Consider the following 72,089-nt stretch of genomic DNA (forward strand, 5'->3'; position numbering starts at 1 on the left):
TATATACACACACATCTGGAAACATTCCAGCAAAATCATCACAATTCATCATATATTGTCTTTTTCCCCCCTATGATTTCAAGATGAAAGTTTTCAATACTAATGCTGCAAAGTGGGTATTATGTTGATTTATGCTAATCGGTTCCATAGATGCTGTCATATTATATTGTTAAGTGATGACACTGGTGAAATAGTGCTGCTTCTAATGTGAACAGCCCACTAGTGCCAGAGTGAAAAGAATAGGGGATCCACCCATCCTCTTGGCTGCTTGATCTTTTCTTTCTGAGTGAGTTCTAAATTTGAGGCCTTATCCTCCATTCCTTCAATTCAGTAATTCTTTATTGGCATAACAAGCTATACAAGGGATGCTGAAATGTAAAAAGAGACAGCTCTCATGTGTCTGTCAGAAGCAAGGACAATTTTCCCAGGGTGAGATTCATTGTTTTGGATTATGTGCCTATGTAAGAGAGCACAAGAAATCCTCTTATGCCCCTATGTGGGCTAGCTAGTCCTTGAGTCCTTGCACACGAGTAAGAGACAATACTTCCCCGCTGTCTCTCTCCCAGTAAAAGGTGGATGGATAATGGGCAGAGAAGGCCAGGTATGGATTGGGTCTCGGCTCTACTCACAAGCCACAGGGTTTGGGCAAGTGTAGGAGCATGAAGGACAAGGACAGAACTCAGTACATTACTACTCCTCTGCAGCAAAGGTTATCAGAGGAGGCAATGTGACTCTTGGTGTCTCTCAGCTATGTCTACACTTCAATAAAAGACCCACGGCATGGCTGCAGATCACCAGATCAGCTAACTCTGGCTCGTGGGGCTATAAAATTGCAATGTAGATGCTCAGTCTGGAGTCCAGGCTCTAAGATCCCACGATGCGGGAGGGTCTCAGAGTCCAGGCTCCGGCCTGCATACAAACATCTATACTGTTATTTTTTTTTTGCCCTGCAGCCTGAGCCCTAGAGCCCGAGTCAGCTGACCCAGGCTCTGAGACTTGGTGCCATGGGTTTTTTAGCGTAGTGAAGCCATACTCTCATTTACAGTGTCTCATGTCTACACTATGAGCTAGGGATGTGAGTCTCCTGCTTGTGTAAATGCACTTGGTGATAGCTCTCACCAAGCTAGTACCAGTATAACTAACACTGCTACCACAGTAGCACTGGCAGCAACAGCAGAGGCATGACTGAGCTGGGCCAACCACAAGCCCTCCTGAAACTGGTAGGTAGGTACTTGGCATGGCTCAGTTATGCCTCCACCCATGGTACCATGGTTACACTGCTAAATACACTGATGCTAGAATGAGTCTGTATACCCGATCAGGGGAATCACACCTCTAGCTCATAGTGTAGATGTAACATCACCTTAGAGGTACTCTAGGGGTGGGGCAGTTTATGTACCATCTCTTGCTCAGGGCAGTGCCTAAAGTCACAGTTTATCCCTGTGTGGTTGGGGTTTCATAGCCTGTGTCCTAATCCATTTCAAATGAGAATTTTAGGGCCTAAAGTGAACAAAACATAGTTTTAAAAAAACCCAACCAAATAACCAAGGATACTGCAAAATTTGCTCTGTTCGTTTGTTTTGTCAATTTTGTCCATAGTTTTAATTATCAGTGGTACTTCACAGTAAACTGTACTAGTAAATGAAATGTAGTTGATGTATAAATAATGGAAATGTAGTAATATGAGACCGCCCTACAGCGTCAGTTACTACATCTCAGCTACATCTCAGGGGGGTAAAGAAAGACCCCCAATTTTTTATGCAGATTATAAAGTATGTTGGGTAGTGAAATGTAAATTAGTGAAGTTGTGAGGTATTTAAATTTTTGTGAATGCTATTTCCTATATCAGGGGTACAGTCTTATGGGGTAAATGCAGCGCTAGGATTTATGCAGGTGACTTCCGTTGACTTCTGTGGGAGTGCCGTGTATATCTTTAATATTTCATGAACTATTACTAGGAGTTTACATTTACCCATAGGGAATAAATGATAATGCCAACTGATGTTCAACATCACAGTAATAAAACATTGTACTGTTTTAAAAATGATCAGGACGGTCATGGTATATTCTGGCTAAAATAACATGACCTTCGCCTATTTACCTGTTGTGAAACGTCACCTCAAAGGCTGGACTCTATCTGTGTCATTTCTCATTTCAATCTATATTTATTGTCTAAACCCAGCCTGAACTCAGTTCTCTGCTGTTGATCACTATATTAATTTAACTGAAGAGCTTCTAAAACAAAAGGAACGTTGATAGAATGGAAGCAGAGGAAATAGAGAACACAGTGATACAAGCCCTTCTTGGAGAGGAAAGTTGCCCTGAAGAAGTAGTAATAGATCAAACACTCTTCATCTCCAGGCATGTCTGTGGTAACAGAAGTTAGCGTTAGTCCATTCCTCTTATTGACACATCTTTTGTTTAAAAAGTAAACTCACTTTGACTCAGAGACTGTAATGATGATTTTGCAACATATGGTGGAAACAAAATTAAAGGCAGGGTGATGTTTTAAGCAATAGCTCTGTGTGTGTGTGTGTCAGCCACACTGCTCTAGGAGCAGGAGACTTAGAGAGATTGTGCCTCATTCGCAGAGCACAAGGAGTGCTATTGTGCACAGTCCTCGAGCAGTGATATGGGGGGAATGCTTCTTGTTTATACCTCCACAGTCTGCAAGGGCTGCACACAGTCTAGTCCTAAACTGGGGGCTATTACAAGGCTCAGAGAAATATCAAGGAGCATCAAATACTCCTCATATAGTAGGCAAGATTTGTACAGGGCCAGGCACAAACAACAGGGGGGAAGAATGCACTAGGAATCTGCCTCCCCACCACCCTTGCACAGCCATGTAGGGGAAGGATACAGCAGCAGATTTTATGCTCTCCTGAATGTAGAACACTCGGCTTGCTATGGGACAGAATGAGGGTGGGGCCTTGACACTCTCACACCATTAAGCAGAGGTGGCCATTCCTGCTCCTGTCCACAGGGCGTTCTACCTATCACTGAACACTTGTTCATTTCTCTGCCCTCGCTGGTCCCAAGTTCCCTTTACAGCAATTCCTTGATAGCTAGGTGGCATCCTGTTGTTTTCATGAGTTGCTGAATTTCACCATCAAAATTGTAAGTGTTGCAGTGGGGATGCATAATAAATAGGGCTCTGACTTTGTTCAGCTACAGTGCTCAGATATTGTCTTGTTGGCACAGGGCATTTTTGATATGTCTATTTGGGTGCATGGTTGGATACAGATCTTTGCCTTGAACATTTTCTTGCACAAAAGGGGGATAATTTGTCTCATCGTCACTAAAACTAGCAACTTTGACATTTAGGTAAAAAAAAAAAAATCCCAGCCAAAATAGCATGGTGGTGGTGCTCATTCTTGTCACCATGGCAGTTTATTCAATAAATACATTTTAAAAAAGTCCAGTTAAAAAAAAGAATTCTAGGTGTTTTTTTAAAAAAGCAAAGAAAAAGCTGTGAAGGCTAGCAGAAGAGTTCTTCTGTGTGACAATGCTTGTTATGGAGTCACTCGGGCTAGCCAGAGCATTTAAATGAAAATGATATTTTTATGAGAAATGGAAATTAAAAAAAAAAGTTGTGTTATTCTCCTTCCTTCAATTTTCTGATATTCTTTGATATTCACTGACTAAAAAGGTGACTGCTGATTGTTTTGATGATAAATTGCCTGCAATGCATGTGGGACTAATTATGAGATGGCACACTTCATTCTGCCACCTGTATAAACTAGATTTTAGACAGGCACAATAAGGGAAGTATTCACAACAACACCGTATTTGTAAAGGCTGCAGATTCACCTAGTTCTCGCTAATGGGAGCTTTGGTATTGAGAGAGGGGTCTTGAGTAGGTGATGGGAAAACCTGAGGGAGTGGGAGGACGGGAACAAGGGGGAAATCAATCTGGAGGTTCCACAAGAGAGAGGCAAAATGGGGCTGTGAGCTAGGAGAAAAGAATCCGAGAGGGTGATTTGCCCATGGAGGGGAGAGATCAAAGTTTGTGTGTGTGAAAGAGAGAGACCTGAAAGCAGTAAGATAGTTTTGGAGCATGAGAGAGAGATGATGGGGCAGACAAAGATATCGCCTGGGGAGTAAAAAAATAGATGAGGCTAAGAGGAAAGGGAGAAAATCTAGGGCCAGATCCTCATTTGTGATTGAGGAATGCTTGGTATGGCTGAGGATGGTGAAGTGTAGAACACAAGGTGACTTTTTTGTTCCTCCAGGACTAACGTAGCTTGTACCAGTGGTCAATATCCCCAGTGTTGCCCCAAAGGGCATTATAGAAGCCAAGGGTTGCCTGGACATGGAAACACCACAGCCTCCCTTTTCCTCTAGCTCTACCTCACCGTGTGGAGGTGGCACAGTCCTAGCATGGTTCTTCAACACATAAGGATCCCTCTACTCAGGAGAAATCTTCCAGGTGCCAGGTCCATTGGATGTAGGTTTGTGGATGTAGGACACTTTGTGTCCCCTGCTTCTTCCCCCTCCCATCCGGAGAGGGAAAGGAGGAGAGCACCAACTCCCTACCACCTCCCCTCCTCTAGCCACAGTGGCCCTGTCAGTTCTCCCCTCACAGCCCTCAATAGAGGGGTGTATGGCAGGGTAGGGTGGCTGGAAACACAAAGGATGTTTCCCTCCATAGTTCTACACTCTTTGCACTATATACATAGACACAGGCACACACAAAGACTCTCTCTTATGTTTGGCCGGTTGTGGGCTTGCTTGCAGTCATAGAGAGTCTTCAGATGCATTCATTTCCTTGTTCCCATTCTACTCCCTATGCCAGGTCCCATTTCACAACATGACGCAACACCATATCATCCCATGACACACCAACCATGGGATCTGGTGAGTTTCACCCGCCTATTATGATAAACTTTCCCGAGTGCTCTTCTTTATTCCTGCCCCAGATTGCAGCAGTGCAGCAGGAACACTTTATTTCAGGTCGAAAGACTGCACATACACACTCACTGGCAGAGTTCCTGATCTGGTGCATGGTACGTGAACAATCTTCTAATCTCTGGCCACAGACTGGCAGGTAAAAGAAGACAAATATTAAACTTGGTACCCACACTTCTCAGTCTCCTAAAAAGTGAAAGCTGGAGTTCAACACCTTACCTTCTACCTGCGCACGCGCACACACACACAAACACACACGCACACAGACTAACACAGCTACGCAATTGTAGGCACACACAATTGTAGGTGTGTGTGCGTGCACACAAACACACAATTGTAGGTGTGCACACTTGAATCTGCACTTGCAAACGTCTGCTACGGAGTCTAATACTTGTGGGCATCTTTTAAATAAGTCTATTACCTGCATACTTTCAAACGCTGGCATTTGCATTACTGCAACTGCTAGTTGCTGCTCCTTCTTTTTTTGCCATCCATCCTTAGCACTGTATGGTTATACCCACAGAATATTATATCCATTTTGCATTTTTTACTATAATAAATCTACCAGTTATTTTTATTTTCATTCCATTAGCTCAGATACTACATTTTTCAGTTTAATTGTTAATGGTATCGTAGAAAAAACAAAGATCGAGCCAGCAGTTCAATAGATAGATATCTGTGAATATGAATTATTTTATAAAGTGACAAAAAATTGGAGAGGGTTCAAAGAAGAGATATGAGAATGATTAAAAGATTAGAAAGCATGCCTTACAATGATAGACTCAAGGCAATCAAAATATATAGGTTAACAAAAAGAAAGTTAAAGGGTGACTTGACTACAGTGTGTAAGTACCTATATGAGGACTACATTTTAAAATGGGCTTTGCAGTCTAGCAGAGAATGGCATAACACAATCCAATGGCTGGAAGATGAAGCTAGACAAATTAAGAGTGGAAATAAGGCACATTTTTTTTTAACAGAGAGAGTAATTAACCATTGGATCTACTTGTCAAGGGTCATGGTGGATTCTCCATCACTGACAATTTTTAAATCAAGCCTGGATGTTTTTCTAAAGTCTGCTCTAGAAATTATTTTGGGGAGGTTTTATGGCCTGTGTTATACAGGAGGTCAGACTAGATGATCACAATGGTCCCTTCTGGGCCTTGGAATCTATGAAAATTGCACCTTAGGGATCCACTGCTGTGAGATCTTACCATCCAGTGAAGCTTATGAATTTATTGTAAACGCATAAGGCCATTTTAGTTCCGAAGAGCATGCTTTACTGGCATCTGAGTAATTTCTCCATGAAAAGAGAAATGTTAGGATTTTTTTTTATTCATAGAACTTTATTACTTTTTGAAATGTTCTTGAGTACTTCAGACTTGGAAACTTTCTGATCCCTGAATCAAACCTGTCCAGTGTCTGTCTTAATGGTCTATCTCTATATCAAATAAAAACAGAAAAATGTGATAGCACTGAAGTTAAATAACACACTTTTTTACAGCTAGCATCAATAAATCTGTTTAAAGATGCATTACTACTTTTCTTGAGGGATAATTTAGACTATGTATCAAAAGAAAAATCAATAGTTTTTTCTATTACAAATAATTGCCTGTTTGACTCCTTTCCACTTTTTCTTTTTTATTTATTTTGACTTCACAGAGGGTCTTGTGTTTCAGGTCTAAACTAGTAACAGTTTCTATGCAGAGGAGGAAAAAGGATCCCTGGTTAGGACTGTTACCAACCATGGTTTCACAAGATGCTTATAAGCTGAAGCAAAAGGTTGGTGATGTGACAGATGCAGCCCCTGTTTATTGCATGTAGTATGCCGATGGTTAAATCCCTGTTCTATAAAACTCTATACAAATGGTCTCAGGACTTCAGGGAGATGCAGCCAGCTACCCAGCACCATGGCTACCCACTAGGTAGTAGCAAATTGTACTTTTGGTTAACAGAAATCTGTGGGGGCATGTTGGTGGGCCTAATTGGCAGAAAGTACCAGGTCATCTGGGACAGTGTAAAGAGCAGTAGAGCTGATAAAAAAATAAAAGAAGCTTTTCATTAAAAATTTTGAAAATGTTGAAGTCATTTCCATTTGGCAGGTTTCAAAATGAAAACAAGTTTGTTTTTAATAGTTTTTCACTTGCTCAGTTTTTGGTTTCTTCATCCCCTCCCTCACCCCCTTTGCACTCTTTCTCCACCTTTATCCTTATTTCTCTTTTTCATTTTGTTACTGAGAAAGGGGGAGACAGGAAGGGGAGGAAGGTGAAGGAAGAAAGAGGAGGGTGAAGGAAGAACAATACCCCAAAGAAACAAAAACTGGAAAAACAGCTAAATGGTTTTGTTTTCTGATTTATTTATTTATTTATCTTGTGGGGGAGGGAATGAAATTTGTTCACAAAAAAAAAATATTTAATTTGAAAATATTCAACCAGTTCTAGAAAAGGAGGGGCTCAGGGAGTCTGAAAGCTTGAGGAGAACTGATGGATGTTCTCCTTATTCCAGTCCAACTTTGAATTTTGGTTGTTGCTAGCCATATCTTTTTATATTTGGCTTTTGGGCTGCAGGCAGCCACATCTTAGGCCTGGTTTCAGACAAAGTTGCACTGATATATCTAAAGGTGTGATTTTAGGCCAAATGAGTTAAACCAGTCAACTTGCACACTTCAATTGGATTAAATCAGCATTATATTAATTGCACCACAGGCTCAACCTAAACTGATATAAGGCAGGTTTAAACTGATAAATGAGTGTCCAAACACAGTGTTGCACCTATTTAAGTTAAATTAATGCAAACTCTTTGTATTGACAAGCCCTTAGATAAAGCCCTCAACTCTTCTTGAACTCAATGGGAGTTCTTCCAAAGAATTCAATGAGTGCAGGTGTAAGCGGGGGAATAGTCCCGCTATTGTGGGGAACTTTTCTGGCTTCTGCACTACCCCTGTGAAGTGGGCTAGTGAAAGGATCTGAGTCCTCTCTCCCACTTCCTTTACCCAGTGCCTCCCTGCCCTTGAGGACTCCCCTTTCACTCTCCTGTCTGGTAGAGTCCTCGTAACCCCAACAAGGCTGGGCCCAGGATTCCTGGGGGGCTCGACCCCCAACCCTGCTGTGGTCACCTAGGACAGGGGCTAGGGAGTCCCCACTCTGGGGTACTCTCTCTGCACTGGGCACTTCTCTGACCCACTGACCATTACATACAATTTAAAGCAAATGCAAGTTATTTAATCAACAATTAATTTTAAAAAGAATAAGGGAAAAATGGGAAAGGTTAAAGGAAACACATCATCCCGCTCTGTGGCAGGGAACATCACAAACAGTGTCTCTGGAATGTCCGGGCAGTTTACAGTCTGTTCCTTGTAAGTCTCATACTGGGAAGTCTCATCCTGCCTCATACTGGGAATGAGGGGCGATCAACAGGTTATCTCAAGTGCTTATATACGAATGCACAAAGCCTTGGAAACAAGCAGGGAGAACTGGAGGTCCTGGTGGTGTCAAGGAACTATGACGTGATTGGAATAACAGAGACTTGGTGGGATAACTCACATGACTGGAGTACTGTCATGGATGGTTATAAACTGTTCAGGAAGGACAGGCAGGGCAGAAAAGGTGGGGGAGTAGCACTTTATGTAAGGGAGCAGTATGACTGCTCAGAGCTCCGGTACGAAACTGTAAAAAAACCTGACTGTCTCTGGATTAAGTTTAGAAGTGTGTGCAACAAGAGTGATGTAGTGGTGGGAGTCTGCTATAGACCACCGGACCAGGGGGATGAGGTAGATGAGGCTTTCTTCCGGCAGCTCACGGAAGCTACTAGATCGCATGCCCTGATTCTCATGGGTGACTTTAATTTTCCTGATATCTGCTGGGAGAGCAATACAGCAGTGCATAGACAATCCAGGAAGTTTTTGGAAAGCGTAGGGGACAATTTCCTGGCGCAAGTGCTAGAGGAGCCAACTAGGGGGGGCGCTTTTCTTGACCTGCTGCTCACAAACCGGGTAGAATTAGAGGGGGAAGCAAAAGTGGATGGGAATCTGGGAGGCAGTGACCATGAGTTGGTTGAGTTCAGGATCCTGACGCAGGGAAGAAAGGTAAGCTGCAGGATACGGACCCTGGACTTCAGGAAAGCAGACTTCGACTCCCTCAGGGAACGGATGGCCAGGATCCCCTGGGGGACTAACATGAAGGGGAAAGGAGTCCAGGAGAGCTGGCTGTATTTCAAGGAATCCCTGTTGAGGTTACAGGGACAAACCATCCCGATGAGTCGAAAGAATAGTAAATATGGCAGACGACCAGCTTGGCTTAATGATGAAATCCTAGCGGATCTTAAACATAAAAAAGAAGCTTACAAGAAGTGGAAGGTTGGACATATGACCAGGGAAGAGTATAAAAATATTGCTCGGGCATGTAGGAATGATATCAGGAGGGCCAAATCGCACCTGGAGCTGCAGCTAGCAAGAGATGTCAAGAGTAACAAGAAGGGTTTCTTCAGGTATGTTGGCAACAAGAAGAAAGCCAAGGGAAGTGTGGGCCCCTTACTGAATGAGGGAGGCAACCTAGTGACAGAGGATGTGAAAAAAGCTAATGTACTTAATGCTTTTTTTGCCTCTGTCTTCACTAACAAGGTCAGCTCCCAGACTGCTGCGCTGGGCATCACAAAATGGGGAAGAGATGGCCAGCCCTCTGTGGAGATAGAGGTGGTTAGGGACTATTTAGAAAAGCTGGACGTGCACAAGTCCATGGGGCCGGACGAGTTGCATCCGAGAGTGCTGAAGGAATTGGCGGCTGTGATTGCAGAGCCATTGGCCATTATCTTTGAAAACTCGTGGCGAACGGGGGAAGTCCCGGATGACTGGAAAAAGGCTAATGTAGTGCCAATCTTTAAAAAAGGGAAGAAGGAGGATCCTGGGAACTACAGGCCAGTCAGCCTCACCTCAGTCCCTGGAAAAATCATGGAGCAGGTCCTCAAAGAATCAATCCTGAAGCACTTGCATGAGAGGAAAGTGATCAGGAACAGCCAGCATGGATTCACCAAGGGAAGGTCATGCCTGACTAATCTAATCGCCTTTTATGATGAGATTACTGGTTCTGTGGATGAAGGGAAAGCAGTGGATGTATTGTTTCTTGACTTTAGCAAAGCTTTTGACACGGTCTCCCACAGTATTCTTGTCAGCAAGTTAAGGAAGTCTGGGCTGGATGAATGCACTATAAGGTGGGTAGAAAGCTGGCTAGATTGTCGGGCTCAACGGGTAGTGATCAATGGCTCCATGTCTAGTTGGCAGCCGGTGTCAAGTGGAGTGCCCCAAGGGTCGGTCCTGGGGCCGGTTTTGTTCAATATCTTCATAAATGATCTGGAGGATGGTGTAGATTGCACCCTCAGCAAATTTGCGGATGATACTAAACTGGGAGGAGTGGTAGATATGCTGGAGGGGAGGGATAGGATACAGAAGGACCTAGACAAATTGGAGGATTGGGCCAAAAGAAATCTGATGAGGTTCAATAAGGATAAGTGCAGGGTCCTGCACTTAGGACGGAAGAATCCAATGCACTGCTACAGACTAGGGGCCGAATGGCTAGGCAGCAGTTATGCGGAAAAGGATCTAGGGGTGACAGTGGATGAGAAGCTGGATATGAGTCAGCAGTGTACCCTTGTTGCCAAGAAGGCCAATGGCATTTTGGGATGTATAAGTAGGGGCATAGCGAGCAGATTGAGGGACGTGATCGTTCCCCTCTATTCGACAGTGGTGAGGCCTCATCTGGAGTACTGTGTCCAGTTTTGGGCCCCACACTACAAGAAGGATGTGGATAAATTGGAGAGAGTCCAGCGAAGGGCAACAAAAATGATTAGGGGTCTAGAACACATGACTTATGAGGAGAGGCTGAGGGAGCTGGGATTGTTTAGTCTGCAGAAGAGAAGAATGAGGGGGGATTTGATAGCTGCTTTCAACTACCTGAAAGGGGGTTCCAAAGAGGATGGCTCTAGACTGTTCTCAATGGTAGCAGAGGACAGAACGAGGAGTAATGGTCTCAAGTTGCAGTGGGGGAGGTTTAGATTGGATATTAGGAAAAACTTTTTCACTATGAGGGTGGTGAAACACTGGAATGCGTTACCTAGGGAGGTGGTAGAATCTCCTTCCTTAGAGGTTTTTAAGGTCAGGCTTTACAAAGCCCTGGCTGGGATGATTTAACTGGAAATTGGTCCTGCTTCGAGCAGGGGGTTAGACTAGATGACCTTCTGGGGTCCTTTCCAACCCTGATATTCTATGATTCTATGATTCTATAAGTCCCAGGCCTTCTTCTCAGGCCCTGGCTGTGCTGTAGGGATGCTGTGGGTTGGACACTTGCTCTGGTCGTGGCCACACGCTCTCAGGCTCTAAGTGGTAGGACCCTTCTTCCCAGTGTCACCCCCACCCTATCGGGGTTACGATCCAAGCCTGGCCTGCAGAGCCCCTTGGCTGAGGAGTCTCCCTGTGCTGGGCCTGCTGCCCAGGGTCCCCCTCGGTCTACCCAGCTGCTCACCGCACCCAGCTCCAGACTGCTCCAGCCCCAGCGCCACCACTCTGTCTCTGCACTGCTGCTGCTGCTCTGCCTCCCGCTCCCTGGGCTGCTTCTTTGGCCCCTCTGGCTCTGGTTGCTGCAGCTCTGCTCCCAGGACAGGTCTGCTCTGCAGGCTGCTTCTGTGACTCTGCTCCCAGCACTGACCTGCTTCCTGGGCTGCTTTTCTGGCCCCTCTGGCTCTGGTTGCTGCAGTTCTGCTCCCAGGGCAAGTCTGCTCTCTCTGGGCTGTCCCTCTGGCTTTGGGGCTGCAGCTCTGCTCCCAGGACAGGGTCTGCTCTCTCTGGGCTGCTTTTCTGGTCCCTCTGGGCCTGGCACAGCTCTGCTCCCCAGCTCAGCTTGGGTCTCTGCTTTCTCCTTAGCTCGGCCCCACTCTGTCTGACCCAGGCAAATCCAGCTCACATGGAGGACGAGACCTCCCTGGCCTCCTGTCTCCCTGATTAGCCTACCCGCCCTGTCATTCAGGCTGACCTGGAGCATTGGCCTCTCCCCATTGTTCCTGGGGGCTATCAGTCTCAGGGTCCTGATTTCCCATAGACCCTTCCCCTTTTAGTACTGGGAGCTAGCCAACCAAAACACCCTCACTGAATATTAGTAAGGGGGCAACAGTCCCCTTACACAGGATTGGGCCCATTTTGTGAAAGAAGCCTTTCTCCTGTTATGTTAGCTTATTGAATAAACATGAATTCCTTGGCTCCTGAACTAACCATCACTTGTGTTGGTTATTTATGCCACTGACCTGGCCAGCTTATAAGAGGGCTCTTCTTGCTGTGGTAAATGCTTAGTTCTCTGATGATAAAAGCAAAGTTAACCCTTACTGTGACCCTTAGAATCCCTCAGTGCCAACTGGCACAAGGGTCACAGTTCTGTAACTGTAACTCCTGACAGGCTTGACAAACTCATCACACCCAACACATTGCTTTCATAGCATTTATCCAAAGAGGGCCAAGTGAGGTTCTAATAAAATCTTATGTCCAACTGATTTTCATAATTGTTGTGAGATGTATGTATGTGTGATGTTTAAGGAGTTGTGTGTATACACTGGAAAATAGGTTTTAGAGTCTAAATTAAAGCAGGTTTCACAAGCAGGTTTTGACCAGACAAAGGATGTATGTTCACCTGTCTGCCTTGATTCACATGTAAAATAAGCATTGTAAGCCAACGGAATGGAAGCTTGTTTGCATATGATGTCAACCTGAGAATGTGAAAGACACATGGACCCAGCACACCCAGAATAAACCACAAGGTTCATCCTGACTCTGGGGACAAAACAACGAACGTTGGGGACATCAGAAGAAGGCAAAATCTTTCTATCCTTTTATCCTTCACTGAGGACACCGTTTTTTGCATTCATAAAAGGGGGATTCCAGACATGTTGGTTGGAGACCCTGGGAGATTACTTTAGGTGAGAGAAACAACTTTAGGCAAGGGTTTTAACCTGTTAACATTGAGTTCAGACTGTAGGAAGTGTGTTATACTTTTTGTTTTATATATAACCATTTCTGTTTCCATTGTTGCCCCTACTCACTGTCTCTTAAGTCTTAGTCTTTGACTAAACTGATGATTGTTTTCACTATAAATATATCTCAGTGCCGTGATGTTATATTGGAGCTGATCCTCATTTGAACAGAACAACCTGGTCTGTGTACTGTTCCTCTGGAGACAGCTTACCTGGTGATTTCTGTGAGCATCCAGTGGTTAAGAGCTGGATACTGCAGAGGAACGCTTCAAGAGGGTGTGGGGTGCATGTGTGGTTAATCTGCAAGGCAAAGTAAGGGCTGGAAGAGCCTTGAGGAGATTGTGGGGGTAGGTGACAGACGGGTGGTGTCAAGGATCTGAAACCCAGGTAAGCCCAAGCAAATCTTCCTCTCACTGGAGGCAGGGGGTGACTCACACGGTGACTCAGAGTCCTGGGCACTCCAGGAAAGCATCTTGTAACTCCTTACCATCCTGTATTTAGTTCTGATGAAGGATAAATAGTTTGTGTGGTGCTAATTTTCCCATCTTTTTTCTTATTTTTTAAACTGAAAGCAGTTTTAGAAATGAGAAAAAATAGTATCGTTTGCTCAGTTGGGAATTTTGTCTGTCTCTTTGAAATGATAAAGCCAAGCCATCAAAGGCAACAGACCAATTAAGTGTACCCAACCATTGTTCTGGATGGCAGCAAATGCAGTGTGGAATGGAAATCAGATTGAAACAAATTTTACAAATTGGATGAAACCAAAGCACAAGGTTTGCAGACTTGATACAAACTTCTCAAGCACAATATGTTTTTATTACAATATAAAAATTACTAATATGGCAGAAAATCTGTATCTTTGTGTTATAGTAATGCCTTTCTTGTCAGATTACTTAACATCTATATCACATTAGAAACCTACCTGGTGCCTTTATAAAATAAATTGACACGTTACATTAGCCTTCACTATGACAATTTTACATTCCTGAAAGAGAAGGCATGACAACAGCCCACTTAACTACGGTAAGTATGAAACAATGTGTCATAGTGATGTCTGTGCAGTGAGGATTTAGTTCTTGGTATCCTAGTGCCACGGGTGTCCTGTTCCTCCTCAGGCAGTGGGTGAACCCAGTACTGCTGTTCTCACTCAGGCTAAATTCCCATAAAAGAGAATGGGTAAAAGTTTCAAATGGCCCAAAGTGACTTAGGGGCCTAAATCTCATTTTGGAAAGTGCCCAAGTCACTTGGGCATTGCCCAAACTAGGAAAAATCATTGTTTTTGGCAGGTGATAGCTAGTATGTGTTAACTAATGTGTATTAAAATCCAAGTGCAGCTAAGACTGTTGTGGTTCCACCTTTAGACTTGGTCATGTTAATTAATGCGATTGTAAATGCTAATGTGGTCACTTCATAATGGGCCCCCCTAGAATTTACCTCGACCATTTAATGTGCTAAAACTACCACTGTTTTGTCTACACTAGGATTTTATCATGAGTTAGCTAACACATGTTAAAATACACCTTTTTTTCTAGTGTAGACATGGTTTTAGAAGCCTAATATGCCAAGGCACCTAATCAAAATAGGTATATTGTAAATCCCACTGGGCACCTAGCTACATCTTTAGTCACCTAAGTAAGTTTGTACATCTGGCCTTCAGTGACTTAGGCACTTTTAAAAACTTGGACTCCTAAATCACCTAGGCATTTTGAAGCTCTGCTTCATTTAATGCTGCTGCTTCTACATTCAGTGCTTAATTTGTAATGAAAGAGATCCGAGGGCTCAAGCAATTAAGTGCTGGGGTTCAAGCAATTTTTTTACATTCATAAGTGATGCAGCAAGCCAGAGGTTCTGGGACTATGAACTGCCAAGCCTAGAGGTGCTGGGGCTCAGCCCAGGTATAGATTAAGCACTGGCTACATTGCTGCAGATTAAATTCTTTTCTAGACTAGATTTTTCAGTTGTGTCGTAACAAGTATTGCTTGACAATTAACTGTTTTTTACCCACGTTAACTAATGCGATTGTAAATGCTCATGTGGCCACTTCATAAACCTTTCTTCCACAACATACACATTTGTTCATAGAACAATTTTTTTTGCAGTGTCTACATTGTGTTCATTAAGCGTGTTAATCGGATATCAGTCAACAGGTGTTAGACTTCAATTTTTAGTTATATCCTAGTTCAGGCCACTGGGAGATTTCCCTGAGTGAGGGTGGAAGGAATGAGCTCATTGGTCATGGTAATCTCTTTGGCAGCTAGAGTGTAGGACCTTATAAAGCACACTATGTGCATAACATTGGTAGATATGAAGTGCTACATGTACAAATATGTACATTTGAATTGTACCCCTAAACTGTTAATAGCACATCTACCTGAGACTATAATTGCATTAGCATTTTCAGCAAATGGTTCTTAAGTGCATAAAAGCTATTGAATGCAGCAGTGCCCTGTGGATAGGGCCACAAGGTACGGCTACACTTTGAGCTGGAGGTGTAATTTTCAGCTCAGGTAGAAGTACTTGTGCTAGTTTTGATCAAACTAATGAGTTAAAAGCAGAAGTGTAGCTCTGGTGGCATGGGTGAGACCCTAGGTACTTATTTGGATGGCTAGCATGTCTCACCACTCGCACTATGATGGCTAGACTTGTATTTTTAGTGTACTAGCTTGAACAAAGCTAGAGGATGTACGTCTACCTGAGCTGAAAATTATGCCTCCAGCTCGAAGTAGAGATGTACCCTATGTGTGAGGAGATCTGGGTTCTATTCTGTCTTCTGCCACAGACTTTATGTGTATCCTGGATAAGTTCCCCAAGCTTTCTGTGCCTTAATTTCCCCATCTGCACAATAGGAACAATGATACCCAGCTTTGTAAGGCTCTGAACTCTTCAAATGAAAAGCTCCGTCTGAATGCTAGGTATTAAGGGCTCCGTCACAAGCCCTGAGTAAGAGGTAGTGTATAGTTGTGCTCTCCGGGAATAAACCAGGAATGCAGACTGTGACTCAGATAGTAATACTATTATTCATTACACTAGCCAGTGCATTTGGGAAAGAGGGGCTCTTCCTGGCCTCTCCGCATCCACGTGTGTGAAAGGAGATGATGTAATTCCATGAAGGCTGCTCTCTTCCACAGTGCTACCGGCAATATGGATAACCTGTGGAGGGAAGTAAGGCCCCTCCTTATGCCCCCTTACTGCCCCCAAAATCTGTCCCTAAAAAATAAAGAACTTAACAAGTATTAAACACCCAAACCAGAGCCTGGAAATAAGTGGTTTGACCCTGGATAACCCATGGAGGCAGGAAGGGCCAAATTCTGATCTTTGTTACACTGATGTAAATTCAGAAGAACTTTATTGGTCAATTAACTACTTTTTTTAGTAGTTAGATGAGATGTTTGTATGTAACTAATTATGATTTCTATACACTTTATAAACAAATTATAATTAAAATCTTTAGGGAATTAAATAAGACTTAGCACATCAGTAGCACTATTTCTCTTCTAAGCACATTTCAAAGTTAGAGTAATTAATTCTGAGAACACTCCTGTAATGTATCCAAAACAGGTCTCAAAATGCTTTGTATCAACTAAGACTGTATCAGATGTCTGTCTGAGGTATTTACCAAACACCAGGTAACTGGAAAAGGGAGCCAGATTTCACCAGTGGACAAGGCATTGGACTGGGAGTTAGGAAATCTAATTTATATTTCCAGCTGTTCCTTTGGCTCACTGTCTGATGTTGGCCAAGGCACTTCAATTCTCTGTGCTTCAGTTTAGCTAACTGTAAAATGGGAATACTGGTACAAAACCTACCTTTTGAAAACTGTACTGAGACCTCCAAATGCAAAACACTACATCAGTGCAAAGGGTTTTGAAAATGACTAAAAATCAAATTAGATGCTGAATGGCAGAGCACTGAATGATACATCCACATGTATTATATCTGAATCATTGTTAGGGCAGGAAGTTAGTAATAAAAACCAATCCTAATAGTCACCTTTATTAACTCACAGAACAGAATGTATTGGATAGATACTGCTTTTCCTATTATATTTTGTTAGTAACTTGCTATTGTCATAACAACAGATTATGAATAAAACTACACCACAGATAGAACATCTGCTTTGATTAAACAGGTGTATGGGAATTTCAATACAAAATCCCTAATCATAATTAAAGGTTGTTATTCACATTTGACAAAGAATTGTTACTGGGAGAAATATAACCACAGCATAAAAGTAGCTTATGGTAACACCTACCTCTGATTATCAGGAGCCACCTAATAAACAAGCACATCCATAGTTTGTCCATTACTTTTACCTTACCCTTTCCCCCCTCCTACCAACAGGACTTAACCTGGTAATTAACATCACATTTTAAACAATTCTGAAGAGGATGGTGGACATCCCACATATCTGGATAGTTGTGATCTATCACGGCCATATCAACCTATTTTACTGTGTGATTAGTTTTACCCCTACTTGGATTCATGCATCTTTCAATCTATCCAGGTATTTAACAGCTGGTCTAAGATGAGAGGAGATCACTGTTGATCCTAAATAGCATTTTGCTTGCCTTATCCAACTTAATACATGGGAGAGAGTATTCTCATTTTTATAAGGACTTTTCAGCTATTAAATCTATTTTAAAAAGAATCACTGGCAGTTTTATAGAAGTGAATAATAGTATTGTTCTGTTTTAAAAAAGGAAGAACTACAGCACTCCAGAAAAGTTAAGGACTTTCCTCTGAATGCTCTTTATATCTAGAAGGTTAAGAAGTTAAAGGACATCTACCTAGAAACTACAGGTCCCTAACTGGCTGTCTTTCAAGGTTCTTGAACAGGAGAGAGGGCCGGAAAAGAGTGGCCATGAAACGATCTTCCCTCAACTGGCTATAAAGTCTCTGGAAGTATTAAATTCATTAAAAAGAAAAGGAGTACTTGTGGCACCTTAGAGACTAACCAATTTATTTGAGCATAAGCTTTCGTGAGCTACAGCTCACTTCATCGGATGCCGATGAAGTGAGCTGTAGCTCACGAAAGCTTATGCTCAAATAAATTGGTTAGTCTCTAAGGTGCCACAAGTACTCCTTTTCTTTTTGCGAATACAAACTAACACGGCTGCTACTCTGAAACCTGTCATTAAATTCATTGCAGATTTCATGAGGGTCTGGTTGGTGGGGGGGATTCAAAATTGAAAACGCAAAATTGCTGTACTGGCAACTCCAAATGTTAAAAAATGATGAGTCGGGTCCCAAAAAATCATGAGATTACAAAAAAAGTTGGGTCCTTTTTATCTGCTGTCTGGTATTTGAACCCCCTACTTCCCAGCTGTCCTACCAGCACATGGGTTTCCAGGCCCGAGGATCCACAAAACAGGGTAGAGATCTGTGCATGGAATCCAAGGGTGCATGATCTTGCTCATAAATGTATTTAAACAGCTTCTGATAAATGTAATTTGGCTTCCATAATCTTCAGACTCCCACATCTAGTTTCTTTGGGTCAAATTTGGCTCTCCATGAACAGAAGAATGAAGGTGTACAGTGTTACAGTTTCAGGGTGGTCCACTCTAGGAGTACCCAATCACGTCTCAGGTCTCCAGCCTTCACCTGTCTCTGGGCAGGGACTCTTGTCCCACTCTTTTGACCAGGGGTTCGATGGCTGCACGGCTCCCTGCCTCACACTGTAATATTCCCAGCAAGCCAGTCTGCCTAAAGGCCTGTGCCTATCCTTTGCTTTCTCTCCAAGGACTACGGACAGTATACGCTAGCAGTTACAAGTTACCACACAATCTTACGGCACCCTAGTAGACCAAAGTCTTTCCAACCCTCCCATGAATGTTGTAGTCCCCCGCCCCGCCTCACCCAGCCCCGGACCGAAGGCCGTGTCCCTTTGGTGCATCAGAAAGAAGTCCCTGAGCTAGTTTAAACTCTGCCTTTTTTTTTTTAAATCAAAAGCCTTTTCTTTGTCTATTGGTTACTGGAAAACCAGTGCAAGCCTCACCAAGAGTGGTACCTCTCAGGTGGTATTGTCACAACTGGGACATCAGTGGTCAGAGCAGGAATTGGGAGCCAGGCTGGGTCAGGTACCAGAAGATCAAAGTCCAAGACAGGCCAGAAGGCAAAACAAGAATCAGGTGGCAGGAGGCTGGCAGGGTCAGGCTACTAAGAGGCAGGCAGGGACAGGCTACCAGGGTCAGGCTACCAAGGGTCAAGCAATAGGACAAGCTAGCCCAAGGGAAGCATTTCTAAGCATGGACAACTTTCTGTTCCTGTGTTTGGTTTGAACAGAAGTGGGGAACCAATCAAGACCCCCAGAGTTCTGTCAGTCAGACCAGAGGACTGGAGTCCTTTGCCAGAGTTGAGCTTCTAGTTCTAGCAACTGTTGGCAGGTCAGAATTTACAGGCTCCTAAAAGCCCTGTACACTGGTTTGAGACCTGTGGGCCATGACTGGTGTTCACAACCTCTCACCCCCGCCCCCCATTATTTTGGTTCCTGGAGGAGCAGTAGTCACGCATCCCCCTGGTGTTGCATACAATCCCTGGCCCACAGTGATATATAAACTTAATGAAATGTGGTCCCCAAAGATATTGCATGGGATTGCAATGTATGTCACATAAAGCTGTACATCAGAGAACATATATTGTGTCCCATAACTTTAAAAAACCCGATAACCATTTCATTATCATTGTTCGCACTGTTGTTGTAGCCATGTTCGTTCCATGATAGAAGAGAGACAGGTGGGTGAGGTAATATCTTCTATTGGACCAACTTCTGGTATTGAAAGAGACAAGTGTTCAAGCAACGCAGAGCTCTGCTTTGAAGAAAGAAGAAAACTTGTCTCTCTCACTGACAGAAGTTGGACCAGTAAAAGATATTCCCTCACCCACATTGTCTCTCCTTTATTATTATTATTTATGATTTGTATTGCAGTAGCACTTAGAAGTCACTATCATGGACCAGGTCCCCATTGTGCTAGGCGCTGAACAATATCAGAGCAAAGAAGACAGTTCTGTATCAAAGACCTCATGAACCAGCATTATTCATTTAAAAGTTCAGATATTTCTTTGCACGAATGAACTAAAAACAGATATTAAATTTATTGGGCACTATTGCTGGAAATGGCAAGACTGACGGAATAAGCAAAAAGGGTAAATGTTTCTGTTAACTGCTTTTCCTTGTGCAAGTGAACAAAATAGAGTGGAAATTACTTATCCAAAATATGATCTAGATTTTATGTCAGGGGAGGTGGTTCATCATTATTGCAGTGCTATTCTCCTTTTTTGCTCTGCAGATAGTGATCTGACTGGATTCAGAAAAATATATTTCAAAATTGCAGTATTGGCAACTCCAAATGTTAAAAAGTGATGAGTCAAGTGCCAAAAAATCATGAGATTACAAAAAAAGTTGGGTCCTTTTTATCTGCTCTCTGGTATTTGAACATTTAGGATGCACTCAGGTCACAATCTCAAGCTTTTCTCTGAAATCATGAGGGCTAGAAAGTTCCTTTTTTTTTTGTTTTTAGATGAAAGCTGAGAAGCTATTGTCCCCTGGAGCGGGAGCTTTAAGTAAATCACCTTACTTTGTGAGAGTTGGCAATACTGGGAGCCAGTAACTTCGGAATTCCCATCTCTAAAAGTGACTTTGCTGTGTGTCATTGATCCAGACGGTTAGAGGGAAATTTTCAGCCAGGATAGAGCCCGTTCTCATTTTGGCAGGTGTAATTTGCATCCACAAAGTAAATTGCAGGCACATATCTAAGTGTGGGCACCTCGAAAGGCCTGATCTATGCTCGTAATCAGATCATTTAGGGGTGACAGTTTGGATCCACAGTTCATCTGTTCTTTCACTTGTAGGAGCCATTAAAACCCCTTTGAAAATTTTCCTCTTAACCTGTCATATTTCATTTTCTAAGTCTGTAAAATGGGAATAATAGTGCAACATATATCACAGGGATGTTGAAATGATGAATTAGCTAATATCTGTGCAATATTTTAAACCCACTTGAATGCTGTGAATGTACATACACCATGTACAGGGCATTAAGTGATGCCAGCTTAGATAGGTGTCTTTATCCTTCATACACTGCACAGGCCTCACAAGTAGCGGAAAACATTTTTTTTTAATTGAACCTCCTGGGGGGGAGGTCCAAAGAAGAAGGACATTTTCCCTAGTTTTGCAAACTTTTTCTAGTTCTGTGACCCCTGTCAACCTCAAAACTTTTTGGAGGGGTTTGCCAATTCACGAACTCTCTGAGATTTGTCCATTCATTTTTAATACATATGGGGGCAAATACATAGGTCAACTCATCTGCTGTCAGTCATTGAATGGAAAAGAGCTACATCTTGTTAGGGTGAATTTCTGGCATACTGAATTTTTTCCTACAACACTATCTTTCTACCATAATGTAATGCTTCAAAAAATTCTTCATATTGCTTGAAGACTACAATTGTTATAATACACACCAACAGTATGGGTTATTTTAATGGACATATTGCTTTAAACTGAGTTTTCACCATCTGTTCTGTCCCTAATTTTGAATGCAAAAAGAACATATTTCACAATTACATCTGTAAGTAATGATATAAGTAATTTAAATGCATGTATACGTTTGCACAATGTAGCAGACATCTGGATTTTTTCCCACTCATACATTTCAGACACAAATCAAAGGAAAAATCCACTTACTCCTCATATAGCAAATTTCCCTCCATTTGGTGAAGTTGTTTCACAACAAAGAAGGTCTTTCCTATAAGATGATTCCCTGTACCTAGGAGTTCAAGGCTAGCTCAGTACACTAAATCTCAAAAGTCATTTTTACAGTGCTTTCCTTGTCTTCATCCAAATCCCCTCTGGCTTGACTGACAGTTTGGCAGATGCAAGACATTAGATCAATCAGTTTCAATTGATGTTCAGTAGGAGACAGGTCAGATTATGTGGGCCAGTCAGTATGTGTTTCCAACACTTATTTCACTCCTTCCTATTTAGGCAGGCTTCTGTAACAGTACCCTGTTTCAGAATGTACCCTGGACCACTTAGCAGAAAAAGGAGGTGTAAGAACAGGAGAGGTTACTGGGGCAGAATGTTAGCACAAACCTCTCTGCACAAAATAGCAGAAACATTTTGCAAATTACTAACTCTTTTGCTACAAGTCCACACAGATCATTTTGGCTTATAGTGAGAGGGAAGATGGGGAGACGCTAAATGTTCACCTCAGAGGGATCTTTAGCTGTAGTGTCATTTACTTTCAGATGTTCGTAGAGTCATTGTCATGTTATGAATTAATCAGTCTAATTACAGTGTGTTCAACATGATTAGTGCTCACATGACCCGCTGTTGCTCTACAAAAAGATTTATAGGATGAGCGTTCTGGACATAAAAAAAAAAACCTTTTTGAAATCAGTTTTCAGGGAAGATCTGATCTCAGATTGTCTTAAAGGTGCCACAAAACCAACATATATTTAATGGCACCAGAATTCTTTATATGTATTATCCAGTTTATATTATGTGCCTATCATATATCCCTATATATATATACATACCAACTCTACTAATAAAATGCCAGTGATATTCTCTGTGTATATATAAAGTCTGCTGCAGTTTCCACAGTATGCATCTGATGAAGTGAGCTGTAGCTCACGAAAGCTCATGCTCAAATAAATTGGTTAGTCTCTAAGGTGCCACAAGTACTCCATTTCTTTTTGCGAATACAGACTAACACGGCTGTTACTCTGAAACCAGTGATACTAAAAGAATTCTTCACAACCAAAGAAGGAAAAAGAAGAAGAAAACATTGTTGTGAATTCTTAAAGAAAGTTGCTAACAGAGAGTTTAGACCCCTCACCTAGTCCAAATTGCTAATAAGGACCTGAGGAACTTCTAATTTCTGTAGTGTGAAATCATTGCTCTTTCATACTGATATATATTATGGCTGGGTATATGATAGAAATGGATTTGCATAGAACTTCTACTGTAGTTTGATAGTGTTCCCTGTTATTCTGCTCTTTGTACCATATTGAAATTCTTATTTTTTGTAAAGTGGAGTTAGCCAGAAACAATGAAAAGCTGATATATGACAACTATTGCTAAAAGCTCTGAGAGTTGAGAATGACATTGGTACGTTATCAATTAATATTTAGGGAATCAGATTAGAGAAATGTTTTAAGAAAATTGGAACCTTTTATGGCACTGCAGATTCAGATTTTCCTGCACATCTTTTGAAATTCCACTCCTATTTAGCAATTGGTTCCATTCACAGCACACTTTTTCATGGATTCATAGATCCCAAGGCCAGAAGGGACCATTGCGATTATCTAGTCTGACCCCCTGTATGATACAGGCCATAGAACTCCCCCAAAATAATTCCTAAAGCAGATCTTTTAGGAAAACATTCAATCTTGATTTAAAACTTGTTAGTGATAGAGAATGCACCACAATGCTTGGTAAATTGTTCCAATGGTTAATTACCCTCATTGTTAAAAATGTATGCCTTATTTCTAGTTTGAATATGTCTAGCTTCAACTTCCAGCCATTGGATCATGTTATACCCTTCTCTGCTAGATTTAAGAGCCTATTATTAAATATCTATTTCCTGTGTATATATTTATAGACTGTAATCAAGTCACCCCTTAACCTTCTCTTTGTTAGACTCAAGGAGCTCGATCTATTTAGTTTATCACTGGAAGATACATTTTCTAATATTTTAATCATTCTTGTGGCTCTTCTTTGAACTCTCTCCAGTTCATCAACATCCTTCTTGAATTGTGTGCACCAGAACCGGACACTATTTCAGCAGCAGTCACACCAGTGTCAAATACAGAGGTAAAATAACTTCTCTGCTCCTACTTCAGATTTCCCCATTTATGCATCCCAGGATAGCATTAGCTGTTTTGGCCACAGCATCACGTTGGGAGCTCATGTTCAGCTTATTATCCACCATGACCTCCAAATCTTTTTCCGAATCACAGCTTTCCAGGATATAGTCCCACATTCTGTAAGTATGGCCTACATTCTTCATTCTTAGATGTATGCATTTTCAATTACCCATATTAAAACATGTATTGTTTGCTTGCATCCAGTTTACCAAGCAATTCAGATTGCTCTGAATCAATGATATGTCCACTCTGTTGTTTATCACTCCCTCATTTTTGTGTAAACTGCAAACTTGATCAGTGATGATTTTATGTTTGCTTCCAGGTCATTAGTAAAAATGCTAAATAGTGTAGGGCCAAGAAGAAACGATCCCTATGGGACCCCACTAGAGACCCACCCACTCAATGATTATGACTTTGGGAGACAACGGAGTATGGAACTACATGCAGTAGGGAATCAGATTGTAACTGATTGGTTAGGTTATGCCAGGGGAGGAAGTAGCTAAGAACAGTAGTAGAACTGGTTGCTAAGTATTGTGTTTGATTAATATAAGGTATCACTGTCAAGCCAGTAAAAAAGGCCATTCAAATTCATCCTGTATTGTCAGCCTTCTGTTGACATGACAACATTGAAATATGATGTTAGTATGATAGTCAGCTGTGGGTTTGAAGAGCTTATTAAATATACCATATGTACCTCCACAAACAGCACTAAAAGAAAGAAAGCAGCATCTGAAGAGAAACAAGGACCATAGACTGATGTGGGAAATTTATATAACATTTACTTACTTAGGTGACCCCTGCAAGCACCTTACAGGAAAGAAATAAAATAAAATAAAAAAGGATCTAAACCCTTCTATTTCTGTAAAACCAATATCATATTTATAAACCAAATTGGACATGCATATTTTCTGATACCACACCATTCAAAACTTGGGATTTTTCCCCCATTGGTCACATCCTTTGCAAAACTATTCTCTGAAACTGCTCTTACCAAAAACTCTAAGAACCTCTTATGGAGAAATTTCAGTGTCTGTCCACCAGCCTCATCTTCCTTGATCTCACAATTGTTTTGGATGCCATTAGTCACACTTTCCTCCCCCCTGAAATCCCATCCTCCTGACTGTGCTTCTACCTCTCTGGTCATTCGTACAGAATCTCTTTTGGTGGGACTTCTTCCCGTCTCCCCATCTACAAAAGTGTTCCACAGCACTTTGGAGTTTTGTTCTTGGGTAACTCCTCTCTCTCTCTCTAGGTGATCTCGGGGCTTCAACTGCCACTTTTATGTTGATGACTCTAAAATCTTCCTCTCTGCTCCTGAACTGTCTCTGTCCAACCAATCCCACATCTCAACTTGTTTCTTTGGCATCTCACTGCCATTTTAAGCTTAACACGGACAAAACTGAATTTCTTGTCTTCTCTCCCAAACCTTTCCCACCTTTCCCTTCTCTATCATCACCAAACACATCACTATCCTTTTTGTCACTCACAACCTTAACCTGTGTGGCATTTTGGACTCTGCCTTTTCTCTAGCCCTGCTCATCAAACCAATATTCCAAATCCTGCCACTTCTTCCTCTACAATATTTTAAGATCCACATTGCTAAAACTCTCATCCAGGCCTTCATTGTCTCTCTTCTTGGCTCCTACTTCCCCCTTCTCTTTGGACTTCTTGGGGCCCCTTCCTCCTGATCGGGTTTATTCAGAATACTGTTGCTAAGGTCATCTTCATTTTGTCATTCCTTGCTTCCTTGCTTGTCATTCTGACCGTGTTTCACTCTGCACTGAATCACTCCCTTGGGCCTTCTCCCACAGCATTGTATGAAAGTTTCTTGTCTCTACCTTTAATATCCTTCACACTTTAGCTCTTCCCTGGTTGTCTATTTTTGCATCTTCTTGTGTGCTGGCCTACTGCGTGGGTCCGTAGAAGGCCTCACAGTTGTCATATCAGGTGGCAGCAAGGTCATGGCCCTTGAGTCCATGCACAGCATGAATCCACAAGCCAACAACCCAAGTCAAGGGAACAGCTCATGCCACTATAGTCCTATACCCCGCAGTAGTGGCAGCAGCCTAATTTCACCAACTCCTTGACCACATGTAGACGCGGAGGCCTCTGTCCACAAGCCCTGGGATGTCTGAGTGCATTTCCCTTGGCCCACAGCTTGTTTATTCAGGTACTATTATCTTCTGCAAGATCTCACCCTTTATTAGGGAATGTTTTCACTTATCATGTGTTCTTAAGATCACATGGAGGTATAAGCACAGTGTTTGTTCCTTATTGTGAGGTTTAACTACCTTTTTGAGGTTTTGGAAAAGGCCACGTAGTTTCTCTTCATCTTTACCTTTGTAAGAGCTTTCTTTTAATGAAGTATGTTTTGTGTATTTTAGTTCAGTTTTGCATGTGATGTGGTTCTCTCTTGCCCTGAACCGGAAGCACTTGCCAAAACAAGTGGCTATATCCCATTTTGGGGCCACTTGCTGTACAAAGATGTTCTTTATAATCCAGAATTAAGAGTGGGAATACAGATGCAATTTTAAGATGCTGAAATCACTGAAGCACATAAAATCATTAAATCTGCAAAACAAAACCTAACAGAAAGGATATAAGGTCTAAGTGGCCTGCTGCTACTCATAACAGTACATGGTGCTTCTGTGCAGAATACCCGTGCTCACCTACAAGTTCTATAGCTCTCAGTTTGTAAACCAATGAAGATAGAGTGTTTCAAGGAGATGATGAATTAGTCTTTGGGGAGAGGACAGCAGCTGTACTCCTCACTGAACACCCTTCTGGCGTATTTCCTGTACTTTTTAAAAAGGATGTATCTAAGCTGGCTTTAAAAGAGAATCTTTTCAAAGGAGGAAGGTGGTAAAATAATGGCATCAATGACAACATAGGGAAGAAGACAGGTTACTGGAAGCAAAAGCAAAGGAAGTGAGCAGAAAAAAAATAAGATGGAATAAATGAAAGAGTGAAAAAAGAAAACACAGTAAAAAATTGGCAAGCAAACAGGGTGCAGTGCAGAATAATGCTGTGCCATATGTAACTTTACGGCCAGACTGGGACTCACAATTGGGGGTACAGGCATCTAGTGTAATTGCCTTAGTTTACTAATTAAACAGCCATTGTGAACACCTAATATAAATGGGGAATTCCAGACAGAAAATAGTGGCTGAGTTTTCATTATTGAAGTGTGATCATTTTTCCTATTGCAGTTATGAGAATACATTGAACTGGATGTTACGTTTCATTAATGGATATAACATCCCATATCAATGCATTTTTTAATTATTAGCATAAGATGTAGTAGGAACAGGAAAAAGTCATTAGTTTCCATGTGCTACAGTATCAAATGGAAATATAGCAGGATATGTCTCCACAGAGTTGCGTCATTCTAGACATTATTATGTTTCAAGTAGAGCTGGCTGAGCATTTTTTATCAAAATGTTTTTTCCACAGAAAACACAGTTTCCACAGGAAAATTGTATTGTGTCCTAATTTTTTGATTTTTCCATTGGGAAAATGTAAATGAAATATTTTACTTCGGGTTAGGTTAACCCAAATCTAAACATTCTGGTTTCTTGAACTGCATCACAACATTTTATTTCAGTTCAGGTTGACATCGGCCCTCTCGTTGAACTGCAATGGTGCACCGTAGGAGTCCCAGGATGACACAGCATCATGAGAGAGATAGTTCTGCCGGGGAGTCTAGCCCATAGAGGAGGGTAGGGGCATTATGCGCATAAACCAGAATTTCCATGAAGCCCCATGGCAGTTCAAGAGGACACAGTTAAGTGATGAAAGTAAATTTAACAGATTGAAACCATTTCTTTCATTTGTAAATGTCAAAATTAAATATATTGGCATTTCAAAATCAATTTTTAATCAAACTTTCTGTTCTGTGATAAATTTAGATATTTCAACTTTTCATCCTGATTTGAGACGAAGATGAATGTCAGAATATCGGTATGTCCTATAGGGTGCAAATTCAAATTTTTGACTAGTTGTAGTTTCAAGTCAGAAAACAAAAACATGAACATAACAAAGATCAAATAGCTAGTAACCATCAAGAGAGTCATTCTGCCACAGGTATATATTTTGAACACACACAACTGGCAACCTCAGTGTATGTGAAAGAAACAGAAAAATGTTCATCCTTAATTGTACATCTTTTCTTTTTTGCACATTAATGATCATGCCTATTGTTATCCATAACAAAGCTTTAAAAGTCAAGCCCTTTTATCCATACATCTCCTTGCCCCCCAAAATACCTTGAGTGTTTCAGAGCTGTAAGGCAGCTTAATGCTGAATTGTTCTAGCCACACTATCCATCCCATGTGTTGTAACTAGACAACTAGACATGAGCAAATAGGGCCTCACCCAATTCCCACTGAAGCCTGAGATTTTTTCCTCTCCAAGGCAATGTTGTTGGTTTTTTTTGGAAGGATGTTGAGTTTTTTATTGAGGTTCTTAAGGCAACTGGGAAAGCCTATATCACCACATAAAATAGCCTATTTGTCCCATGGCTACAGAAAGACCATGAGTAATTCTTAGGTCCTACTACTGATGGATATAATCAATCCTTTTTTTAGATAGGAAAATCTGCAACAACCCTTAAATATGCCAAATTCCAGCCAATGCTCAAAAAACCAGTATGACTGCAAGTTTCTTATTACGTCCATGTCTTTGCCTTTTACATATTTTTATGGCAAAATCACCAATTGATCTCTTTTTTTGGGTGACAAAGATGAACAGAGACTGATGCTAAATAAAGCTGGTATTGAAGAGCTGTTAGAAGGTCTGGAACAGGGATTTAAAATGACCATTTTGGTTATGTTTTCATTGTGATGATTGAATTAAAATGTCTCACTTGCAGGATCATCTAACTCATGAGTGATATGCTCTTCCACTTGAATGGGCAAAGTTCAATTCAATGGTACATTTGATCTTCACAAATCCAAAGGAATGAATATCTGCACTTTTTGAGATTAACAGAAATTCTATCTGGCTAATTAACAACTCTCGACATTATCACATTTTACTAGAACTATCTGTTGTTATTACTTCAGTCCACTCGCTTGCTTGTTTCCCCACCATATCCTTCAATTTTACACATGTGGCTTTACTGGAAATCCTACAACTAAAAAAAACAGGTCTCTAATTAAACAGGTGTGATGTCTGTCTTGATTCGGAAGTCTTAGTTCCCAATAGATTCCTAACCGATTCATAGGCTCCTAGCCACTCTGTCACACCAGAGTAACCAAATTGTAAATTTGATGGCTTTCATCACTTTTTTATATACATAGTGTTATATACATTTTTCGAAGGGGAAGAAAAACTACACAAATACAGTATCAGAAAGAATCTTTTCACCCTTTATGTGCACCTGAGCTTCAATTTTACTTAGTCTAGGCATATCTTCAAATTTTTTGGTGGCCACAGACATTCCAGTTTTAAAGTTGCTAATTCCCAATGGAACAGGCATCATGAAATGGAAGGATATTGTGATAAAAATCTGAGATCTTGAACACCTTTGAAATTTGGGAAAGAGGATTAGAAACCAAATCCAGATCATGAATCTAATTATGTTCTAGTACCGTCTCAATAATGGGCCAAACAAAAATTCCCATTCCAAATTTCTGTGAAGTTTTGTGAGTTTCAATTCCTAACCAAGACCTGAATTTTGTAGTTCAGGTCCTTCTTTAGTGGAGTTTTCATTTGATGGCTTAATAAGAAGCTTTGATGCGTTTTAATACTCCTAACTATATAACATCTAAATAGAGTGGTATCTTGGAGGAAGAGGAGATTTTGTTTAAAAAAGAAAGAACTAGGAATATAAAATAAAAGCCAGATATTTCTTGTAATATTAATTATCTGTAGACTGAAACATCTATATTAGATGTGCCAGCCGACTCTTCTCATCATCTGTTTCAAGACTTCAGTCAGAGCATGACTCACAGTTAGTGAAAGAAAAATTGTTCAGGCTACACAAGGAGTGCATAAATATTATGTTTCACTTGGTATCATAATTAACTGCATGCTTCAAATATTTCTTTCATGTCTGCTTTCACAATAGGTAATATAATTTACCGTTAATAGCATTAAAATGTCTTTTAAAAAAAGTAAATACTTCAGTGGTTTAAGAATGTTTTGTGTTTGTTTTGTACTGATACATATTTTACTACAGGCACAAAATAAATAGGTAGAAAATAATGCGGAAAACTGAGATAATGTATATAGTCCAGAAACGAATGTGTTTTTTTTTCTCCTGCTTGACAATAAAAGCAGTTTGCTTCATGAAATATTGAAAAAAAATCCTACACTTTCAGATCATGTACAATTTTTAAAGATTTCACACAGAGAAAGAAAATCACAGTTTGAAGACAGGATGGTTACACTGGGGAGTTGATACTAGCAGTTTAGAAACCTTCAAACACAAGAGTACCTGTGTTTGGAGTACTTTTTCAAACAGATAGTCAAAAATGAGAAATGCTTACTAACCCTTTAAAGAAAGGCAGCTCAGTTTTATCTATCATTCCTGGTGCTCACTGTTCTGACATATAAAAGCTGATGCAAAATACACTCAGGCAAAGAAACTGAACTGCTGAAACATTCAGGCAGGTGAAAAAAATTACAAATCATAAATTGATGGCATAAGGTTTATTCAGATCCAAACAAACAGGTCCATGCACAGTAGCGTACTATATTGTATATTTAATTTTATAGAGTGTATGCTATTGGCCTGGTTTTGCTCTCCTTTATACCAGTTTTACACTAGTGTAACTTTATTGACTTCAGTGGAATTTCTCTCTCTTCAATTCTGTATATCAATAGACTATAATATATATACATAGCTATCTATGTAGAGAGAATATATATTACATAGATTTATGATTACGTTTATTTGTTGATTATCGAAAACTGTTTGGAAGTGATTTGGTCTTCCTACCCACTGCCTCAAACAGAATTTGGCATAAACATTTGGATGTAGTCACTTAACTGCTGATCCATCTATTGAAGTTTCATTAGGGAGCCATGTGCATTTGCAAAGGATGAATGGTTTCATTAGCACTGAGACTAATAAACTTATAAAAGTTAATAATGTGAATATGTTTGATTTGGAATTATGCACATAGACATTAAGAATCACAAAAAGGCTTGCTTAATAATGCTCAGCTTGCTCTATACTTACACAGGTAGGGCAGTTTTCACTTTTCTGAGACCTTGTAATGAATTATACACATCAGTTTCTCTCACAGATGGTTTAGTGACACTATCAGTGGGTTCTAGTGTTACATTATGAGTTTGAAACAAAACCCACTTCTTAAACTCTTTACATGTTTGGTGTCCAGAAATGTTTGCTGGACTTCAGTTGGTTTCCAGCCATGGTAATTTTTGTCTTTAATGCACAGAAATTAGGTTATAATTAGGACAGTCCCATGTTAAAAAGCTATAGCGCTTTGTAGGTCTTAGAGCTCTTTTCTTGAAGAGTCCCCACGTTAACTGTAAAATAAACCTACTTTGCCATTAGAAACACAGCAGTTAGCACATCAAGGCTTTAGCGCCAGTGCGGGGTTGGATTCATTTGCTAGATTTTAAGGCCCTGATTTCTGAAGGTATTTAGGTGTTGTATTGCTCAGTTGCAGTGCCTAACTGATTTAGGAGCCTAAATCCCATTGAATGTCAATGGGATTTTAGTTCCCAAGCACCTAAATTCTTTTTGAAATGAGAATTAGGTTCTTAAATTAGTTAGGCTTCAGCAACATGGCAGAATATCTTGAACAAGCTGGGCCCTATGTCACATGGCCTATGATTCAGCTATTTTGCAGCCATACTCCTATCAAAAAGAAAAAACCCCGTATCTTCCCTTCCCTCCCTGCCTGCTGTCATCATGTTGCTGTTACCATATTCATCATAGCCTACATTTTAGCCCTAATGATCACATTCTAATCCCCACATTTGAATACTTGTGATATAGCCTCCCAAAGTGGAAACCTGGGACAAAAGCCCATCCCTATATAGGTTTCAGAGTAACAGCCGTGTTAGTCTGTATTCGCAAAAAGAAAAGGAGTACTTGTGGCACCTTAGAGACTAACGAATTTATTTGAGCATGAGCTTTCGTGAGCTACAGCTCACTTCATCAGATGCATACCGTGGAAACTGCAGCAGACTTTATATATACACAGAGAATATGAAACAATACCTCCTGTTAATGTTCTTTTTATGTACTTTCTTCTGTATTTTTAATGAATTAAGTGTTGGTGAAAGGATTTTGATTGGCAGCAGAGACGCAAAGTCCTCTACTCTATCCATCCACAGAATGGACTCAACAGGGGCGCTAGCAGAGCATGTGAGCCCTACCACACTCTGCCAATGTGCCTCAACCTAGATCTAAAGTACTACCTCTAGATAAGTCCATTTCTATGCCTAAACAGGCTTTGGGCTCTGTGAGAAGACTGCCAAGCATCATACCAATTCTGCTTTTGGACACCTGTCTCCTTCCACTGGGAACTAGAGTGATTTTGTTTCACAGAGGACACCGTAAGGTTCAGCTAGAAATGAATGACAGTCACTAGTGACTTGACTAGATTTGAACTGATGGCTTATATTTAAAGGCTCTTCTTATAGCCAAAAACTTGAGCCATTATTTTCCTTCAACATTTTTGTTCTATTAGAAAGAGAGCTTGTCTATGATAAACCTAGCACTGGCTTAGTTTTTAGAGTTAACTAATAGCGGCTGCAGCTGCAGGAATTATAAATATATCTGTTTTTGTGTTGGCTGGTACACCAATGTCTCTCTTAGAGTGATTTGTCATATATCCTCACATCTACTTCAGTCACTTTTCAACAGTCTCAGGTAACTTATGTGAAATTTATCTGTGTGCGTGTTAGATTTCTGTTAAATAGCCATAAAGTGAACTACTAAAAGGAAACCTTCACTTTAATCCAAGACTGAATTCAGACCTGCTGTAAGTTGTGCAACTCCAATAACGGGACATGTCTCCAGATTCTAGCAGGTGTGAATTTGGTCTCCAGTGATTTGTGTGTGGCTGTGTATTTCTTTCCAAGCAGATGAAAGCCAATACTATCATGATCACTGGGATTAACAATAGGGATGTTGGAGACAGGGTTTATTGACTAATAACAGGTTCATTAATGATCTGGATGATGGCTTATTTAGTCTGCAGAAGAGAAGAGTGAGGTGGAATTTGATAGCAGCCTTCAACTACCTGAAGTGGGGCTCCAAAGGGGAACCCCAGTGGTGAATCATGGCCACTGGGAGCTGAGGGCGGCTGTGCAAATGTAAACAAACGGTCAGGGGGCCGGCCAGCGGCTTGCCCTGACAGGCCGCAGGTTTCCCTCCACTGGTTTAGACACAACAAATCCTGCATCTTGGCAGGGAGTTAGACTAGATGACCCTTGTATTCCCTTCTAACCCTATGGTTCTACATACGCAGCCTGAGGCAGATACTCAATGAGGAAATTTTCAGCCCAAGTGGTTAAAGTCTGGCATAAGCAACAGAAAGATGGAGCATATAATGGAAAGTGTTAGGCAACCTTAACCATACGTACTACTATCAGCACTGTCTATAATCCTAGTATGTATTTTCTGATTATATTATATCAGCAAAGTTATTATTATCAGTCCAATACATCTCAATCATATTGAAAAACTCTTTTTTACCTGTATTTAGAAACAGTGACAGTTTTGGTGAGTAAATTTATGACGCAATGTATTGAGTACACATCAGGATTTATCAGTCAGATGACATCACCTTACAAGTGGAACAGGAGGAAAGGTGGCATTATGACCAAGGGCCAAAGCTCTCTGACATTATAGCCTGCAGACTTTGTTGGCAAATGTATATGTAAAAGACTGAGATTTTCCTTGGTCACAACACAAGTATAACATTTGTTACCAAATAAACGGGTAAAACAGTGAAATTTTGACAATATGCTAACAGAATTTAGCTGTGCTGTGGGTTCTGGTCAATAGAAATCTAACGCCTATTTTACTCTCCATCAGTTCTTTACAACAGGAAATGGAATGAATGCCCAAGAGAGGACTTAGATCCAGGCCTTTGTAGGGCTATGGATTTTTCAACTGCAGGGATGCACAGGTCTCTTTATACAATACATCACTGTCAGGAAGCAGCCACCCATGGATTATGGTCACTGATAATAGAAAGGACTATCTGAGGAAGATGATAGGCACCAAGGATGCTACATGGTGGTAGGAAGAAAGAAAGGTAAGAGAACTGTAAAAAAATGGGAAAATCGAGCTCCTGGATTTAGTTTCTGCGTCTTCATGGATATGTTTCCAGAGCTCAAGATCATAAAGTACTTATCAGCACTTTGTTTAACATTATATGTACCTCAGATGATTCAGGCTCCTTTTAAGATCACTTCAGTCTATTTTGACTTGAAGCTGTGGAATGACATTGGTGGAAATTAGCAAAGTAAATAAATAACATTCACGGGAATATTTTTCAATATCTGAGCATAATCAAGACAATATCACAAGCGATCTCTGTGAGTTCCATTGGCTGGATTCTTGTGCCATGCTCCTTATGATTCAGTCTCCTGATTTTGGTAGCATTTTGGGTGTCAAATATAAAGGGGAAGAAATCAGCTCCAGAAATAGAGAGAGCTATGTGAAGAACAATTTTTTTGATTCTCTGGCAATTCAAAAAAAATGAATTAAAGATTTTTTTTATTGAATCAAAAAATTGAAAAACTTAATTTTGAGTCAAACAAAATATTTTGTTTTGGCAAAAATCAAATATTTAATTTTGATTATGGACATTTAAAAAGCCATTTTGGTTTTTTTTTAAAAAAAAACTAGAGGACATTTTTGAACAAAAATTAATTTTTAAGAGAAACCTCAAAACATTTCATTGAGAAAATGTCAAATAAAATGTTCTGGTTTGGTTTTTTTAGGGTTTTTTTTGTTTGTTTTTGTTTTTACCAAAACTATTCAGCAAACCTGACATGAATTCACTAAACATGCTGGTGTCACTATGCATTTTTCAAGGGAAAAAAGTTTTAACAAAAATGTTTCCTCCAGCTCTAAGTCTTCCTTCAGTAATCAAACAAGGAATACTGAGACACATATTGTTATAAACTCACTGCTTAAAAATGAATGGTGGGATTTTCCAAAGCACCTAAGTGACTTAGGAGCACAAATCCCATTGAGTCAGTGTTCATGTGACTTGTGTTCCTAAATGTCTTTGGTATTTTTCAAACTCCTACTGAAAAAATTCAGGAATATTGATCTCTGTGTATGCACACCACAGAACCATTATATAGTTTGGTCTTCATGACACCGTATATATAAGAGACTCTCCAGCACTGAGCTAGCATTTGTTGTTCCAGGATTGAGCGAGGAGCATTGACAGAGTTCTTGTTTACTATTATGTATACTAAATTCCCTTGCTATTTAAAAATAAAGAGGACACCAAACTCCTTAATGGAGTTTTGTGCGAGTGAAATTAATAATGAAAACTTTTGGATTTTGAAACCTTTTGATTGCCAGCTGTTTTCTAGTGTGGTTCTTTAATGCATTGTGTCAGTATTACTTAGAACCATCACAGTTACATTAAGTCAAATGCTGCAAAGCAAAAAGAATATAATAAAGAATGAGATATGTCAGCCCAGATATATTTACATACATATATATAATATATTTGCCTTTCAGAGATCCTACAGCTTTTAAACAAATTCTGGTCATGTGTTTGCTACCTTAATATTCACAGGTAATTACAATGGGATGAATAATTCACATTAATCAGGTAAGCAGGTATTTGAGATCCAGCACATCTCCCTATCAGACAATGCACAGGAAAATACTGTAATTGAAGCCACTGAGAGAATTCCCCACTGACAATGTAAATCCACAGTAAAGAATAATTCTACGATTATGTAAAATTTGCACAAAAGTCCTTTTATCTTTAAAAAAATGTTTCACCCTATTTTGCTTGACACACCAAGCTGAAAGGCCACAGAATGAGAATCATATACTCTTGGGTCCCAATCCTGCTGAATTTACACAGGACCAAATTCATCCTCAGTGTAACTCTCATGACTACAGTTTACACAACAGTGATTTCACACACACACACACACACACGCTTCCTATTGTATTCATTCTCTTACTATAATGCTTTACATTAATCATTTCTTCTGTACTGTCTTGGTTATATTTTTAAATCCATATTCTATCACTCTTGGTCACCCTGAGTAGTACCTTACTCCTTAAGTAGTCTCAGTGAAATCATTGCTCTCCATATGAGCAAGGGGGCAGAATATGACCCTTAAGGCCAAATTATACTAGGCCTGAGTGGGTGTGTCAGATAGCAAGTTGGTACAAGAGGTTTTGCTCTCTGACTGGTGCCATTTATGCAGGGGCCAGACAAAATGGGAGTCTCTGCCCATAGGGATTCCCTAGAGCAAGTGACACTAGTGCTGGAGGCCTCTGCAGAGAAGGTGAAGAGACAGGGTCATGCCTCCCACCCTGCGCTGTTGACTGCACTGAGGAGCATACTCTGCACCTTCTTTGAGAGCAGTGCAACAGATGCACTCCCCACAAGTGCTCCCCCACTCCCCACTGTGCTGAATTTTTTAAGCTATAAAACTCATTAAAAAGTCATAATTAAGGTTCATCTTACTAAAATCCACACAAACAATTCCTGGTTGAGGCCTATGCATCACCCATAACTTATCCCATGGAGCCTAACCATCACAGTAGCACATATACAAATATGGGTGATCGCCAGATATGCCCAGTTCCCTTGGCAGATGATTACACGGTATGTGTTGCAACTAGGAGCTTAATTGGTTTAGATCATCTGAATGGCGCGATCCTTTACATTTACATTTATATTTCAGAAATTAGTCAATCGATATTTATTAATAAATCCCTGCCAAAATAAAAGTGCATGCAAAAGTGGATGAGGGGATCCTTAATAAAACTGTATGTAAACATCACAGCTGAAGGGTGTCATTAAAAGGACAGCTAGGATAAAACCCATACTTTGTTAAGATACAATGTTTCTTTGGTAAATATGAGCAATACTGCCAGAGATCAACCACATTTCCTCTTAAGTGTTATATGTAGCACTCTCCACCCAGGTGAGCCTCAAGTCTCCGCCCTGCTGCTTGCTTCTTGAAGTAGCTTCTCTCCTCTCCACACATGGGTTGGGTCCTTGGTTCTTTTTTGTGACACTGGGTGCCTCCTCCCAAGATGACCCCTCATGTACCCAAGACACAAAGGTTGCTGTCCCTTGGGAAAATGAATAATGCTACCACTGCTGGGAAGAAATATAAAACCCACGATACAAGAACCAATAACGTTCAACAACACAAACCCCAGCAAAGAAGTGACACACCCCAAAATAACAATATAACAAAGAGGGACTTTATTGAAAGTAGGAGAATAGGATCTGGGGAAAGAAAGGGTTAGGGCTCACCATTAACTGCTAACACATCAACAAACCAACCAATTCCTCACCTCCCTACACTCACAATTCTTCTCAGACCCCAGTTCCCTGCATGGCACCTTCCCCAGGCAGATGGTACAGTGAGGATGAATCCACAGATGAGCACTGCTACACTGTGAATGTTGGCCAGCTGAAACAAAAAAGGTCCCCTTCCTGTGTCTTTGCTCCTGAATGAGGCATGGTCCTCTCCTACCTCCCTCGTGTGAAGTCATGTGGGGTCAGATCTCAGCCACTCTGGATGCTGGTCTCTGCAGGGCTGGAACTGCCTGCCCTGTGCACTAGGTACCACAGCACTTCAAAGACTCTCTTTGTTGGGAGGTGGAGTTAACCAGAGACTCCTTGACTTGTTCTGCTTCAGCTCCCAGTCCCAAGTCTCTCACAAACTCAAAGCTCATAACTGAGTCAGGCTGGGGACATGACCAGCCTCATCAGAAGGCAGAAGCCAGGTTAAAAACTTGTACGCAATGTGATTCATCTAACTGCAATCCGAAATAGAAAAAATGTAAACAAAACAGCACCCCTCACAAACATGGAGCTTTATAAGAGTCATATTGCAGAAGTCCTTAACCATAGCATCACTTGTCTGATGTGGTTATAGAATAACAATAGCACAGAAGACATTTCAAGCTTCGTTTCTTTGACTTAAGTACATGTAATGACATATCGCTGCAGCAAGGTTTGAATCCCATAAGGAAGGGGACTTTAACTCCCTCAGGGAACTGATGGGCAGGATCCCCTGGGAGAATAACATGAGGGGGAAAGGAGTCCAGGAGAGCTGGCTGTATTTTAAAGAATCCTTATTGAGGTTACAGGGACAAACCATCCCGATGTGTAGAAAGAATAGTAAATATGGCAGGCGACCAGCTTGGCTTAACAGTGAAATCCTTGCTGATCTTAAACACAATAAAGAAGCTTACAAGAAGTGGAAGATTGGACAAATGACCAGGGATGAGTATAAAAATATTGCTCGGGCATGCAGGAGTGAAATCAGGAAGGCCAAATCACACCTGCAGTTGCAGCTAGCAAGAGATGTTAAGAGTAACAAGAAGGGTTTCTTCAGGTATGTTAGCAACAAGAAGAAAGTCAAGGAACGTGTGGGCCCCTTACTGAATGAAGGAGGCAACCTAGTGACAAAGGATGTGGAAAAAGCTAATGTACTCAATGCTTTTTTTGCTTCTGTCTTCACGAACAAGGTCAGCTCCCAGACTACTGCACTGTGCAGCACAGCATGGGGAGGAGGTGACCAGCCCTCTGTGGGAAAGAAGTGGTTCGGGACTATTTAGAAAAGCTGGATGAGCACAAGTCCATGGGGCCGGATGCACTGCATCCAAGAGTGCTAAAGGAGTTGGCGGATGTGATTGCAGAGCCATTGGCCATTATCTTTGAAAACTCATGGCGATCCAGGGAAGTCCCGGACGACTGGAAAAAGGCTAATGTAGTGCTCATCTTTAAAAATGGGAAGAAGGAGGATCCTGGGAACTACAGGCCAGTCAGCCTCACCTCAGTCCCTGGAAAAACCATGGAGCAGGTCCTCAAGGAATCAATTCTGAAGCACTCAGAGGAGAGGAAAGTAATCAGGAACAGTTAGCATGGATTCACCAAGGGCAAGTCATGCCTGACTAATTTAATTGCCTTCTGTGATGAGATAACTGGCTCTGTGGATGAGGGGAAAGCAGTGGACATGTTGTTCCTTGACTTTAGCAAAGCTGTTGACATGGTCTCCCACAGTATTCTTGCCAGCAAGTTAAAGAAGTATGGGCTGGATGAATGGGCTATAAGGTGAATAGAAATCTGGCTAGATTGTCGGGCTCAATGGGTAGTGATCAATGGTTCCATGTCTAGTTGGCAGCCGGTATCAAGTGGAATGCCCCAAGGGTCGGTCCTCGGGCCAGTTTTGTTTAATATCTTCAAAACTGATCTGGAGGATGGTGTGGATTGCACCCTCAGCAAGTTTGCAGATGACACTAAACTGAGAGGAGAGGTAGATACGCTGGAGGGTAGGGATAGGATACAGAAGGACCTAGACAAATTGGAGGATTGGGCCAAAAGAAATCTGATGAGGTTCAACAAGGACAAGTGCAGAGTCCTGCACTTAGGACGGAAGAATCCATGCACCGCTACAGACGAGGGACCGAATGGCTAGGCAGCAGTTCTGCAGAAAAGGACCTAGGGGTGACAGTGGATGAGAAGCTGGATATGAGTCAACAGTGTGCCCTTGTTGCCAAGAAGGCCAATGGCATTTTGGGATGTATAAGTAGGGACATTGCCAGCAGATCAAGGGATGTGATCGTTCCCCTCTATTCGACACTGGTGAGGCCTCATCTGGAGTACTGTGTCCAGTTTTGGACCCCACACTACAAGAAGGATGTGGAAAAATTGGAAAGCGTCCAGCGGAGGGCAACAAAAATGACAACAAAAACAAAAAATGAAAAGGGGACTGGAACACATGACCTATGAGGAGAGGCTGAGGGAACTGGGATTGTTTAGTCTGTGGAAGAGAAGAATGAGGGGGATTTGATAGCTGCTTTCAGTTACCTGAAAGGGGGTTCCAAAGAGGATGGATCTAGACTGTTCTCAGTGGTAGCAGATGACAGAACAAGGAGTAATGGTCTCAAGTTGCAGTGGGATATTAGGTTGGATATTAGGAAAAACTTTTTCACTAGGAGGGTGGTGAAACACTGGAATGCGTTACCTAGGGAGGTGGTGGAATCTCCTTCCTTGGAAGTTTTTAAGGTCAGGCTTGACAAAGCCCTGGCTGGGATGATTTAGTCTGGGATCAGTCCTGCTTTGAGCAGGGGGTTGGACTAGATGACCTCCTGAGGTCCCTTCCAACCCTGATATTCTATGATTCTATGAATGTAATAACCCCCTGCCCAATGCCTATTCTGCCAAGGCAATACAGACTGGGCTGTATGGTTACTGCAATGCCATCCATGTGCTCTCGGACACAATAATTAGGTTAGGTGCAACTAGAAAACCCCACAAAGCCTGGTGGTGTCAAGATCACAAGAAAACAAAATAGAATGACCATATTGTTATTGTATTTTTGAAGCACTTCCTCCCCCGCCCCTGCCCCATCTGCAGCTCCTGCCTTTTCATCTTCCAGCCAGATAGATAGATCCTTTGGGACAGAGAATACTTCCACACATACAACACCTGCTTCCCTCTCAGCCCCTCAGACAAATAAATACCCCAAAGCCATTCAGGTTCCTTTAGAATAATTAAACATCATTTAAACTTTAAACTTCGAATGTACTGTGAAGGTTTATGAGAAGAGTGCCATGAACAACACAGCATTGCTTGTGTAATACAGTCTGTGGCTTCACTCCAGAAGTGCTTGGGCATCATAAAATCCTCATCTCACAGATGGAATGATTTCTGAGGCAAGAGAAAATCTTTAGTTGAGCTAAACTCTTTTGGGCTCGGTTCACATGGGTGGTCTAAACTACTAGATCTATCCAGGATACTGAAGGAGAAGTAAATTACTTAGCTGCTGGTAATCAGGTGTCCCTCTGAATTACTTCCTCTCATCAAGTCTTGCTTTAAGTGAAAAACCTCCCAGTTTGCTTTGGACTTTGATTGACACTAAACTCTATTCACCTTTCTCGCCACCTACCACGGCATGTTTCCATGATCCCTTCACTGTGACTCATCCGTACGGATACTTTATTGCTTTTAAATTTCATCTTTCCCTTTTACTCGGTTCCATTTCCATATGTCATTTTGCCTTTCTGCCTGTCTGGGAGTCATTGTACCTAACCCTGTAAAGCATTATCTCTCTGTCTCTGTAAACTATTTTGTGGTACTTTGTGTGAAAGATGGTATATAAACATAAATTGCATTGCACTGTATTTTGGATTGGCACATAATCTTTACTGGGCTCATTCAGCCTGTTTCTAAAAATCATCGGATCTTAAAGACTCTTCTGATCCAATTAATCTTGCTGACTCTTCTGATCCTAGAAAAAGACTTCCTAATTTTCAGGTCATAATCCTGACACTGACCCAAAGATTGGAGTCAGGAGAACATCCTGAAAAATAGCAATTTGCGGAGAAAAAAATTCCTGGAACCATTCCTTGTTTATTTCATTGCTTAATCTCACCTCTACCTCCCGCCCCCATTTTACATGCAAATATCCACCAGTATTGCTAGCTACAGAAAAAGCATTATGATGGTGTACTGCACTGATAGTGAAACAATCCAACAGCTTGCTTATGCATCTATTTGGCTTAAGATGGAAAATTAGAGCAGGTTTAATCTGCTAGCAGCATCAAGCAGGGAAGCACTCCCTGGAGTGAAAGAGTTAGGAATATCGCAGCAGGGGCTGATGAGAGACAGCCTGCTGTGGTGTCACTGCAAGGCTGTTGCATTTTGTGTACAAAAAGCTAGGGTGCAGGAGAGTACACAGGTGATCTGCTGGAGAGCACTTGGGGAGGAAGAATAAATCTGTATGTCAAATTGTTCTGCCAAAAGGAAACTGTGTCATGCTGTGTTACCATATTACTGTAATCCTGGTCCTTCCTCACATCTTACTCATCGCCTCTAAAATGAGGCCCGGTCCTGCAAATGGTTGCATGTATATGCTGCACTCACAGGAAGCCCCAGTGAAATCAGTGGGGCTATGCATGGGCACAGCAGTGAACGCGAATGCCATGAATTGCAGGATCAAGCCTGGATTGTGAGATCTTGTAGGTAGGGACTATGCATTTGTATTTGTTGGGTAAAGCACCTAACACAATTTTGGGCCCTCATTAAATAATCATAATCATAGAAATAAAGGGGTTGGGATTAATCTATGATTACCTTGAACAAAGTCAGGCTAACTGAAGACCTTGTTTACTTGCTTTGAGACTCATTGAACTCTTCTGTACTTTGAGCTAATGATTAGTTTGTAGCTGTCTGTAAAAGCAGCGGGTATGATGAAGGTGACCCCTTTGTAGGGTTATTGCAGTGACTTGGCCTTTGCCCGCTGTCACATGTGCAATTTTCACATGTTCTCAGCAATGCCTCTGACCCAGTCTTCCTTTCCTGAAAACAATTGTGCATGTGCTTTACTCTACCTCACTGCACTCAATGGGACTACTCATGTGTGTAAATCTAAGCATATGCATATGTGTTTGCAGGGATGGGGGGCCAAGAATCCATAGACGAATTAAAATATTAAAACCAATTAAGTCTAACCAATTGGTCTGTCTGTTGCGGTAAGGCATTGCAGCACAGGGTAGTTGTGGGTGACTTTTTTTTTTTCATATCGTTAGCTCGTTACCAATATGGACAAGTGGTGCTTTCTGTGCCTATTCAAGTCAGCAATGCAATGTAATATTATAAAGCAGTTTTTATTTATTTATTCACTGCGAATTTTGTTTAATATTTCTACAAACATTATTACCAGTGGTTCACAAGATATATTTTATTCTCCTGCTCAAACCAGATTGGTGTAATGAATCTTTTTTCAGTGATATGTCATGATACATAACATCATCTTTGTTCTGAGACAAAATTCAGGATCTGTCAGACCTGTGTACTACCTCTATTGCTGTATGGCTCAGAAATCTGGACCCTCTTACAGGCAGACCTGGAGCAGCTAGAGGCAGCACTAAATCCTGAGCATACAGTGGGTTGACTTTGTATAAAATGTCACAATCTTGCAAAGATCTGGCCTTCACCCAGTCTCTCATTAAAATGCTTTTTGGCTATGTCGCCAGGATAGACAAAAACTCTCCAGCACGCCTTGTTCTCAAACTCTCCATCGACATGTGAAGGGGTGCATGCTCTGAGCCTCCCTAGCACCACCTGTGGGGCTGTCCCAGAGATTTGTGAATTGGCAGGATTGAGCCGGGTTTGGGAACTTCACTACAGGACGGTGGGTGAGACACCATCAACTGTGGTGACTCTGGCTGGTGCTATGGTTCTTAGTAGACTGCGTGTTTGATGATATGTAATATAAAGCCACCTAGTGTGGTGGGAGAGCTCTTGAAGGGTACCATAATAGCTGCTGCACCGAAGGATTTTGTGGCTTAAATAACACTCTGAGGCAACCTTAACTCAAAATATCCTTGCTTTTGTTGTTTGTACAGTTTCTTTGCTTTTGTTGATGGTACTAGTGATAATTTCTATTCCTTCATTACACTTTCAAATGCGCTGAGGGTGTTTTGCCATTAAATTTTTATGCCATAATGACATTATACTGCCATTTGACTGGCAGTGCAATTAGAGGCTGTGTGTGGGTCTTCAGAAATTTGGACTGCCTTTATAATTACTATGTAATGGCCTTAATAAGGGCTCAATTGGTCTGCAACAGGTCCATTTTAATAGCATCTTTACATTACCTTTTTTTTCCCTAATGCAGAAGTCAATTAATTTACTAAGGACCAAGCTCTGGAGACCTTATTCAAGCAAAACTTCCATTTAAATCAATGGGAAAACTTCTGAGTTACTTTCTATAGAAAGACTCCTATGGATTTCAGTCAGCTATGGATCAGACTCTCATTGCTGGAGAGTAATTAATTCACTACAGCAGATGTGTGGGAACCAGCAGATCAGGTGTATAAAGGCCTGACCATCTGGTTCACCAATGTGGATATTCCATAACCTCATTTCTTCTGCACAAGAAACATCACTGGAATCCATGTTTGTCAGGTTATATTTTATTTTATGATCCCTTGATAGGGTGGCTTATATGCTAAAGCCAGACTGAAACCACATGTGCATATATGACTTCACGCAGTAATGTAAGAGTGTGAATCTTCAATCAGGCATCACCTTCAAAATTGTTATTGAGTAATTAATCTATACTTCATAGTGCAATGGGGGAGCAAAAAGGTTTAACAGAGGAATTTGCAGTTGGGAAGACACTATAGCTGCATTTGGTGAGATGAATGTTGAAGAAGTATGTCCAAAAATGGTGAATGATTTACTGTTTTACTTATTACTGAAAGTAAACCATCCCTAAACTGACAATAAGTTACATAGTGGGAACAGGAGCTGCTTTTGAATTTAAACAAAGCCTTATTTCATTTAAATCCTTCCAACAGTCCAAACTTAGATCAGGAAACAACTTGAAGATTGAATACAAGAAACACTCGTTTTGAACTAATGTCTGCAATCAGTTTGGTTGAGGATAGACCAGCATCTCAGCCAATAATAAATTGTTATGTATTGTTGACGGAGACACGATTATCTACCTGTCTGTCTACTACCCATCTAATTATTGACTTTATGCTTTGAAGGAAGCAATAGTGCAGCCTTTGCTCAAGAAGTCATCGCTGGATGCTGACCATCTTGCTAACGACCAGTATCACCTCTTCCCTTTTTGGATCAGATTGTGAGAAGGCTATGGTGAGACAACTCTCACAGTATGTAGATGCTTTTGATCTCCTTGACCCTAGTCAATCTGGGTAGACATCTGGCTAGGGCAAAGTGTTTTCTGTTTGCTGACACTCAGCTGTATGTCTCTCTTTCTCTCTCTCTCCTGTCTGATTCAGCTCAACACCGCAGTAGGTGTCTAGCTGAGATGGGGGCATAGGGGAAAATAAGCTGACTGAAGCTCAATCCATACAAGACTGGGGTGATGATGGTGGGCTGAGGGAAGGAGCCAGAGGAGATGGGAGAGGTACTATCAGCTCCTTTTATTGATGGGGTGAGTCTGCCATTACCTATTAAGATTCACAACTTAGGGATAGTGTTAGACCTCCAGGTGCTGTTTGATGATCATATTACAGCTGTAACCCAGTCAGCTTTTCACCATCTGTGTCTGGCTAGGAGGTTGCGACCTTTGCTTTTGGAAGCAGGCTTTGCCACTCTTATCCATGTTTTTGTTCCCTAAGATCAGACAGTTGCAATGCACTCGACGTGGGGCTACACCTTCAAGCCATTCGGAGACTGAAGCTGGTGCAGAATGCAGTAGCTCACTGAGTGAATAAGGCATATCACTGGTAGCACATGACACCGGTGCTCGAGAATCTGTACTAGCTGCTCATTGGACTCTGGATGGAGTTTAAGATGGTGGTTAGGACATATAAAGCCCTAAAGGGACAGGGACTGGCCTACTTGAGGGTCTGCCTCTCTCCCCTGACATATTGCCACAGCTGTAGTCAGCAGGGGTGCTTGAGATGGATTCCCCTCTTATAAAAGAGGGGAAGCTGGGAAGGCATTCTCTCAGAGGACTTGCTCCATCTTACTCAAAAAACAACCTGAACTTGATGACTTTCTGAGCAGTCTGCAAAAGGCTGTTTGAAAGGGTCTCTGGAAAACGTTGAGGATATGCTTCCCTGATGATGAAAGGGGTAGATGGCTGGCTGGCCAAGCTCCTGTGAAACCCATTTTAATGCTGCTAAAATTCAATGTAATTTTATTATTGTATGATTAGTTATGTTAGGCTGCCTGGAGTCTGGGATAGGCATTTATATTATCTTAAATCTAAATAAATTAGTAAAATATATAAATATTATTATTCATTCAATGCCATAGGTGAACATAAAAATGGATCAGACTAAAATTCACAAGTGGCTCTCAAGGCAGACAGGGTAGATTCTATAATTGTTCACTATGATATTTCTAGGACCTTCCTCTGAAGCCTCTGATATTGGCCACTGTCACAGATAGGATACCTGACTAGACAGATTGTCGATCAAATCCAGCATAGTAACGCTTATGATCCTGGTTTAAGGGGGACCAGTATTGCGGGTACTAGGTTCTATGCACTGTACACAGAATAATGAAGGTTTTCTTTTCATTCAGCTTTGTCTTAAGCATATTTGCTGATAGGCAGTACTCTAGTTATTGAAGGCTATACTTAAAAAAATATGGGACTTGGTTTCAGTTTGAAGTGGCAACTTTCATGGAACACGATAACACGGAGAACAGACTCAGGTACAGCTGAAGGAGGGTCAGGCTTTATTCTGTGAACACAGCAGACCACTGAGTAGATAAAGAGCTGGCAGGTATTGCATTGGGCTGACACGGACTGATGCTCGCTGGGTTTTTATATGGCAGCATGCGCACCCTCTGGTAGGGAATGACCAATAGGTGGTAAAAAACTGAATTACAAACCCGATACAGGCTGCATGAGTTCCAGGTCTGGGCTTGGCAGGGTAGGCTTGGTGAAATTCCCTAAACATATCAAGCTTGTGGTCATGACTGACAGGTTCGCATGATCAGTCAGCCGGCCCATAACTCTCCCAATACACAAGGTACTGCAGTTTGCTGCAGACTAGCTTAGGGTCAAAGATATGTTGTACAAGGATTTCTTCATGCTCCTGGTTGATAATTGGCAGAGGGTTGACTTGTCCAGGAACAGGATCATCAGTATATGAACAGAGAAACATGGAAGACCAACTGCATTCTTATGGAGCTGAACAGAAGCAGTTTCAGTGTGGTGGGATTGACTTGCTGGATAATTTTAAATGCACCAGCCATTGATGATCTAATTTACATGAGAGTCGAGTAGATGTGAGGTTCTGTGATGATAACATACCCCATCACAGACAACAAAACAATGGGTTTCCCAACATTATCAGTCTGCATACTATTTGTAAGACCTCTTGGCTGAGTTTCTCTTGGACCTGGTACAAATGTTGAAGTAGACTGGTGGTTGCCAGGACATGGCACACCTTCGGTAAAGATGGATGGAACTGTGGATGGAATCCATATCTGGCACGGAAGGGACTGGGATGAGTTGAGACATGGTGAGAGGAGTTGTAGGCAAATTCAGTGAAAGGAAGGAGTGAGACCCAGTCATCCTGGTGATAATTAATGAAACAACAAATGTATCGTTCAAGGATTTGATTAACTCATTCAGCCTGCCCATCAGTCTGAGGAAGATAGGCAGAGGAAGTATGTAGCTTAACATTCAATAACTTAAAAAGTTCTTGATGAGGAAGAGAGATGGTAGCTTGTGGAGTCTGAAGACATGAGTGAAAAAAGAGCCAGGCCATTTCCTCAGCAGTGGAGACTCTCATGGGATAATGTGGGGCATTTTAGTTAGGTGTTAGATGATGGCTAAAATTGCTGTATTACCTTCCAAGCAGGGTAGGTCAACAATAACATCCACGTGTAGGCCAAAAACCTAATGGGAAGCAATTGTCTCAAGTAAAATTGTATTCCATTTTCCTTATTTTGCCTTATACTCCATTTTGCTAGCTTTGAATTAGTAAAAAGTTTTAGCCCACGAAAGCTTATGCTCAAATAAATTTGTTAGTCTCTAAGGTGCCACAAGTTCTCCTCGTTCTTTCTTAAGAAGAAATTGTAGCCTTGAATTAGTAAGAAGAAATTGTTCTGAGTTTATTTTTTGCTGATTGTGTTAATATTTGTTCTTAGAGGGATAGAAGTTTTATGGTTGTAATTGCCTTATTTTGGTGTGAGTGAAGAATGTATGGTCATTAACTGAGAAAGGATACCTGAGCTGGATGGTCAAGAAGGGAGTGGAGAAGTCAAGAGGCACCAACTTTATTATCAATCACTGGGAAGCCAGATTGACAACCCTAAAGCAAAGGCATACACCCCAAGGATGAGATAAGGAGTTGAGCCAAAGGGATGAGATAAGAAACAGCTGCGGATCCTCCTGGTAAAAACTCAAAATAATGCTAATTAGGAGCAACCTTGAATACCTCGTGATTGACAGCTCCGGTGTGACACAGCAAGGGCCATAGACTTGTATGGGAACTTTTCACTATAAAAGGAGGGTGTATTGCCATGGGACTTTGGGTTTGTTCTGCATCAACATTGGCGCTTTGAACGCGTTTGACAGAGGGCCAGCTCCCCGCCCTCATGTGCAGTTTCAGCTGGCCACTGGAACTGACCAAGCAACACTAAGGACTGGTAACTATCAAATCCAGCTGCAGAACCTTTTGGTGTGTGCGTGTGTGTGTGTGTACGTGTGTGTGTGTGAGTGAATGGAAGCATGCTGATTTTAATGCTTAAACTGTAGTCTCAATAAATGTGGTGTATTGCCTTATTCCCTTTAAAAAGATTCTGTGTGCTTCTTATAAGCATAACTCATGGAGATGGATGACCAGGATTGGGATGGGGTTGATAGACGCATGAAGTCCCCCAGGGGTTTTATGCAGGGTCTTTGTTTGAGAGAAAGTCCAGCATAGTAAATCCAGAATACTGGATACTTTTGTAGGATCCAGGCTCATGCCACTGGGGGAAACAATATAACCACTAAATTGCATGGATGACTGGTCAAATTCACATTTTTCTAGTTTTCTGTATAACCCATGCTCACAGAGACATTGCAGTACAAGGTGAATGTACTGGCCATGGAGGAGTTAGTTTTCAAAGAAGATAAGACTCTTGTCCAGGTAGATCACCACACATTGAGCTAAAATATCCCTAAAAATGTCGTTAATGAAATGCTGAAAAGTGGCCAAGGCATTTGAAGGATCTAAAGATACTCAAAATGCCCATCCCAATTTCAGAATGTCATTTCTATTAATCCCTCTTGCAAATCTGAACCAAATTATAAATGCCATGAAGGTCAGGCTTGGTAAACACCCTTCCTGACCAATAATATTGGGGAACCAGCCAGAGAGGTCGATGGATAAATGAAATTTTTTGCAAGATTTTTTGGAGGTATTCTTGAAGAACCTTGAGTTCTGGTTCTGATAGGGTAATTATTTCACCCGAATGGGATCTTGGCTCCTGGATGAAGATCAATGGGGCAACTGTAAGGCCAAAGAAGTGTCCTTACATTCTTTTTATCGAATAAGTCAGCTAGGTCTTGGTATTTTGCTGGGACCACTGGAGATGGGTTAGGATCTTTGGGCTCCCTATTCCAGTGATGTGATCTAGACAGGCTTTGGTTGGGAGTACCTTAGTTGTTAACACAATTATGGACATTGGAGGCATTTGAAGCCCCAGATGGGTATTGGCTAATACACGCTGGGAACAATGCACAATAGACCTAGCTGCATCACCTTCCACGGTTTCTGTACTCAGTTCCAAGGTAGGAGGCATGGCTGTCAACAGTAATTTGAATTGAAATGCACCACTTGAGCACTTCACAAAATATGCAGTGTGTGCCAAGTGATACTGAGGATAATCAGAAAGTGCAGTGATTTGACTCAGTTGAATTGGAGAATTTCAAGGTGATCTTGAATTATGACTTCAAGAGTGGCCATCTTGTGAGAAACTGGGCCCTAAGAAAGCAATGCCATCAATGGCCTCAACATAATCAGGGTTTACATTGAATGAAGGGTCTTAGAAAACTTTATGTCCATGAACTTACTGAAAGCACCAGCATCAATAAGTGCATGTTGCATATGACTAGGATTGGACATGGCGGGGTAGTAAAGACTACATTAAACTTGAAAGTATGGATGGTGTCATCTCAAGATAGGGAGAGTGCCTGGTATTACTAAAGGGATGCTAGATGTTGAATTAGGGTCAGTCGCTGAGTGCAGTCTTGGTCCCTCTAATAGGATTGGACACAGGAGTTTCCCATGCTTGTCCTGGGTTTGAATTAAAAGAAACAAGTTAGACAAGTCTGAGCTGTGTCAAGCTGTATGAGTTCAGTCATGAGATTAGCTCACGATGCCAGTGGAAATGGCACCTTATGGGAACGAGTTTGCTGGGATAATCTCTTCCTCTCCTGACATCCTTCAGACAAATGGACATCAATCCAGATGTGAAAATTGACAAAAGAATTTAGGATGACTGGGAGCTCCACATGGGCCAACTCATCTTTAGTACTGTCATTTAGTCCTTGACGGAAGTGGTGAACCTGAGCTTCTTTATTACATTCAGTATTGGTGATAAGGCATTGCAAGTGGGCAGCATAGACTGAAACAGGCCAGAAACCCTGTTTTAGGGACTGAAAAGAGGCTTTGACCGTGCGAGTGTGGTTCAGGTAACTGAAAATAGTTGAGAAGACACTGATGAAATCATCAAAGTTATTCAAGACAGAACTGGACTGCTTGAGCAGCCGCAATGCCCAATCCAGAGCTTCTCTAGTCAGTACGCTAATTATAAGCCCTACCCTGGCCTGGGCCATACAGCGCATAAACAGCTGGAGCAGAAAAAGTAGACAACGTTAATTCAGGAAACCACAAAATTGCCATTTGCACCGTCAAAATTATCCAGCAATGAGGCTATAGGGCACCAGTTGCGGGGTACTGCTGAGAGGTTTGTGCCTAGAAAGCAGTATTCTATACTTGATTCTGGAAGCTTTATATCAGGTTCAGCATATCAGCCACAGGTAAGTTAGTGTTTTCCATCCCCTGAAGAGAATGAAGCGGTGTGGTAGGTTAGCCGATGACCTGCTCAAACAGTCATGGAGTAAGGTAACACTCACAACGGACTCAGGTTCAGCTGAAGTAGGATCAGGTTGTATTCTAAGAACACAACACAGCACCTTGCAGGTAAGGAACCAAGCAGCTGTTATGTTGAGCAGACACTAACTGGTGCTCTCTGATTTCTCTTATAGCTGGCGTCAGCGGCCTCTGATGGGCAATGACCAATAGGGGGTAAGCTATCCTAATTAAATTAGAAGACCTACACAGACTGCTTGAGTTCCTTAAAATGAGTTCTACATATAAGCAGCTACACCAGTCTAGGCATTGGCAATTAACAATGTAAGGATACAATACATTGTAGTGAGTCCATATTAGCTCATGAATTTAGCTCTTGTCTAGTGGTGATGATTATTGTTTGTATAGCTTCATTCTGTCCACTTAACCCAATATTTTGCTATACATCTCTTTCCTGAGCATCAGATACTATAGGTCATGAATAGGTTGTCAGTCCACTTTTCCTAGTTTTAGATCACTTGTGTATCTGATGTCCAAGAGCCCTGCAAGCTCAGTCTTCAGACTCTGCATTCATACCCCAGCTACTAAGGATTACCCCCTGTATATTAAAAATATTCAATGGCAATTTTTGCATACTCAGGGCTGTTGACCCCATTGCACCAGTCAAATGCCTTCACCTTCTGCTGCATTTCACTACTGGATGACCTGATACCTGTGTATAATTTGTATATGTCTGTTAAATTTGCCAGCCTTTGGCATGTATAGCATAATATGATATCACATATGCATTATTGGTAGAACAGCCCAATAAGCCAATATTTACTGTATTACCACAAGAGCCTCACCAGTATTGTCTTTCCTAACCATGTTCTCATCTCTTATTAAAACACATAAGTTAAAAATAAATACGAGAAAATGCGTAAAAAAGAAGTAAAAAACGTATGAAAGGAATGAGCATTAAAAACTTAGCAAAACTATATCCCTTTCTCATAAGAAATACATATTTAGGTGCAGCTTAAAAGGATTCTCTGTATTTTCAAACAGCACATTTATCATGTCATCAACGAGATGCTACAGTCAGTGTGTATTTTTCCTGATCTGCAGAATAAATAGGAATGGGAGTCCATGTAACCAAAAGCCAAGTAAGCTATTGTTGCCTTTGGCCCACAGTACTAAATGCATGCTATCTTTTGAAATGTTTACATCATGAAAATTGAAAACATGCTCTATACGTAATGTCATACTTTATTTACAATTATGGTAGAGGTTGGCCCCTTTTTCATAGCTTGGCTTATTTGATATTACATAAATGTCATTAGTAGTGGGTCCTTCCGCTTTGTAGGGCAGGATGGGAATGAGAGAGTTTGATTAACAGCTAATGCCCATGAAACTGGTGTAGGTGTGCAATAACCAGACATTACAGCTGAATAAATGCTGAAGAGAAGTTGGAGTGTTTAACCACTTTCAAAAAGATGCATAGTGCATGTATATTGCTGCACTGCAAACCATTACTGATATCTGTGATGCCACTATAAGAAGAAAATATATGTGTTGGGGAATTTTCAAAATGTCTCTTTTGGGTGCTTTTGAGAAGATTCCTCCCTTCTCACTCCTCCCCTCTCCCCCCCCCCCCCCGGCACGTTTGAGGCATTCAAAAGGGAATTTTCAAAGAAGAATTGATGTGATGCTTGTTCTTTGAAAGTCCACTCTTAGTACTGGATGCCCACACTGGTGGCCAGACACTAGGATTTCCAAATGCTAGTTACTGAATGTTCTCCAGACCTTCCTGTTCTTCAAGTTTCTAAATGTCACAACCTCACCCTCACCAACTCTAGTCCAAGATCACTAAAGGCCTTTCAGTAGTCCTGTAATGAGGCAACTGTGGCCTTCTGGGGCAATTCAACAACCTCTCCACTATCTGAATTGATAGAAAAATCTCAGAAATTGGTCACTGATATTAAAATATCTGTTCACATTCTGTACTGAAATGTTGCAGAAATAAGATGTGAATAAGATAAAGGGCAGCTTCTCCACACTGGAATTTTCAACAGCTTTGATAGGTGCATATACCCATTTGAACCCCTGCCTACAAGCTACAGTGGGAGGTGGACAGCCAGGATTTTTTTTCCAAACCCAAAGAACTTAGGACATCTCTTCTGAGCCGTTCTCTTCCTAGCCTGCTGCCTGACTCGCAGCTGCAGCATGGTTTGATGATGTATTGCAGTCTCTCCCTGGTGCTGTCCTCTAGTCCCCTAATCCCAGCTGTTTCCAGAAACCCCTACATATGTGGACCACCTCTTTCCCCTCCTCTTCCTTGCCTCTCTAAGCCCCTCTGACAATCCTGAATCTCCTCCTCCTTTGCTATGTTGATCCTAAAACACTCAGGAAATTCTGTCTGTCTCCATCCCAGTCTTGGTCTCAATGTCACTTAAATGCTTGTGAGACCTTATTCTGTGTGCTGTTTTCAGAGCAGCCAAGAGTGGACACTGTGGCTGCTTGAATACCTTACCCAGCAACCTTAATCATGCCTCTAACTTGACAAACTTCTGAGCCCTTGGGGCATCCTTGGAGCTAGGCCCTTGTAACAATGTTGTTTGGGCTCCCATCCCACTGATCACCCTGCTCCCTGAAAATGCTCAGTTCACTGAGCTCCCATACAACATGGGTGTGACCAAACCCCAGCTTTGAAAATTCTCTGGATGCTCAACTTCCAAGGCAACCAAAAGAGCCAACTGACAATCAGACTCTGGCAGTGTCCATAGCAATATTTTAATTTGCAATAAGTACTTAGTAGTAATGGTTACCTTGGTGTGAACACCCTTAAAATTTGAGGGGGGAGGGGGAATTTAAAGCCTGGATTCATACTGGACTTTTGTGGCCCATCATTTGATATCACATAATCTGTTGTAAAGATGCAGAAAATAAATTTGGCACTCATCCTGAAATTATGTAACACATAGTATATTGTAACCCAAATATTCGCAACCAGGAGATATAGTTAGGAATGAAAGACTTGTAGGAGTTTAAGTATTCAGCAGACAATATCCATCATGAAATCTTGGGAAAATCACAAGAGATTTCAGAACAGGGGTCCATTTCATGCTGGTCATTGCCACTGTGACATGTATCATACTCCATCATCTAATATTTGAAAACTGTACACATATGTTGCCAGGTTGCAACATGTTGTGGGATACAATTGTAGTCAGAGATAAACCATAGTCAGAATGTTTGGATTTTGACCTAGATCTGGATCTGAATTTCTCCAAAGTTTGGGGAATGCAGGTGGATTGGATCCAGAGTTCCAGGTCAAGCCTATCTCCAGTTCTATTTTAAAAAAGAGTGCAGAAAAAGTAGGACTTCAAAACACCACCAGTTAGTGGCCACCTTTAAACAAAACATAAACATCTAAAATTCAGCTGAGTTTTGTTCTAGTCTTGTCAGGTACGACTGTTTTGATGTGTAATGAGTCTCTTATCTGACATTTACTATTGTCCCTGGTGGTTGTACAGTCATGACTCCTGAGAAAACAAAGTTTACATGTTGATAAGCGGAGAAGAAAATAATAGGTTTGTGAAGAGGTTTGTGTTCTTGCCTTGCTGTCTCACACTGTCTGTCTCCCTCTCTCTAGCAGGAATAATTCAAATGCCTGCAATTTTGGGAAAAGTTTCTAACTTCTCTATTTGGGAATATAGTTCAGTCTTCCCTGGGAGTTGAAAGCAGTTTTCTGTGCAATGCTTTGGGCTCTCATGACTAATTTTCTGCTTCCTTTTCTTTGGGTGGAATCAAAGGGAGGTAGGTAAGTTACATAAAGTGTGTTGGAATTAGAACACATACAAAGTCTTGAACACGTATAAATAATTGTGCTATCATTTATTTGGTTTTCCCACACTGCAATGCATATGTAAGTCATTTATTTTGTGCTTGAAGCCCCAAGGAACTGATGTTAAAAGGCCTTTTCAATCTCAATTCTAAAAAGTGCACCCCAGAAACAGCAATGTGCCCTGTGAGATTTACTGCTGAAATGAGCTTTGCAAATAGGGTAATGGAAGTCACTAAAGAGTATGACTCCCACCCTCATGTTAAAGTAATTGTGCCCAAAGGTGCCTTTAGGAGGGAAAAAGACTCCTATCATTTATAGAGAATGTGGGATTTTTAGTACATGCAATACAATCCTCATTATATATATATATTTAAAAAAAAGTACTAGTAATTGGCCACGTTGCAATGAGCAGTTTGTTTAAAAATGCCATGACTTTTTAACACTACAAAATGGTGAGTCTTAAAGTTTGAATATAAATAGTGAATATACTGCATAGTCTTTTTAGACACTAACATTTATTTTTTTCATTTTTTAAATGTTCCTCTGCATTCCCCCGAAATGCAAGCCAATGAAAATATTTACAAAATAAACCAATAATACTCCCTTGCCTAAATCCAGTTGTCTCATCTGAATTATCAGTGGTCCCCTCTCCCCCTTCTTTAACTCCCCCTTTCTCAAAGTCTGTTTTCAGACTTTGGAGCATGTGCCGAAAGTCCAAAGACTTGGGCTTTGACAGGGCATTGGGAGAAGAATGGTGCAGAGTCTATTCTGCACTCTACCTCTGCTACCAACCATATGGGCCTGTTAATTTAAGCACCTCAGCTGACCTTAATTATCATAGTATCACACAGGGAGAAAGGCGTATCATACTGCATTGCACCACACCATAATGTATGACACCATACCATACTATACCATACCACACTGGGATTTAGAAGTGAAAACCAATACCACATAGGAAGACTGAACTTTAAAAAAGAGATCATGTTGTTTTTTAGTAAACTGCTCAATGCAGTAAAAAGTGTTTCTACTCATGTAATGCTAATGTATGTAAGAACCACACCCAGTTTCCATTGTCTTAAGTCAGAGGTCCTGTTTTGGGTTTTCTTTATTCAGACATGATCAGGATTGAATATTATTTTGGAATATAAAAAGCAGCTATTTATCAGTTGGCACACCCAGTGCATCCTCTGTGATGGTACAGGACATCAGCTGAATGTCCCTAACACACTTTGGGCACCCAAATTATCCAGCTGCAAACCAAACAATCAAAAAACTCTACAAACACTGACACACTGTAATTGTGATGCATCTGAAAATGTGCAGGACATGCCTTTTCTTATTACTGCACTTACTTTCTTGTCCCTACCCCATTTTCATCCTGTGACAGCATCTTTCTTAAAAACCTAGATCCACTACAAAGCTAAAGAAAGCTGAACACAAACTGAGGTGGTAAGATCAATGAAATATTCTCCATGGATGAAAATCATTTATTGGCAGAAGGTCCACTTCTCTGTGGATCTCCCACAGTACTGTTGCATGGGGCTATTATGCTTTGCAAAAATTGATTGACAATATATTACCAGTCTCGGTGATTTTGTTTTTAAGATTAGGATAACTACAAAGGAAGAAAGGAACAAAAGTAAAGTCTCCTGTGAGACTATGCTGTGTATGCCTCTTCTGCATCAGTTCTGCTCCACAAAATGGCAGCTGCCCTGCAAACAGCAGCTTCCTAGAAATAACAAGGTCTGACACATAGAAAATGAAATAACTATTATACACCTACAAGCACCACGGTGAGGAAGACTGGTCATGGGCAGGTGAGCCTCTCACCTCCTTATGCACAGGAGAGATGGTCTCTGTGCTGGCTTCAAATATGTTGGCATGCGGGTGAGATAATGGATGAGGCAGCTCTAGTTGGTAGGACCCCGCACGGAGGAAGAGGAAGCATTTTAGCAGCAGAAGCGTTATGGAGGGGCTGCACTGAAGAATTGCAGCCTGCCCCTTGGTAAGGGAAATTAATTTTCTCTACTCCAGCCCCTTCACATGACAACTAAACTGCATGACGTCTAATTATTTGATTAATTAGTATTTCAGGAATCTTCCTATCCCCACTTTTTTTTTTAATAAAGTGAAATAATTAATGGTTATATTGACCCCCAACCTGGTGGAAATGAGGGATCCACATAAGAAAAAATAAAATGTTTCCAAATCTTTGCCATATAAAAATAATGAGGCTGTTCTGTTAGACCAAGGAGCCATTCAAAATGGAAAAAGGCCCAAAGTGCACAGCACTGTTCAAATTAATGTGAAATCAACTGGATTAACTGGAACCTTTTCAAACTCTCTTAGTGTGAATACAAATGATTTCTCATTCATACTGCTGTGTCTGCTGTGCTAGGCCGAAAGCAGAGCTCTCAGACTGCGGCAACTTGAATTACGTAGGTTTGACTAAAAATTATGATTCAGATTTTAAATGTCTCACTAAAACACACATCATGCAAAATACTTCATCAGTAAGAGAGAAAGAGTCAAATTCTGACTTCTTTTAAGCAACTTCACTGAAATCAGGGAAACTGCAGTGGTGTAAGGAGAGAACAGAATTTGGCCCAGATGCTTTGAAAACTGCCTTACATTTAGTCTAAAATGAGGGAGTCCCTCTTCAGATGAATGAGACTTGGCAAATACGCTAGTGTGAGTACAAACTTGTGTAACATGTTAGCAGCTGGGATATTTTTTCTCTTTGTAAAAATCTTACAGAGCCTCCTTAAGTGTGAATGGAGATAGCCAACAGACAGTGCACAATGTGTGTAACTCTGGGCTCCAAGAACATTGTGAGCTTGCCAACAACTCATCTCTTTAGTGTGCTTTGCAGCTGAAGAACAAACGTTTGGCTAAAATGATGTAGACTGAGTATAAAACCACGTCCTGGAGGTGAAAGGCCCAGTACAGGGATTACACTGGAAAAGCATACACCAGAATGATGTGCTAGAATTCCCTGGTCAGGCAGATTCGCCTGAACATTTTGATATCCATCTTGACAGGAAAAGGTATTTTCTCCACAGTGAGATCTTTCTTTGCAGCTAGCTCAATCCTCACACTGTAAGCAGGGAGCAGTACATCTTTTATACATAACAGCCACAGAACCTGATATTCTTGCGTCAAGAAGGAAATTAAGATAGCTGCCTATTCCTTAGGAGCACAAATTAAATGCTGAAGTTCAATACATTTATGCAATGTCTTATACACCTCCAACATACAAAAGCTGTCAAGACACAATTTTGGCGGTTTTTGAATTGTTCTTATACGCTGTCAGGGTTTTACGTGCTGTTCTTTACACTTAAAGAAAGCAACCCAGACTGATTTCTGAAATGCACCGTCCTATCACATCTATCAATGCAGTGCAGTGCGTGTTAAATGAATGTCACCACAGAGCCTCTCTCTCTCACTCACTCTCTCTCTCTCTCACACACACACAAGTTTTAAATTTCCCCTGCTAGTGTAAAACTTAATGAAAGCCCTGGAGTATACAATAGCATTTTGAAAACAGGAATTTGTGACTGCTGTGAATCATCACTCACAGCAGGGACCCAGAAATGTGAATTGTGGGAGGAACAAGCTCAGGCCCCCTCTCTTTTTTACTGGGAATTTATTGCAGGCGTGTCATTATTTACAATGCACCATTCACATCCTCTAAAGAGCCAATAAACTGGCTGCTGAATATGCATTTTGCTCTGTGGTGAACACAGATGTTTCCAGCTAATATCCATTTCATTTAATTTCTTTTCTTTAAAAAAAAAATCTATCTTGCTATTTCTGTAGCAGCTGGGTAACTATTTGCCAGTCTTCGGTTTGGGAATCACTCCTCATATTTATTATTGTTGGTGCCATTCATGTTGCTATACTTAAAAGTCTGTCAGCATTTCCATTATTAGACCATATTTTCATGGGTTCAAAATTCAGCTGGTAAAATTCTCTTTTGATTTAAAGAAGGGGCCACACAAGGTCTCAGTGCAGAATCAAATTCCATTCACAATATGTGAAAAAAAAAATAATGTAAGATGTTTTTATGTTATGAGACCATGTAAGGAGTTGCTGCAATTATGTGCTCCTTTTTTTTTTTTTTGCATTCTTACGTGGAAAATATATGATAGTTTCACAACTGCCATGTTTCTGTTCACTAATTTGCAGATCCTACATATGTTTGGGGAGAGGCAAACCACAGTGAACTAAAAAGGGTTTGCAAGTTCAAGTCAGATATTCATCCCCAAGGTCAGATACTTATCTTCACTATCCATACCTTCTGGGCTGCCATACTTGTGAAAAAAAGGATCTCATGAGATTTCTGCTTCTTGCCTCAAGTCAGGCTGGGATCTGAAAGTGCAAGAGTGCCTAATAAATAAATATGAATAGTAATGATAGCTAAATCAAACAATTTCAAACCTTCAAAAGGATTTGATTTGGTTGCAGTTTGAATTTGGGTGAAGGCTGAAGAGATGGTAATGATTAGTTCTTATTTTATCTGAACCAGAGTGTTCAAACTAAATGACTAATCTATACATTAGGGGTAGTCAATAGGCAGACTGCAGGTCAAATCTGGACCGCCTGATGCTTTTGAACAGACTGTGAAATCTTTTTATTTTATTATTAATAATAATAATTATTATTATTATTTATTATTTTCTCTGGAGTCTGGACCTTGACCAAGAAATTTGGACCTTGACAAAAAATAATTGATTATTCCTGCTATGCATCGTCCCCTTGTACCTGGCAAAGTGTGTAATATTATTGGAGTAGATGGCTCTATTCAGAGAGTGTATTACATTCTGTTTATCTTCATTTAGCTCTTGAAGAAGTGCTTTTTGCTAGCTGTGATGCAGTTCTTTTTATCTGGTGAGAATATCGTCAGTCACATCTGTCCTGCTTAAATCTTTCTGACTACGGATACATTTTTAGGTGCGCTGATGCTGGGTAACATTCTCAAAAGCACCTACATGACTTAAGTGCCTACGTCTCATTGAAAGTCACGTAGGCACTTTTGGAGTTTTTACCTGCTATCTGTAGATTACATCCAAGCAAGAAAAGAAAACATTACCTGGTGCCAAAAACATTACACAGATGGATGTGACACAAAGCTATGCAAAAAGACATGGCTGAGGAGAAGGCAACTGTCTAGAATGTTCCACCCCACTGCATATTCACTGCCGTTCCTTTGATAAAAGCATTGGCTGGTGTAGGTGGGAGAGCTGAGGACTTTAAACAGCATGGTCATATTTCCTGCTTGTACTGTAGTCATTTTAGGATTAGACAGAGCTTCTCGGAGCAGCAGTTTGGTGAGCTCACCGTACAGAAGAAGGCAAGGACACATGGGTTTTAACCAAGCTGCAACTTTATTAGTCAAATTACATCCAAGGTTCCCACTGGGTGACAGCTCAGTGCAGTCAATCCACCCCACTGATCCTTTGCTAATTCTTGGGGCTCCCACCGCATGGGGAGCCAATCATCACACTCACACTGGTACAGCATACATCCACTCGCTTGCTAGCGCTCCTCCCCCTTTTGGGGTGGGGGCAAGAGGGGGCCTTGACCCCCAGCCTGCACCACTGTCAAGTGCATTGGTGCGACAGTTTCTCGGGGGTAGTGTCCTGGCCCGTGGTTCACATTTGCTCCCCAAGTGGTTAGTTGCCTTCATCTCATAAGGAGATGTCCTGAGGATGCCCACCTTTTTGGATCTGGAGCCTAAATCAGTGAGTTCTTGCACTGGGCTCCTGCCAATAGTTGTGAAAATGAAATGACTCTTACAAAGGTCCAAACTGTGACCTTCGGGGAGGGGGAGAGTTCCAGCCCCTGGTTGCCCAAAACTCAACCTAGGTAGACCCTCAGCCCTCCTGAAATGCCTCAAATGCCATTGTGTAAGCTAAAAAGGTGTGTGATGCAAGTACTCCCTTCGCTATGGATACAGCTTCTAGCAATTAAGATTCCTTTCAGATGCCAGCATCTGTTCTGGCTCTTCCTTAGCTAATGCTCTGAAACTGTTGACCTGCAACTGAGAGAGCAGCAGCTATGCTGTTAAGCCCAAGCACATCCTTGGCATGAAATGAATATTGCATACACATTTCTGTTGGGTGTGTTAATTGTTAAACATCTCTTCTGTCTAGAGCCTTTTAGTCACAGTAAGGATTCTATGCAGGTGGAGTCAGTTGTTCCCCTCCCTGTGAAAGGCTGCTGTGCCCCATGCTAGGAAGGCAAATCTCTCTCTTCCACAGGGAAGTGGATGAGACCTGAGATTCAATAAGCTTTGGTGTCCTGCTGTTAAATCATTCCAGCAATGGTGGAGTTAAGTGCATTCCAGTTCCTGACCGGGAGGACAGAGGAGACAGACAAGCCTCTATTCTGAACACAATGTGCACATTTCACAAGCAGGGACCATTTGGTGCAAGCGGTGCTCCATTCCAGGGGCTCAGCACCTGATCTGCACTCCCCATGCCCACTTGAGGGCACACAAGGAGCGATATGGAGGAAATTCCAATGTTGAGCCATTTCCCCCATCTGATAATGGGTGTTCAGTTCATCCAGTGAGGGACTGGTGCACTTACGCTGTAGCCAGGCTGTGGGTCCATGAACACCCATCTGGCTGGATGAATTCTGCACTGGCACTGACTGATGTGCTTGAGCAGAACTGGTATTCAAGGACAGAGATGGACACACTGAAAACCATTTACAGCATAATCTAATAACTCAGACATTGGCTGGAGAGGGGCCCACCTATACAAATGCCTTGCCTTGAGGCCCCAGTTAGGCTATGGGGCTCAAGGGAGCTGCCTTCAGATTCTCCCTTTTAACAGACCAGACTGCAGGCCTGCAAAGTGGAAGGCTGCATTATGCTTTGGGGACATGGTTCAGTCTCATGAGCTCTGACGGACATCAGGGGGATACCATCTTCATCCATATCCCCTGCATGGCAGAGATTCTAGCACAGAGTGAGGGTTCATTGGAGGGCAATGTCTCTGCTGAGACATTACACCAGCCCAAGTAATCTAGCAACCAGATCAGTTCTGCATAGCCTCACATACAAGCTCCTCCCTGCAGCTCATACCAGTGTTTGCTCAGTGCATGGTTATCACAGGGCTTTTCAAGCACCTTTCACTAGAGGATCTCTTCATACCCCCATTGCCTTGGCTTCCCTTGGCCAGGGTAGGAGTAGTCATTCACCTTCCAATCACAAATGATTGTCCTCCCCAGAGTGTATTGTACATGAGAATTTGAAAGGCTGCATTCTCCTGGACAAAGATTCCTGCACTCCACCAGGAAGAACAGAGATAGAGAGGAAACAAGCCCACCTTTTTGGAGGGGTGGGGGAAGAGGGAAGCAGCTTTTATAACCTCTGCCTACTAAGTGCTGTAGGGACCGTGGGATTTATGGGAACTAACAGCCAAGTTCACCAGAACTCAGTAGAAAGTTACACTTAGGGTAACTGCAATTACCTGGCCTGTGCCAGGTGACTCTGGCTTGCAGGGCTTGGGCTAAGGGACTGTTTTTTTGCAGTGTACACCTCCATGCTCTGAATGGAGCCCAGGTACTAGGAACCTACAAGGTAGGAGGGGCCCAGAGCTCAGGCTACAGCCCAAGTCCAGAAGCCTACACTTCTGTGAAGTAGCCCTGCAGCCCAACCCCTGGACACCCAAGTCAGCTGGCACGGGCCAGCTGGGGGATTTTATATGCAGTGTAGACATACCCTTGGGAATGAAAATTCCCTCTCTTTGGGGTGAGACAAACAGCATAAAGTCTCCGCAGGTTAAAGTCCTAACTATGTTAAGGAAGTTTGCCCTAATATAACTACCTAAGTGTGTAAGCCCCTAACTAAAGTGAATCAGTCTAAAGCAGGGCTTTAACAATTAAACTGCTCAAGCTTATATTTGGAGTGAAAATGACCACTCTTCAGTACGTATCTGATTATATCAGTCCTGGCGACACATGCCAGAAGGACAAAGTTACCAGCAGCATCAACACCAGACATATTATTGTCTGCGAGTGGAGGTTTCCACTGTCACTTCCGTAAGTGCCATGTTGTGCAGAGGTTCAGGTTGCAGGCTTGGCTAATGCCCCACAGGAGATGAGAGTGAGACCACAAGCATGGGGAATACTCAAACAGAAGGGAGCTCTGTGCCAGGAGCAAGAACCATACCAGCTAGTGTCAGACCTGGTCCAAGATGAGGAGGATCAACCCAGCCACCACACTGCTCTGGAGCAGTGATACATCCAGGGTAAGAACCAACTAAACGAGCACAGCAAGGCAAAGTCACCAGGTAAAATCCACCACCATTTGTGGGGAGACAGACTGGGCTATCTGGGGGACCATTTGGCTGGAGTGAAGCCAGCCAAGCTCACATCTAGCAGCTGCTGCCATTGACAATTCAAGTCCCGCAGGGCAGCAAACAGCCCCTCAGGCACATGGCCCACAGCCTGAGGCAGCCAAGATTCCCCACCAGGGCTCTGCCAGGTCCCTGGGGCTCACTCCCGTCCTCCCTTAATCCCCCAACCCTAATATGTTGAGCTCTGCAGGGACCACAGGGGAGGGGAGGCAGTCCTTACCTTACCCCAGAGCTTGTCCTGGACCAGCTCTGCATGGGGCACCACGACAGTGAACTGCTCTGAGGTAAAGTCATCCAGGCATGGTCCAACTGGCTCTCCCAGCTGCTAGCCCACCTGCAGCAGCAGCAGAAGGTGGAGCTTAGAGAGGCTGGCCTGCTGTGGCCCCATCTGGTCAGACAGAGGAGGAAGGGAGGGGTGACTGCTGGATAGCAGCAAACAGGAAATGACCCTGAGCACAGGGCTCTTATCATGGCTTCAAATCTCCTACCAAATCCCATGAGATCTTATGGCTCCAAATCATGGGGCGAATCCCACGAGACCTCAAGCCTATCCCAGAAACACTGTGAGGGGCTGGAAATCTTGTGCGACCCAGCCTGTCCTGTCCTTTTGCTACCGCCGATTGCAGGAGCCACCAAAACATACCTCTTGCTAGGCTCAGGACCCTCAACTACTCTGCCTGCTATGAGACTCTACCCTGCAACCAGAAGTGCGACTGCAGCATGTGTAAACATCTGCAAGATAGCTTTGATCTAGCCGCTGCAGCATGAGCAGCAGCTTGGCCAAGAAGCTCACGTACATATGCCATGCGGAATCCCATGTGTACGTCCAGGCGGAATCCAGGTGTACAACCCGTGCTTCTGCAGCTTCACTGCTATTGTTATTTGATCTAGTTAGATCAAAGCTAGCTCAGGTATGTCGGAACTTGCTGCAATCATACCTTTTGGTTGCAATGTAGATATACGTCTTTTTCTTGCCTGCTGTCTCAGATTCATTTGCTTTCTTTAGGGTTTTTTTTTTTAGTTTTGTCATGGTTTTCCCTTTCTTAGGCCTTGTCTGTACATGGGACTAGCCCTGATTTAGCCATCCACAGCTGTACCATCACATGCTCACAGTGCAGAAAAGGAAAAGGGTGATTTGCACCGATGGAGTTTACACTGCTTTCAGGCAAGAAGCATCTTTCCCCTTCTCATTCATACTGACCTTTCACATTCATTTTCTGTTGGCCATCCCTTTTACTCAAGTGATCCATGTTATACTGTCCCGCTTTTCCTTTACTCTTCATCTACTCTGTGCCGCTGCCCCACCCCCTCCTCCCGTTCCACCACGCTCACCTCCCTGTCCCCTGTTTGTCTCCTTTCCTCTTGCTGGTATTCAAAAATATTTCTCTCTCTTGCTCTCTACTCTCTAAAATATCTCCCAGTTCCCATATTTCTCTCCCAGCCTGGTGTCATCTTCCTTGCCTGATTCCTCCTTCATTCTCCTTCGGTCTCCAAGCCCTTCTCTGCCTTTTCTGCCTCGTGTCCTCTCCGTACAGAGCCAATGTCCCTCCCCCCATATCAATAAATCAAATGTCCTGCTACAACAGACACAATTAGCACTGGACAGCAAGACACAGTATGTTACCATACTTGTTCCTTTCTTGCAAGGCTTCAGTGCTTTACCTCTATTTTTCCTGCATTGCTAATCTATGCAGGAATTATAAACATAAAGTTAGAAAAAATATTCAGTTTAGACAACCACTTAAGGGCCTTATCCAAAGGCCCCTGAAACCAATGGAAATATTTCCATTAACTTCACTGGGCTTTGGATCAGACCCTAAATATATATTCATCCCTTAGACAACTGATCTTTCAGGTAAATCATACACATTTCACAGTCTTCCTTGGGGGGTTTTCAAATCAAAACAAAGAAAGGAGATAGAAAAAAGACGTTTAAATAAGCTTAAGGTTCTGAAGCAATCTGGAGAACACCATGTCATTCAAAGGCTGGTATATATGCTTCACTCACAGCGTGGGGCATTTCCTTTTCTTTACTTCATTCAGAGTGGTGTGAATGATAGATTTGGTGCAAGCTTTAACTTTGAAATTCCTGTCTTGTTTATTTATTTGCCAACTAATCTTTAGTTACCCCTAAATATTTATAGGAGGTGTACATGGGTTTAGGGTTTATATGGAATGTATATGTGGTGCAAGATCACACTGTGCATTTCATTTCTTGACCTGTCCCTGGATGAAGTGAAAATTAGAACGCATTGGCACCCTTTTCAATGGAAAAGGTTGGTTTTCTCCATAGATCTTCATTACATCACATTGGATTACATTGTTCTATACAATTAGAGAGTGCCAACAACACTTCATACGAATGAGCGCTGGTTCATTTCATTCCCTGAGGCCAGTAATGTTTAATAAGTCCAAAGCGCACAGTTTAACCAGTACCCTCCAGCTTGTAAATTGTAGTATCACCAATAATTTATAAAGAGTGGTAGGAGAAAGAGCAAGTATGTATGTGAGGGCCTATGTCTGCCCCAGTGGGTCTATGTTCCATGTAGACAGAGGTCATCTAGCTCAATATACCGGGGCTGCAATTATCTCAGTGTCTCTTTCAAGCAGAACCAGGCTCAAACCCTAATTAAACCCAGGGTATGACTCCCTGGAGGGCAGAGACAGAAGGGTCTGTGTACTAATCCTGCTCACTAACTACAGCACCGCATAATCACTGCTGTATGAATGCATTCTTCTGGCAGCTGTATGCAAAGGGCAGGCTTTGCGATTCTGATGACTTTTCATTTTTATGACACTGTGTTTTAGCTTCAGGTATGAGTGTGAGAATCCCAGTTAAATGGATCTTCTGATTATTTTACGTAGTCACTAATAAAGCTGAGAATGGGGGTGTGGGGGAGGTAAAAGATTTGAAGGAATGTGTGCAGTTTGGGGGTGGACAGCTGGGAGGACTTTGCATCTGATTTTCCTAAGCAGGGCAATTTCCTGAGCTGGAGAACAGGTAAGGTGAGCCCGACAATACTCTGTCTCTGTCTGCTACATGTGCTTTATCTCCTCAGTAACCCGGATGATGATTATAGGAAGAGGTGGGGTGGAGGGAGGGATTGACTGGAAGGTTTTCTGCAGCAGAGGCAGAAACAACAGCACAATAATACAGTGTGAAAAATCAGTTTTAATAAAGCCCCAGCCCTGACCTTGGAAACATAAGTATTTATATTATTGACTTCCGAATGAGGTTGTTTTGTTAAAACAAATAAATAAATAAAAGAAAGAAAGAAAGACTGAAAGAAAGTCTTCCTGCTCTTGTCTTGAGACCTGAGGGGAAAAGAAATAACTAAAATTAGAGAAACTGGAGATATAAACGCGGTGAGTAGAATAAAGCAAAATACCTCTGGGGTGTTCATCTGCCATAGTAGTCATTTCATATCTCATCTGTTATATGAATGTGATAGCTCCTTCCCTTTTTGATAGTATCATTATGTAGACTCTACAGATTCAATTCCATTTACAAGTCAATGGTGTGAGATTTTGTGGCAATTCTTTTTACTGGGTTGATTCTGTATGATCTTTTTCAGTACAAAAAAAGAAAAAAAATAAGGAAAACTGGCTGGTAGCATTTTGGTGCTTTCTAAAGAGACTTCTGGATGCACCAGACATTTTTTGTGACAGGTCGAATGCTGCTGGCCTGTCATGAATATGCCCAGCTGTTTTTAAGCACTGGCAATAATGCTGCCTACGTTTAAAGGGCTATATGCTGAAAGAAGAGCAGTTTCGTTGTCCTGGTATCAGGAAATTAGCTGCTCAGAGCATAAAGGAAAACCTCTTTCAGTGGGACTTGTGAGTGTGTTTACACTATTTGTCTACAGTCCTCCAAACCAGTTCACATTGTAGTTACATGACCCCTCCCTTCTTCCCATAAGCTTCCACCTATAGTTTCTTGTTAGCCAACTCCCTGTCTGTGGGTCACATTGTGGGACTGGGACCAAAACTGTAAGTTCGCTGGGGAAGAGAGCATCTTTGTACTTCATCTTTGTATGGTGCCTAGCACAACTGGACCTTGGTCCTTGATCGGCACTTGTAGTTGCTATCATGACACATATAAGAAATTATAACAATAATATTCACACAAACATACACACGTCTTGTCGAGTGGGGTTTTATCTTTATCCTTTCCTCACTGCAAAACAGACAGGAATTTTCCCCTCTGCCATTATATAGAAAAAATGAATTTTATGGATTACATGCTCTCCTGCTAATGACGTGAGAGTAAAAACACCTGAACCCCGAGCTACACTATAGTTGCCACCACTCCCAGAGCTGTACCAGTGGAGAACTGTGACAATGAACCTTGTTAATGAAGACACACTCTTATTGTGAAGTTTGACTTTGCTTATACTAGAGTTTCACTCTGTTTAAAGTGAAGTGTCATTTTGTTATAAGTGGGTTCCACTGTGCTAACCCCCCTTGCAACACAGCAAATCTCATCTGGCAGATAGATCATCCAACTGCTACGTTCAAAGGCAATTTTCACCTCTCTCTCCTCCTCTGTGCTGACTGAACAAAGTGGAAGAAGAAAATGTTATCACTGTCCCACAGAGGAAAAGTAAGGAAGAATTTGTGGCTCCTGATCTTGCTGAGCCTGTTCCCAGTAAAGAGGGAGTGAAGATATGGCCTCCCAGAATTTTCTGTCACAGTTGCAACTGCTAGAGCAAGGTGAGGCCTACCACCATTCCACAAGTGAGTATTTGTTGGCAGGTCTTCTTGTGTTCTGGTAGATAACTTTTTGTAACGACAGTTTCTCTGAAACTAGAAGAGAACTCCTATGTGTTGTTTAAAGGGTTAGCAAAACTACTGATATCGTAGTTATAATCCCCCATGCTTTTTTCCAGTCGCAGTAGGGTATTTTTATCTCAAAGAGTATTTTAAACCTCTGTTTGTTTGAAGAAGTAGTCACTATTTAAAAAATAAATAAATAAAAGTTGTACCCATGCTTCCTTGTTCTTCTTCATTTTGGAAAGCATGGCAGGACCGAACATGTACCATCTTCCTCTGCCTGACTGTATAACTGCATTATGCCAGTTCAGTTAATCAGAAGTCAGGGGAAAAAATGGAAGCGTGTAGTGAATATCTATAGTTCTATGTGCATGTTGCAGAAAAGAACTGGGAAGACACAGCCATTTGGAGTTGTTCTTTATACTGATGAAAGGTCCCATGAAAGACCTTAATCACACAGCCACTTTCCTCTTCATCAGAAACATGTAGATAATTATGATTATTGGGGAGAAAAGGATTTGAGTTACCCTAGTCTGAATATTTATGAAGTTATTTTTATGTCTAATATTGTTTTGAATGCTCAGATAGTCACAGAAAGTCTAATTCCAATGGTGTTATAGCATTTTGCAATGCACAACTGGTGCTGAGTTGGTTAGTTACCTGACATCATGTGGCATTGTTTCTGTCCCCCTACTGTATCTCTTATGTAACTAACCCGTCTGCACAGAGAATCATAAAATCATAGAGTCGTAGGACAGGGAGGGACCTCAAGAAGTCATCTAATCCCATCCCCTACATTCATGGCAGGACTAAGAATTATCTAGACCATCCCTGACAGGTGTTCATCATTGCAGGTTTTTAAGAGCAGGTTGGACAGAGATTCCACAACCTCCTAGGGCAATTTATCCCAGTGCTTAAGCACCCTGACAGTTAGGAAGTTATTCCAAATGTCTAATCTAAATCTCTCTTGCTGCAATTTAAACCCATTGCCTCTTGTCCTATCGTCAGAGGTTAAGGAGAACAATTTTTCTCCCTCCCAAGCTTTTAAGTACTTGAAGACTGTTATCATGTGTCTCCCCCCCCCCCCCCTCCGTCTTCTCTTCTCCAGACCAAACAAACCCATCTTTTTTCAATCATTCCTCATAGGTCATGTTCTAGTCCTTTAATCACTTTTGTTGCTCTTCTCTGGACTTTCTTCAGTTTGTACATATCTTTCCCAAAGTGTGGTGCCCAGAGCTGGACATAGTACTCCAGCTGAGGCCATATCCAGTGCTGAGAAGAGTGCTGAGTAGAGTGAAAGAATTACTCTTCGTGTCTTGCTTACAACACGCCTGCTAATATATCCCAGAATGATGTTTGCTTTTTTGTAATAGTGTTACACTGTTGACTCATATTTAGCTTATGACCCACGATGACCTCCATATCCCTTTCTCCAGTACTCTTTCCTATACAATCATTCTCCTTTTTGTATGTGTGTAACTGATTGTTCCTTCCTAAGTGGAGTACTTTGTATTTGTCCTTACTGAATTTCATCCTATTTACTTCAGACCATTTCTCTAGTTTGTCCAGATCATTTTGAATTTTAATCCTATCCTCCAAGGCACTTGTAACCCCTCCAAGTGTGGTATAGTCTGCACACTTTATAAGTGTACTCTTTATACCATTATCTAAATCACTGATGAAGATATTGAACTGAACTGTACCCAGAACTGATCCATGCAGGACCCCACTTGATATGCCCTTCCAGCTTGACTGTGAACCACTGATAACAACTCTCTGGGAATGGTTTTCCAACCAGTTATGAACCCACCTTATAGTAGCTCCATCTAGGTTGTATTTTGCTAGTTTGTTTACGAGAAGGTCATGCAAGACCGTATCAAAAGCCTTACTAAAGTCAAGATATATCACATCTACTGCTTCCCCGCATCCACAAGGCTTGTTACCCTGTCAAAGAAAGCTATCGGGTTGCTCTGACACAATTTATTCTTGACAAATCCATGCTGACTGTTACTTATCACCTTATTATCTTCTAAGTGTTTGCAAATTGATTGCTTAATTATTTGCTCCCTTATCTTTCTGGGTACTGGTCTGTAATTCCCCTGGTTGTCTTTATTTCCCTTTTTATACAGATTGTGTATTTGCCTCTTCCAGTCCTCTGAAATCTCTCGCATCTTCCATGACTTTTCAAAGATAATCACTAATGACTCAGATATCTCCTCAGTCAGCTCCTTGATGTATTTCGTCAGGCCCTGGTGACTTGAAGACATCTAACTTGTCTAAATAATTTTTAACTTGTTCTTTCCCTATTTTAGCCTCTAATCTTATCTTATTTCTGCTGTCATTCACTGGCATGTTAGAGGTCCAATCACTGCTAACCTTTTCAGTGAAAACTGAAACAAAAAAGTCACTTAGCACTTCTGCCATTTCCACATTTTCTGTTATTGCACCCCCCCCAAACCCTTGAGTAATGGGCCTGCCCTGACCTTGATCTTCCTCTTACTTCTAATGTATTTGTAGAATGTTTTCTTTTTACCCTTTATGAATCTAGCTCAAGGGTTCTCAAACTGGGGATTGGGACCCCTCAGGGGTCATGAGGTTATTACATGGGGGGTTGCGAGCTGTTAGCCTCCATCCCAAACCCTGTGTTTGCGCCAGCATTTATAATGATGTTAAATATATAAAAATGTGTTTTTAATTTATGGGGGGGGGGGTCAGAGGCTTGCTATGTGAAAGTGGTCACCAGTACAAAAGTTTGAGAACCACTGGTCTAGCTAGTTTAATCTCATTTTGTGCATTGACCTTTCTAATTTTGCCCCTATATGCTTGTGTTATTTGTTTATATTCATCCTTTGTAATTTGACCTAGTTTCTACTTTTGGTAAGACTATTTTTTTAGTTTCAGATCATTGAAGAGCTCCTGGTTAAGCCAGGGTGGTCTCTTGCCATACTTCCTATCTTTCCTACGCAGTGGGATAGTTTGCTCTTGTGCCCTTAATAATGCTCTTTGAAAAACTGCCAACTCTCTGAAGGAACTGTGGCAGCCCTTCCCCCATAGAGTTGCATACAATCCCTGGCCCACAATAATCCATAAAACATTCATAAACTTAATACAATATGTTTTCCAAAGCTACTGCTTGTGGGTGCAATATATGTAACAGTAAGGTTGGTGGCTTAAGAAGATATGACACCCATTGTACATGTTTTCTTAGGCTCCCTTCTTCAGTTGTCGCCCAAGCACTGAATTCAGTGGGATCAGGTCAAAGGAAGTGTTTCTATCGTTCATTTTAAAAGTATGGATTACAAGCTATAACATGACATTTTAAGTCATCAGCACATTAGCTTAAATAATTATGTTTTCCAGTTAGAGAAGGTTTTGTTTTAACTAAGTAAATTAATAACAACCTTAATGCAATTTAATAAATGTAATGAGAAATGCTTGTTTGCTGTTTTTTTATAATTCACGTGTCACATTAGTACATAAAATGGGCTATTCTTTTTGCCTCATGGATGTGGTTGGTGACAGGCCAGCATTCTGCTAGGATAGTGTTTGTTGGCTAGATTTCTATGCTGTGTCCTAAATATATGCAAATATTATGCAAACCAAACACCTACAGAAAATATATTTTGAAATAGCATGTTTATCATCACCATGGACAAGATGATGATGGGATCCTTCTTATGTTTATTTGAGTCTGATTATGTTTACAGGAAAACTCTCTTTTACCCACTCAGTAGTTCCGCATTGGTTATTCTTCCCTAAGTTATGGATTGTCGACTCTGGGTGCACTGACTTGCTTCGCTGTCCAGCTCCAGGTCCAAAAAAGGACAAATTCTCTTCTGTAAAAAGGGTGTAACTCTATTCTCTTCAGTGGTGCTGTGCCAATTAGCCCCAGCAGAAAATTTGGCCCATGGTGACCGGTGATTAGCGGGAGCAAGACCATTGCTACACCTCAAGGAAGTCCAGCATGCACTTCCTTCCCTGGCAGGCTACCTCTGCTGGTTGGAAGGAAGCTTATGGTCTGCTTATTCCTTGCTCCCTTTGGTGTGGAGATGGGCACACTAGCCCTGTGAAGTATTTGCTCTCAGGTGAGCATGAATGTGCCAACATTGAACTTGCGGTGGCAAGCCACAATCTGGCCCATTCTGAAGGTCTTCCATTTATATCACTGGGAGCCCAGAGTGCAGAATGACTACTGAATATGCAATAGAGACTCATGTTGTGGAGATATCTATGGAGTGGATCAGTGTGCAGCTTGTATAGAGATTGGATTAAAAGGGTGTGGTCCCCAGTTGTCAAAAGTGGCACTGTTTGATTGGTTTCTTTGGGAGAGCAAAGTAATCTTACTTTTTAAAAAAAATTACAGGTTACCCCCACATGGAGTTTGCTGGCTTCTGGGACTCAGAACTGAGCTCTAGGTTTTCCTACCCTTTGGACTACAACAATGATGGCTACCAGAGCTCTCTGACTCCATTCCCCAGCATGCTTTGAGTTAAGGGTGGGGACAGACTGGACTAGAAACTCCTGATGATACCAATAGGGAGGCTTCTGCATGGGGTGATCAGGACAAGCAGTTTGCTGGACCAGTGATGAGCCAGGG

This window comes from Eretmochelys imbricata, chromosome 2, assembly GCF_965152235.1.
Source record: "Eretmochelys imbricata isolate rEreImb1 chromosome 2, rEreImb1.hap1, whole genome shotgun sequence".
Taxonomy (NCBI): Eukaryota; Metazoa; Chordata; order Testudines; family Cheloniidae; genus Eretmochelys; species Eretmochelys imbricata.